At 41.5% G+C, this 56,952-nt stretch overlaps 1 protein-coding gene across 1 annotated transcript; it reads right to left on the bottom strand.

The window, feature by feature from the left end:
• Positions 1–4,542: 4,542 nt before the first annotated feature.
• Positions 4,543–47,253, bottom strand: LOC140737671 (uncharacterized). Its single transcript, XM_073064200.1, has 5 exons — positions 46,749–47,253; positions 40,577–40,990; positions 19,887–20,045; positions 18,362–18,452; positions 4,543–7,973 (listed from the first exon to the last, which is right to left on the bottom strand). The coding sequence occupies exons 1-5, from the start codon at positions 46,807–46,809 to the stop codon at positions 7,808–7,810; spliced, it is 891 nt and encodes a 296-aa protein (XP_072920301.1). The 5' UTR covers positions 46,810–47,253; the 3' UTR covers positions 4,543–7,807.
• Positions 47,254–56,952: the final 9,699 nt, after the last annotated feature.

The following is a 56,952-nucleotide window of genomic DNA, read 5'->3' as shown; positions in this document are numbered from 1 at the left end:
CTGGTCTCATCATTCATCTGCTGACTTATACTCCTTCCCATACCCCCACTATCTAACTCTGGCTTCTGTCCCCTTCCTCGCCAGTCTTGATCAAGTTCAAGTTCAAATTTAATTATCGTTCAACCATACATGAATATAGCCAAACAAAACTGTGTTCCACCAGGGCCAAGGTGTAAAACAGAATACAAGTAGCACACAGCACACTGCACATAGCACATATGGTTATGGTTTCTAAAAAATGTACAGTTACAAAGAAAAAAACATTACAACCCAAGTCCCTGAGTGACATCACTGCAGACATGATGTCCCGCTCTAGCTTGTTTTTCCACTGAGTGAACAGCAGAGGGCAGCACCAAGCAAACACCAAAGAGCAGCATCAAGTGACCACTAGAGGGCAACACTGATGAAAGGGGCCAGCGCCCTCCACAAGTATGGATTCCGTGTGCCCTGCAAGGACACTCCCATGCCACGCTGTCATCTCCTTTCTTTCTCACCTGCAATAGGCGACCCCGCAGCCTCGGCCTACTCCTCATCGCTGTATTCTGCATTACCAGTGTCCAACAGGGTCTTGGGATCACAATAAAGGCAACCAAAACGATCACTCACACTGCGCATCGTCCAAAGGTACGCGTCAAATTCAGGCGACAACACAGCAAGGGTAAACGATAAGTCCAGCTTCTTCATCAAGCAACCCGCTGATGGGATAGTCCTGCAGTACTTGGTGCTCTTAGTGTGCAGCAGTGACTTGTGATTGTAAAAAAGACTTACAAGACAAACAAATACACCTTTGATTGGACCCAGAGTGTCCGCTGCATTCGAGCGGCCCCCATCTTACCATGTCTATGATGAATAGTCTCGGCCCTAATCATTGACTGTTTATTCCCCTCCATAGATACTGCCTGACCTACTGAGTTCCTCCAGCCTTTTGTGTGTGTTGCTGCCTATTTAAACAGTGCGCCTACCTTCATCCCACATCCTGGACATCATAAGGTCTCTTTGCAGATAGATCTTTCAGTACACCTTGCCGCGCTGATGTGCCTGAAGGTCTGGAGGGAGTGAGGTGCTGACATACACCATTTTGTATTTCTTTATGATGTGGGAGGAGGCTATTTGGCCCATCAAACCTCTGCCGGCTCGCATAGCAACCTCGTCGCTCCAATTAATTTTCTGAGTCACAGTTCTCCCCAAGTTCCCGTCAACTCCTCCCAGATTCTCCCCTCCACTAGCACACCAAGGGAAATTTACAATGGCCAAATAATCGAAAACCTGCACCTCTCTGGGACATGAGGGAAACTGGTTCACCCAGGGAACACCTACAGCAACATCTCTACCAGCTGTACCATTGTGCTTCCCTTTGAATCCCACAGAATTTCAATTTTTGTAACTTATGTACAAACTTCAATTTTCATAACTTATGTACGAACTTATCCCAGTCCCAGCTGATTAATTTGCTTTCCTGTTTTCATTATATTTCATTAGGAGTTTGAGGAGATTTTGTGAACCAGTTTCCCTCACGTCCCAAAGAGGTGCAGGTTTTCGATTATTTGGCCAAAAACACTCACAAATTTCTACAGATGTACGGTGGAGAGCATTCTAACTGGCTGCATCACTGTCTGATATGGGGTTGGGGGTGGGGGGCTACTGCTCAGGATCGAAGTAAGCTGTAGAGAGTTGTAAAATTAGTCAGCTCCATCATGGGCTCTAGCCTCCGCAGAATCCAGGATACCTTCAAGTAGCGATGCCTCAAAAAGGTGGAGTCCATCATTAAGGACACCCATCACCCAGGACGTGCCCTCTTCTCATTGCTATCATCAGGAAGGAGGTTCGGAAGCCTGAAGGCACACACCCAATGAAAGAGGAACAGCTTCTTCCCCTCTGCCATCCGATTTCTGAATGGACACTGAACCCATAAACACTACCTCACTATGTTTATATTTCTGCAATGACATGTTTTGTTTTCTATTACCACGTATTGCATTGCACTGCTGCCGCAAAGTTATCAAATTTCATGACATATGCCAGTGATAATAAACCTGATTCCGCTTCCTTTCCACTCAACTTCAGCCTTTGAATGAGTTTACATTTATAGTCTCCTCTCTGCTATGCTGGCCACTAATGGTCTGCACCCTGACAACCTAAAACCTCTTTCTGTCAAATACCCCACAGAAGGACTGCATACCACCTTAGACTATTTTCCTCTACTCTCCCTCAAATGCGCTGCCATTATGCTTATTTTTGTGTGTCACTTATGTACGAACTGCGTCATTTTAAATTTAAAATAACGTTTGTAATGTACTGCGTAGCTCTGCCACAGACGTTTCCAAACCCGGCTGTGAAAGGAGGAGGGATGGGCACAGGGCTAGCAACCCCACCCCGTAAAAACCCAGAGCGACAGAGATGCCAATAGAAGTTCTAAAGACCTCAGCCCTGGGAGAGGAAGCATCTTCGCTGGAAAACATACAAAGTCGTTTGGTGAAAGCAAATGATCTAAAACGGAATTGTAATGCCATGGAAGTTGTCTTACCAGATGAGTGACAGCCGGCAGTTCAGCTGGCTGAGCACCAAAGGTGGTGAATAATGAAAACATCAACAATCTGCCAACACAGATGCCTTGTGCAGGAAGGCACAGAGTCGACTGTACTTCCTTAGAAGGTTGGCGTCATTCAATGTCTGTAGTGAGATGCTGAAGATGTTCTATAGGTCAGTTGTGGAGAGCGCCCTCTTCTTTGTGGTGGCGTGTTGGGGAGGAAGCATTAAGAAGAGGGACGCCTCACGTCTTAATAAGCTGGTAAGGAAGGCGGGCTCTGTCGTGGGCAAAGTACTGGAGAGTTTAACATCGGTAGCTGAGCGAAGGGCGCTGAGTAGGCTACGGTCAATTATGGAAAACTCTGAACATCCTCTACATAGCACCATCCAGAGACAGAGAAGCAGTTTCAGCGACAGGTTACTATCGATGCAATGCTCCTCAGACAGGATGAAGAGGTCAATACTCCCCAATGCCATTAGGCTTTACAATTCAACCGCCAGGACTTAAGAACTTTTTAAAAGCTATTATTAATGCTTTTTGAGATAGTGATTTAGATGCATATCATATTTTTTTACTGAGTTAAGTATTGTATGTAATTAGTTTTGCTACAACAAGTGTATGGGACATTGGAAAAAAAGTTGAATTTCCCCATGGGGATGAATAAAGTATCTATCTATCTATCTATCTATCTATCTATCTATCTATCTATCTATCTATCTATATCCTTTTCTGAAGATCAAGAATCATGGATCTCATTTTCTGTTACTTTTTTTTTACTAAACGAGATCCATCTGTAAGGATGTCTCTCTGCTCATACTTATCATTTGACACACTCATTACTTTCACTGCACAGGTCTGGAGATTTCCCCTTGTTATTGAGTTTAGCTGTCAGCTTTGTGTCACTTAGTGCATTTATCAGAGCGTCAATTTCATCTTAAAGAAATGTTCACTTACTATATAAATTGGCTGGGCTGTCCAAACACCGACAGGCAAAACCCCCTTAACTTTCATATTTAGGTTTTTCACTTAAAACACTCAAAAACTTCTATAGATGTGCCATAAAGAGACATCTGACTGGCTGCATCACTGTCTGGTATGGAGTGGGGGGGGCGGGGGGGCTACTGCAAAGGATCAAAGTAAGTTGCAGAAAGTTGTGAAATTAGTCAGCTCCATCTTGGGTACTGACCTCCGAAGCATCCAAGACATCTTCAAGGAGCGATGTCTCTTGAAGGCAGTGTCCATCATTAAGGACTGCGCCCTCTTCTCATTGTTACTGTCAGCTAGGAGGTACAGAAGCTTGAAGGCACACACTCAGCAATCCAGGAACAGCTTCTTGCCCTCTGCCGTCCGATTCCCAAATGGACATGAACACTACCTCACTACTTTTTAAAATTTATTTCTGTTATTGCACTACTTAGTTTAACTATTTAATATACATACATATTCTTACGTAATTCTGTTTTTTTTCTATATTTTTCATATATTTCATTGTACTGCTGCCGCAAAGTTAGTAAATTCCACGACATATGCCGGTGATATTAAACCTGATTCTGATTATATCTTGAGAGCCTTTAAGGGGCACCACTTTAGTTAGTGGTTAGCATGACCCTATTCCAGCTTAGGACATCGGAGTTCAGAGTTCAATTTCAATAATGTCTGTAAGAAGTTTGAACGTTTTTTGAGTGTGTTTCCTTAGGGTGCTCAGTTTTCCTCCCACAGTCCAAAGGTGTACCGGGTGTTAGCAGGTTAATTGGTCACTGTAAATTGTCCTGTGATTAGGCGGGGGTTAAATCAGTGGGTTGCTGAGCACTGTGACTCATTGGGCCAGAAGGGCCTATTCCACACTGTATCTCTAAATAAATAAATACCATCATTATTGTTCCAGAAATTGTGTTGTAAGGTACATAAAGATAAATTACTACATTCTATAAACTATAAATTTAACTGCCAGTTTTTACAGTAACTATTGTTTTCAGAATTAATGACATATTCAGAAATCCGGACACATCTTATAAAAGTGTAAAACATTTTTAATTTTTCATCTCAGTTATATGTTCAAAAGATCGTCATTTTCTAATTCAGGTTTATTGGTTTACAGCATTTCTTATAACACTTCTGTACAAGTCACCCAAAGTATATCAGAATCCAGCAACACTGTTCTCTTCCTTGTTTAGAAGATAACATTTCTTTATTTCGAAGTATTTTTAAGCATTTCAATTGTCTTTTTCTTTCATATTAAGTATGTAGAACTTTGTCTAGTTTTTTTTTACATAAACTCAGCCTGTGTTATAGAGCCATGTGCTGGAGGGATTCTTGGTTCAGCCATGTTCTGTGCAGGAGCTGTGAGGTGCTCCCAGGGGGTCTGGTTCCGTGTAGTCCAAAACAGTAGGTGTTTCCCATCCCTGGAGGTTACCATGTGACTCCTGTTGGAGAAAAGTGACTAAACACAGAGCAGAACTGAGTTCAGCTGTAATTTCCTTTCTTTCGTACCAGTGTTAAAGATCAAACACAAGAGACTTTGCGGACGCACGCAAAGTACTGGAAGAACTGAGGGAGTACTTCTGGAGGGGAATACACAGTTAATGTTTTGAGCCAAGACCCTTTATCAGGACTGGAAAGGAAGGGAACAGAAGCCAGAATCAGCAGGTGGAAGGAGAGGGAGGAGTACAAGCTGGTGGAATGTAGGTGAGACCAGATGAGGAAGAAGGTAGCTGGGCGGGGGAGGGGGAGATGAAGTAAGAAGCTGGAACGTGATTGGTGGAAGAGGGAAAGGGCTGAAGCAGAAAGAACCTAATAGGACAGTGGGCCATGGAAGAAAGGAAAAGGGTGGGGGGAGGGGAACCGATGGGAGGAGATGGGCAGATGAGGAGAAAAGAAGGGGTAAGAGAGCAACCACAATGGGAAATGGAAAAAGATGGTGGCAGTGTTGGGGGGGGGGGGGACAGAAAAGGAGAAGTTCTTGGAGGTTAGAAAAATCGATGCTATTGTCGTCAAGTTGAAGGCTACCCAGATGGAATATGAGAGGCTGTTTCTGTGCTGTAATGTTCTATGGTTCTGTAGTTCTATGAGGTGTTGCTGCTCCGAACCTGAGTGTGGCCATGCCACACATGTAATTGTTCCTTCAATAAGATACAGTCTGTGAGAGAGGGTACCATACATTCTGCCCTCAATATCAGACAATTATTAATGCAAACGTTTCTGCAGGTCTTAAAAAGGATCAATGTTAGGACCTCTGTTATTCAAGACCTACATAATGATGTGTGGGTACGATTCACAATTCAGCAATCAAAAGCCCTCCAAACCATTGAGCACATCTACATGATGCGGTGCTGTAGAAAAGCAGCATCCATCATCAACCAGGCCATGCTCTTTTAGAAAGTACAAGAGCCTCAGGACTCGCACAAGAACCATTACTACCCCTCAACCATCAGGCTCTTGAACAAAAAGGGGATAACTACACTCATTCTATTACTGGTGTTCCCACAACCAGTGGTCTCACTTTAAAGACTCTTTATCTGGTTATTTCATACTCATTATTTATTGCTACTTATTTATATCTGCATTTGCACAGTTTGTTGTCCATTGAACCTGTTTACAGTTACGTTCAGTGTGTCCGCAGGGAAAAGAACATCAGGGTTGTATCTGGTGACGTGTGTGTACTTCGATAACAAATTTTACTTGGAACTTTGAAAACAGATTCACGCCCTCAATGAGAAAGAAAGATGATGGGTTTACATCTGACAGCTATAATTTAACGTGGAATAATGCGCTGTCGATGTCATAAGAAAAGCTAAAACCAAGCATTGATATTAAAAAAAAGTTACCTTGCAGTTACAGCAGAATTTTCTGCAGAACTATGATTAGTGCTGAGGTTATTCTAAATACAAATAAAGATTCCAAAGTAAAACAAGAACCAATGTTCTTGCACAAATTTCTGACACCTGAAAGCATGTGATGCCAAGAACAATGATGTAAGCTAATTAATTTTGGATTTAAATCAGGAAGGTCTATTAGAGGCAGTCTGGGGGCCAGGACCTACAAATCTGGCTGGTTATGCTGTGATTGTCTCCAGTTACTTCTGGCCTTTATTGTCAAGGACCAGCAGTATGATTATCATCAACAACACACACAAGATGCTGGAGGAACTCAGCAGGTCAGGCAGTATCTATGGAAATGAAAAAGCGGTCTATGTTTTGAGCAGAGACCCTTCATCAGGACTGAAAAGGAAAGGGGAAGACACCGGAATAAAAAAGGTGGGAGGAGGGGAAGGAATACAATACAGATGGAATACAAGGTGTTGCTCCTCCACTCTGAGGGTGGCCTCATTGTGGCATGAGAGGAGGCCATGGCCTGACATGAGAATAGGTATTAATAATAAAATGTTTGTTTATTCTCAGCCTGGATCAATGATTTTCAATTTTTTTTCAAAAAATGATTTTGAAAAATCATTTTGATTCACAAAACGTTGCTTAAAACTTGTGCTTCTCTGTAGTTGTTAACTCCACCCCAGCCATTGACTACCTTCTGCAGTTCCAAGAGCACTGGTAGATTGCTCCTTTTGGCGCATCACTCAAATGCTCCCTGTTCACATGTCAACCTTGGCGATAAGTACTAACAGATTAAGGGAAGCATTAAAATGAAACAAAATCTCAACTGATGGATTGCTAAAAAATAATCAGTCATAGGAACTACGGATAAGTATAATCTCCTTAAAATCAAAACAAATGAAACAACTGTTAGCGCTCAAATGACTTCATCAAACGAATCCTTTCATCTCAGGTACTCAGTCCGAGAGCTTTTGTTGGACATTGTATATTTTTAATTTGCAATTTACCATTGATAATTTCACTAATATGGGAGTCAACAGTTCTCCCACACTTCAGGCTGGGCACAGCAGTAGTAATGGTACAGTCAAAATGACTCATACTTTCTGCTCTGTTCCTTCTACATAGGAGCAGACTCGATGGGCCAAATGGCCTAATTCTGCTGCAATGTACCATATGTCCAATGTGATACGGTAAGGATTATTTTTAAAGAGTTAAAAATCATTGTCAATAGTCGCACAAACTTTAATAACCCATTTCAATTTTTCCCCACAACCTATCCCCCCACCATAGAAGTGAAATAATACTCATTCTTCAATGTCAATCAGACAATATAGGCAGGATACATTTTCACACAGTATGGATTCTGTAGTTTAAGGCTTTAATCCACCATTGGTTGACAAATTCATCCAAATGTATACAACCCTCCCTAATTCTAATTAAGCAAACAATGATCTCAGTTTTCATCAAAAAGGGATGTTATCTTGCCATCCTTCCATTCAATCAGTATTTCTCCATGTCTTAAAGATGGGGAACGAGAAGCATCATGTTGGAATTTGTGTCCTGCTGTCAACGATGTTTTCTCATCTGGGTCAGCAACGATTTGAGCCTTTAAATTTTTACTGTTCAAAGAAGAAATAAGTGTTTAAAATATTAATTAAATACATGAATTGTGTTATTAAGAGTTAGGTTCCACCACAGGTCTTAAAATCTCCATTGAAGCTGACTGAAATTATGAAATTAAAAATAGGTTACCATCTTAATATTTAAATTATCAAATCACATAATAAGTTTTAAAGTAAGTTTAAGGTTGTTTAATGTCATTTCCAGTACACAAGTGTAAAAGGAGAACAAAATAATTGTTAATCCCGACCCAATGCAGCATGAAAAACACAATAAGATAAAAATACACATTAAATAGAAATACATAAGATAGCTCGTATACACAAGATGATTTGTACGCCATAAAGTGACATTAGGCACCGGAGTGTCTGCACATAAGGTGACTCTGACAGGAAATGATGGAGTGGTAGTGGTTAGGGGTGTGGAGGGGTGGGTTAGTGGGTGGAGGTGTTGATCAGCCTTAATGCTTAGAGAAAGTAACTGTTTTTTGGGTCTGGTCGTCCTGCTGTGAACGCTACATAGCCTCCCCCCTGATGGGAGTGGGACAAGCAGTCCATGAGCAGGCAGATGGGACCCTTCATGATGGTGCTGGCCCTTTTCCAGCACCTTTCTGCATACACGTATGTCCTTGGAGGCGGGTAGACTGGTGACGGTGATGCAAGCCATTCGTCTGCAAATAGATGTTACTGTTTTGGGGGGTTTCCATCATTAAAAATGAAACTTGGAAGGAAAGCACCATATTCTTCTTTAGATGGTGCCAAAGGAACAAGAATCTTTGCTCACATCTGCTCTGCAATTCAGTTGATCTATATGTCAACTCCATTACTTACCTCTATATACCATTATCTAACAATATTCTTTTGATACCAGTTTAGAAAGTTGCTTGGGCATCCCTCTTCTTTGGAGGGAGAGTTCCAGAACTTTCCTCGCCCTGGTATGAAAGTATACTTCCTGATTTCCCTCTTGTGTGATCTAGCTCTATTGATTTCACAGTCAGAGGAAGGAATTCTCTCTATCTTCAAACTCAAATCTGATTAACTTTCGGAATAGTCGAGTTTGATCACCCCACAGTTTTTCAAATTAAAGGAGATTCAAATATATGCCAACTTCCTCAGACTCTTAACCTCCAAGCTATTGTATCCTTCTTCTTAGTCTCTACCCAGAAAATGTTGAATTTGTCGGAAAGACATCACCAAGTTGGAGAGAATGTAGAAGAGATTTACGAGGACGCTGCCTGAGTTTTAAGAAGAAACTGGCCATGCTGGATCTCTTCTTTGAGTGGTGACCTCACAGAAGTTTAAAAAATCATGAGAGGTATGTGTGGTGAACTACATATACCTGTCTGGATACTCCCCCTGCTGACTGCTCCTGTGGCTCCTCCCACTGACCGTGGCTCCTCCCACAGACCCCGGTATAAAGGCGATTGAGAGAGTTGTTGATTGTGCATCAGTATGCATAAGGTAGATGGCCATAGTTTTTCCCCCAGGGTTAGAGAGTCCAAAACTAGAGGGCACAGATATAAGATACGAGGAGAGTGATTGGAAAAAGAGCTGAGAGTTAACTTCTTTACAGAGAGGGTAGTGAATCCCTGGAATGAGCTTCCAAAGTGGCCAAGCAGGTAAAACTGCAACATTTAGTAGGCATTTGGAAAGGTACATTGAGTTCAAACTGAAATATCTGAGGCCAATAACACGTGCTAGGATTGAAAGGGAAAACACTTTTGGTTATGAAGGCTAATTGTTGGGGAACTATGGTGGCTTTGGAATTGGAATCAGGTTTAATATCACTGGCATATCAAGAAAGTTGTTGATCCGCGGCAGTGGTGGAGAGCCATACATAATTTTTTAAAACTATAATTACGATAAGAACAGTGCTGTGCAAAAATAGCTAGGGTGTCCAAGAATTTTGCACAGTACTGCAGTAATTTCATGCACTGCACTGTACTGCTGCCAAAAAAGATTCATGATATATGTGAGTGATGATAATCCTGATTCTGATATGGGTCTCTATTGTGGACTGAGTGTGGGAAGGGGGCAGGGAGAGGGGAATCATAGTTGGGAAGAGGGGAAGGGAGAGTGGAGGGAGCAGAAAGCACCAGTGAGACATTCTGTAATGATCAATAAACCGATTGTTTGGAATCAAATGACCTTCTCTGGTGTCTCAGGGCTGGGTGTGTCTGCACCCGTGCCACCCCCTGCCCCTGGCACTGCTTCTCTGCCACCTGTCCCACACCCCTCCCACGGTTCTCCGCTCTTGTGATTCCTGACGCCATTTGCTTCCACCAGATTTACAAACTCACTCTCTGCTCCATGTTGACAAATACAGTGCTGTGCAAAAGTCTTAGCTACCCTAGCTGGATATGACAAGGTCCTGAACGGGAAGTTGGTCAAGAAGTTTCGGTCACTTGCTATTCAAGTTGAGGTAATAAATCGGATTAGGCATTGGCTTTGTGGGAGAAGCCAGGGAGTGGTAGCGGAGGGTTGCACTCTGACTGGAGGTCTGTGACTAGTGGTGTGCCACAGGGATCAGTGCTGGGTCTATTGTTGTTGGTCATCTATATCAACGATCTGGATAATAATGTGGTTAACTGGATCAGCAAATTTGTGGATGACAGCAAGCTTGTGAGTGTAGTGGACAGGGAGGAAGGCTTTCACGACTTGCAGTGGGATCTGGACCAGCTGGAAAATGAGCTGAAAAATGGCGGACAAGTGCAAGGTGTGACACTTTGGAAGGACCAACCAGGGCAGGTCTTACACTGTGAATGAGGAGTGTGGTAGAACAAAGGGATCTGGGAATACAGGTTCATAATTCTTTGAAAGTGACATCACAGGTCGGTAGGGTCGTAAAGAATGCTTTTGGCACATTAGGCTTCATAAATCAATGTACTGAGCCCAGGAGTTGGGATGTTATGTTGCAGTTGCACAAGACGTTGGTGAGGGCTAATTTGGAGCTTTGCGCACGGTTTTGGGCATCCACCTGCTGGAAAGAAGTAAATAAGGATGAAAGGGTACAGAGAAAATTTACAAGGATGTTGCTGGGACTGGAGGGCCTGAGGTATAAGGAAAGATTGAATAGATTAGGACTTTATTCCTTAGAACGTAAAAGATTGAGAGGAGATTAGATAGCAGCATACAAAATTCTGAAGGGTGTAGATAGGGTAAATGCAAGCAGGCTTTTTCCACTGAGGTTGGGTGGGACTACAATCAGAGGTCATGGGTTAGGGATGAAAGGTGAATCGGTTAAGGGGAACATGAGGGGAGACTTCTTCACTCGGAGGCTGGTGAGAGTGTGGAATGAGCTGCCAGTACAAGTGGTGCATGCAAGCTTGATCTCAACATTTAAGCAAAGCTTAGATAGGTCCATAGGTAGGGGTATGGAGGGCTCTGGTCCCGGTGCTGGTCGATGGGAGTAGGTAGTTTAAATGGTTTCAGCATGGACTAGATGGGCTGAATGGCCTGTTTTGTCCCGTATTTTTCTGTGACTCTTTATACAGTATGTGACTCTAACTATTGTACAATACTGTATATATATTAAATAAGCAGTGCAAAAAGAAAGCAAAACAAAATAGCGAGGTAGTGTTCAAGAGTTCATTGTCCATTCATAACTCTGATGGCGGAGGGGAAGAAGAGGTTTTCCTGAAACATTGAGTGTGTGTCTTCAGGCTCCAACCCCCTTGTTCATGTTCAGTGTGCAGCTGGGGTCAGACCACATTCTGCAGTTACGTAAATGCTGTTCTCACAAATTTTCATCATAGAGCCAGCATTAGAATTTAACCCAAAATCTTCTGATTTGTTATGCTCAATGCTGATCACATCCACTTAAGCATAGTGATTTTTTTAAGAAACAAAAAGTTAAAAAGTGAATAGAATATAATTCTATTCATCAAAAGTATGTAGTAAGTTCACTTCATTGATAATCAGATGTTATATGTTAACATAAATATGAAATGACTTTCTAGTAATAGAGGAATAAATGGAGACAGCTTGAAATTCCATTCATTAATTTCTCAGTTAAATAATAATGACAGTTTTCTCAATCACTACAGGAAGTAACTGATCTTTGACTGTGTCTTTTATTTTCACAAGAGGTGAGAACTTATTTTTGTTCAGTTATAAAGTAGGCAAGGACAATATATAACGAGTTACATGTGAAATGCTGCCAGGGTCACATGACTTCCCCACACAGCTTGGCAGACTGCTGACTGAGCCAGTTCTTTGCCCCCTTCATCTGTTTTGTTTGTAGAGAACTGAATTTTATTCTGTATCCATGGCAGATTTTCAATCCTTGTTCGGAGTGATTGGAATAGAAATAATTTGTTTCTTTGTGCAAAATGTATCAAAAGCCAAAATGTACCTTGTGTGCCGTTATAAAAGAAAACTTTTAGGTTAGGAATTCTGTACAATCCTTAGTGATGGAGGACAGCAGGCTTTATAAATCCACATTCATAGTGCTGATTATTGGGGGCAGGGATCTGTCAGGAATTAGGATATGGATCAAAGATTATATTAGATTACAGAGTGTATAGTCTGCCACCCCCATTGGAAAGTCCCACACTTGGACTAAAAATCATAAACTTACATGATGTTTTAGTATGCATGCAAAAAATGCTCAGAAGTTGAAGTGCTTTGTACAGTTAAAAGATATTGCCTGCAGTCTTTAGGAGGGTAAACTTACAGTGCAGGCAGAAGATTAGACCATAAGACCAAAAGATATAGGGGCAGAAGTAGGCCATTCAGCCCATCGAGTCTGCTCCACCATTCAATCATGGGCTGATCCAATTCTTCCAGTCATCCCCACTCTCCTGTTTTCACCCCATACCCTTTGTGCCCTGGCTAATCAAGAACATATCTATCTCTGCCTTAAATACACCCAATGACTTGGCCTCCACAGCCGTTCGTGGCAACAAATTCCACAGATTTACCACCCTCTGACTAAAGTAATTTCTCCGCTTCTCAGTTCTAAAAGGACGTCCTTCAATCCTGAAGTCGTGCCCTTTCCCCTACCATGGGAAATAACTGCCATATCTAATCTGTTCAGGCCCCCATACTGTCAAATTCAGAGGTTTATGCTCTGCAACTGAATTGAAAATGTCTCAGATAATTTCACTGGCTTTAATAATTATTACTAAGCAATTCCTCTTATTTTAAAGTACTGTCAGGACATTAAAAAAAAGAAATACTTCCCTGCTACTGAATTTCTTTTGAAAAGTAATCAACGCTGTAAGAAATGCTCAGATCAATATACACATAGCAAAGCCAGGAGATAGCAATAAAGTGCCAGATTAGTTTTCAGTGAAGTCATCTGAGGGACAACACTGGTTCTTCTACTGGGAGAGTCTTATTTTCTCATGGCAACGTACTCCATCTTGTTAGGGCACCACCCATATTGCCTTCCTCTTCCTGACTGTGAGCCAGTTTCCCGTACACTTTGGGTGTTACTACCTCTCTACATATCCTATCTCTCACAGCCTCAGACTCCCGAATGATCCGTAGTTCATCCAGTTCCACCTCCATTCCTTAACGCAGTTTGTTAGAAGCTGCAGCTGGGTGCACTTCTTGCAGGCGTAGTCGTCAGGGACACTGGAGATTTCCCTGCCGTCAAACATCCCACGAGATGAACATTCCGCTACTGTGCCTGGCATCCAATTTTCTCATATTTGCTTTCTATCCAATGATCCTTTGGTCTCGGTATCTGAAGAAGACGTACAGGCTGCCTTGAAGAGAATGAATCCAAGGAGAGCATGCGGTCTCCTTGCGGTCCGGTCAGAGTACTAAATACCGATGCTGGCCAACTGGCTGGTATATTCACGGATATCGTCAATCTCTCGCTCCGGCAGTGTGTGGTACCCACCTGCTTAAAGCAGGCTTCAATCCAACTGGTGCCCAAGAATAGCTTAATAACCTGTCTAAATGAGTATCGCTCAGTGGCACTTACATCCACTGTGGAGTGTTTTGAGAGAGTGGTGTTGAAACACGTCAGCTGCTGTCTGAGTGGCAATTTGGATCCACTCCAATTTGCCTACTGAAGCAACAGGTCTACAGCAGATGTGATCTAGTTGGCTCTTCACACAACTGTGAAGTGTTTTGAGAGGCTGGATGATCTGGACAGCAAAGATGCATACATCAGGATGCTCTTTATTCATTACAGCTCAGCATTTAACACCATCATCCCCTCAAAACTAATCAGTGAACTCCAAGACCTGGGCTTCAATACCCCCTTGTGCAATTGGATCCTGGATTTCCTCACTTGTAGACCCCAGTCAGTTCAGATTGGCAAAAACATCTCCCCCACGATCTCCATCACCTCAGGGATGTGCACTGAGCCCCCTGCTTTACTTCTTCACACCTCAACACCATATACAAGTTTGCTGATGAAACCACTATTGTGGGCTGTTTCAAAAGCGGTAATGAATCAGCATACAGGAGGGAGATTAGCTGAGTGTTGTAATAACAACAACCTCTCACTCAGTGTCAGTAAGACCAAGGAAATGATTGTAGACTTCAGGAGCAGGAAACCAAATGTCCATGAGCCAGTACTCATCGGAGGATCAGGGGTGGAGGGGGTCAGTAGCTTTAAATTCCTGGGTGTCACTATCTCAGAGGACCTGTCCTGGACCCATCATATAAATACAATTGTGAAGAAAGTACGACAGCGCCTCTACTTCCTCAGGAGTCTGCGGAGGTTGGGCACGTCATCGAAAAGCTTGGCAAACATCTATAGATGTGTGGTGGAACATATGCTGACTGGCTGCATTACCGCCTGGTATGGGAACACCAACGCCTTTGAGTGAAAAATCCTACAAAAGGTGGTGGATTTACCCAGTACATCATGGGTAAAACTCTCCCAACCATTGAGAACATCTACATGAAATGTTGCCACAGAAAAGCAGTATCCATCATCAGAGATCCTCACCACCCAGGCCATGCTCTTTTCGCACTGCTGGAATCAGGTAGAAGGCACAAGAGCCTCAGGACTCGCCCCACCAGGTTCAGGAATACTTACTACCCCTCAACCATCAGGCTGTTGAACAAAAGGGGATAACTACACTCATTTAAGGACTCTTTTATCTTGTTATTTCATGCTCGTTATTTATTACCATTTATTTATATCTGCATTTGCAGTTTGTTGTCCATTGATCTTTTTTGCAGTTACTGTTCTATAGATTCTGTAAGTATTCTTGCAGAAGAAAGAATATCAGGGTTGTATGAGGTGATATGTATGTACTTTGATAATAAATTTTACTTTGAACTTCTCTATCTTCCACCCTTTCACTCTCATAATTTCCTAATAAATAAAATTAATACATCTTAACCTTCTGTGTAAATATAATAATTAGTTTTCTGAGGTTCAGCACAGAAGCACAGAATCTTTCTACCAGATTATACCTCAGAAATATAGATAGAAGATTTGAAAATATAGATGCTAACTTTTCAACCTTGCCCATGAAAGGCTACTTTTCTCTCATTTCAGATGTATACAGAGCATTTTCTATTTATGACTGATGACTGTGCGGCCAGATTCTGCTCTGACTCTATTTCCAAGTTTGCAGATGACAACCATTGTAATCGGACGGATATCAATTATGAAGGAGATGGTAGGAAGGAGATAAAGAGCTTAGTGGCAAAGTGTCAAGACGACAACATCTCCCTTAATGTTGTCAGAACAAAAGAGCTGGTCAATGACCTCATGAAGCACAGCAGAGTACACACCCTGTCAATATCAATAGTGCTAAGATGGAGAGCTTCAAGTACTTGGTGTAAATGTCCCCAACAATTTGTCCTGGTCCAACCATGTGGTTGTGCTGGCCAAGAAAGCACATTAAAAACCTTGACTTCCTCAGAAGACGAAGGAAACTCAGCACGTCCCAGATGACTCTCCCCAATTGTTATGGATGCATCAAAGAAAGCATTCTATCCAGACGTATCACAACTTAACATGTCAACTGCTCCAAGAATTCTGAGCATAATCCAGTCCATCTCTTCCATTGGCTTGGTCTATACTTCCTGCTGCCTTGGAAAAGCAACCGACATAGTCAAGGACTATTGCCACCTTAGTCTTCTCCATCTCCCATTGGATGGAAGATACAAATGTTAAGAACACATACCACAAAGTTCAAGGGCGGCTTCCATCCCAATTACGAGATTTTTGAACAGACTTCTAATACGTTCATGTTGAACTTTTGATCACTCAAGTTCAATTGTCATTTATTCACACACATGAATATAGTCAAATGAAAGAGCATTCCATCAGGGTCAGGGTGCAAAGCACAGTACTAACAGTCACACACAGCACAAGGCACATATCATCTTCATTATGTGGCGTGTCATATGACAGAGGCCATCATGGTCTAATGACCGTGATTGTTCTTGGCAATTTTTCTAGGGAAGTGATTTTTCATTGCCTTCTTCTGGGCAGTGTCTTTACAAGATGGGTGACCCATGCAATTATCAATACTCTTCAGAGATTGTCTGCCTGGCGTCAGTGGTTGCATAACCAGGACTTGCGATATGCATCGGCTGCTCAAACGACCATCTATCACCTTCACCCATGGTTTAATGTGACCCTGATCAGGTGCTACACCTTACCCAAAGGTGTCCTGCAGGCTAGCGGTGGGAAGGAGCACCTTACACCTCCATTGGTAGAGACGCATCTCCAACCTGCCACCAGAAAGGCACATATAATTACAATAGCAGTTTAACATACAGACACAAAGCAAAGATAGAGCTCAAGTCCCTGAGTATCATGGCCTGTAGATTGATGGTGCATGGGATGTTGTCCTGGAACCACGTTTCTGCAAGGACAAGCGCACAGCAATTTCTCATCACGCACTAGTGTAGCTGCAGGCGAAGGCAATCTGGCTTGTACTACACTGAGCAAACACTGGAGGGCAGCACTAATGGGAGGACCCAGTGTTACGTAACCCCGTAACCAGGTAACTTACCAGCAAAGATAGTGGGATCAGCTGAGTCGGATGCTACTATTTTCAAACGTTTTATTCAAAAAGGGGCACAAGCGTATGGTTAATACAAAACATTCAGATCATATACATCGTCAAAACTCAATCCAAAACACCGGTGTAACAATAATCAATCAGAAATAAGCTCTATAGTTGTCTAGGGGTAATACTGAGTCCAATTGAAATATAAAGAGTCACTCAGAAGTTTGCAGGCTTTTCCCTTTTGGGAACCGCTGGGGTTTTCACGTTGTAGAGAGAGAGATGATTTAGAAAGGATAAACACTTGCCTGTTGTCTTTGCAGAGCAAATCCTTGGAATCAGGGGAGCAGGCTTCCCCGTTGTTAGTTAAAAGCAGTCTTTCGTTGGTTCTAGCCACAGATTCAAAACTTGGAATCTAACGCACGTGGCTTCCTTCAAAATGGCTTCCCGCTCCCACGGGAATCGGTATCGTGTCTCTTTGGTGCGTCTGAGGGTTTCCCCCCCTCAGACCCTCCTTTATACTTCTTCACGGGATCGCAGGTGTCAATCAGGTTGCAGGTAATGCGATCTCTCTCTCAACCAGCCCTCTTTGCCCGAGGGCTTTTCATGTGGTCTCCATGAGACAATAGTCAATGTCGCCTTTATTCTGCTTCTTGGGAGAACGTGGTCTTCCGCACGTCTCTCTCTCTCTCTCCCATTTTCCTGTGTCTATTCAGCACATCTCTTTCTCTCTTGGGTCAGTTGACCCCCCCTCGACTAGGGCTCTTGCGATTCTCACAAAGGAGGGGGCTGAGGGCATAACACCAGCCACCAACCCAGCACAGACTCAATCTACCCGGTCATGGACTATTTTGTCTACCTGCACAGGTTTTTTTGTACCACTTCAACATACGTCTGTATGGTATAATCAGTGTGGATGGCACACAAGCACTTTTCACGGTATCTCTGTAAATGCGGCAATAATAAACCAATGATCAATTAATGGTTGGTTTCTACCAATTGGACATGTGGAACTTCAGTAGCAAACTCTTGCTCCTCTGTGATCTAGTTCTTTGGACATTAGTGCGCACTGTTCCATAATGTCATAATCTGAGAATGGTTCCTTTAGTGAATAAGCCTTTAATCTACAATCGAGAGGTGTGTGATCACTTTTGACAATTTCTGCCCAGAAATGCATGAAATAATTATTTCAAAATGTAGTTTTTAAAGCTGTGCAAACAATATAGTTGTTTTGAGAAGTTACTATTTAGGGAGACTGTCTCAAAATTCGGAGTTCATGTTGTTCATGAAACAAAAGCTTGGAGAGACACTGCAACTAACCCTCTTTCAGAGGTTCAAGTGTTGCTGACAGGTTGTCACACTCCTGATACATCTGATTTATTGCGTATTTAAATCAACTGTTCGCACAATGCAGTGAACACTCATCGATAACATTAATATTTTCGTACTTACTTGTCATGTAAGATATTCAGACTCAGCACAAGTATTCCTAGAATCAACGTTATCCCACCCAGGACCAGCATGACAATTTTCCAAGTAGCTCCTTAAAGGACAGAGATATATTAGGTTAACCACACTTACGTCATCTATAAAAAGTAACGTGTGTAGAATGAGAAAATCTCTATCAAGCAGGGTCTTTAAATATAAATAAGGCAGAAAAAGAAGAATTCTTGATAAGCTTGGGAATGAAGAATTTCTGCATATAGAGTGGCAATGCAGTTGAGGTTACAATCGGCCTGCTCCTCTCCTTATTTGTCCTGCATATTATTTAAAATTAAAATAACATGATAAGCAAAAATAAAATGTAATATTAACCTGTAGATTTTAAAAAAATTTCTAGGAAACAAAAAAAAACATTTGATGTTCGGCTTCTGATATGAGGCATTAATAACATTAGAAGTATTGAAATAAATCCTGTTCCTACAATTAAATGGACACAATTTTTTCCAAAAGTCATAAATGCACTCCCATGGCTTCCCATAAAAGATAGAGTGGAACAGACAGTGCTAACCTGTGCTGCTGACATCTATCTTCAAGTGAGTGGTAGTTACCTCATCACTGAAATAGGCGTGGACATGCTACTGGTATGGACTCAGAGCACTTGATAAATGATGGGTGGGAGAAATAGATCTGAACACACTGGCGGCAGTCGTCAGTCTCCACGCCTACAACTGGATCGTTCTGACATATTTTAACGATGGTCAGTCTGACAGGCAAAAATCCAGTTTCCAGACTTTCTCACTCAAGCCCAGAGGACTTGCTTGGTGACATGTTCATCACTAACCTAGTTTGTGCACCAGGTACAGATGACCCAACACTAAAAAGATATGGAGTGAGGAAATCATCATTTTCAAGCCCAATCACATTTACCTCTTGCGTTTGAGGTAAAAAAAATTGTTCAACCCAAATATTAGTCATGAGTGAAATTTGTTTTCTGTATGCATTCAGGTCACAGCTAGTAGTTAAGCAAATTTTCTGGTCTCTTAAGAGTTGGACTTCATGTGTGGTTTAGCTACTAAGCCAGGTGGAACCATTTCTACTGACAGGAGAGTTACTGGCATCTTAAGACCAGTTGCTTTGGACAGATGGGGTTTGTCAGCCACGGCTGGCATCTCATCTCGGAGAAGGATGCCAACCCTCCACTATACCCGCTCATGGGGAAGGCTTCGAGAGTTAATCCTGAGGAAAGTTCCAAAGCTGGAGTCCTACATTGAGTTCAACGCTGACTGGCAACCCCTGCGATGCTGGGTTCATCAGCTGTGTGGAAAGGGAGATCCCGCTGCATGGGAAACTGCTTGTTCTCCACATTGTACCGCCATGACTTGCACATGACAGGTAGGATGCGACATCCATGGTCAACCTCTGCTCTCATAGACAACTGACATAGAATTACTCCATCTAGGGTCACAGGTTTTCACAACCAGTAAGACATTTCCTGAAAGCACACATTTTTTGAAAGCAAAACCACGTGTCTTACCATCAGTGTATCTAAATGTCACTGTTTTATCATTTTCGTTAGAGTACGTGAAGTTCTCAAACATCGCATTGAAGGATTCTGAGGTATAATTAGATGTTGGGATGTTTGTTGATTTTTCAACACTTTCTGTCTGGGCTTCCGAAACTTGAACATGATTACCTGAAAATATAGTAAACATCAGATTCCATTAAGGCTGAGGAAAGACAGAAGGTTTGACTTTTGCTGCCTGACATAAAGATCCGCTTGTCTGAATCATAGGGACTGTAGTGGTTACTTGAAAACAAACCAAAACCACTCTCTTAGGAGTTGGACTTCATGTGTGGCATAGCTACTGAGTACGGGAGTTGACATTGTATGACACACTGCCAGATAATGAGTTCCAAGTCGAAAAAAGTACATTTGATCCTTTATTATGCAACCAGCAAAGACAAAGGATCTTAGATAGCAATAAAACACTAATAAAACTAAATGAGCGATATAGTGAATAAGTCATTAGAGTTTGAATTAGCAGTCAACAAAAAAAATCATCCCCTAACTCATTCCCTCCTAACTAAACTAAACTAACTAACCAGGACAAAGCGTAAATATGTAACTATACTCATTAGCTTCTACCATGTCCCACCCCATGAGACAAATTGTCACAACCTACAATAAACACGCAACACAAAATACAATACGGACAGGAAATAGATACGTTGCTTCTACAGGGACCAACGTTAACCAGAGAGTAAAGTTATTCATGGACAATCAGGCTGGTTATGTTACTGTAATGTGATCCTCCCTGTCCAATTTCACTGACTGTGCTGAGACCAGGAGCTTATTTACATTGATCACAAAAGGTTCGTTATTCCCAAGCAGGGAAATTAAGGATTTTGGGGAAAAGGCAGGTAGGAGGAGCTGTAACTACAGTCAGAGCAACTGTAAGGAAAAAGTTAAATGTGATTCCTCCTCAGTATAGGCTAAAACAAAATTGAAGCCAAAGTGTTGTTAGCTTGGAGAGGGGTTGTTTTGGAAAGTACCAGAAAACAAGTCCACAGCAATGATTTAAGAAAGTTATGGCTGGAGTACATGTCTACAGCTGTAACAGTGGAAAATGGTTAAAAACATGTTTTTTTCATGGGCTGGCAAGGTCATGGTGCCAAATAAGAAGTACCAGTGTAAGGGGTTTTGAAGGATATGAACGGGGCACCTTCTTGGTCCAAGGGGCGGGGGGGGGGGGGGTGGGAAGAGAGTTTCTCCTTGGCTAAGCCACAGCTGGTGGCTAAAGCTGAAATAAGGAGCAGTTAAGGAGCAGTATGTTGAAAGAGTCGGAGTAGGTGGGGGGTGTTGGGGGAGGCCGTGTGAAAGTCTGCCGACATTCCACAGATCAGCTCATTTGGAGGATGATGAGAACTATCTGGAATTTTGTACTGCTACTCCTGTAAACATCTGTTTTACTTTCTGTATTGCATTTGAGTTAGTTTAAATAATGTTTTCATGTGGCCTTGAACATAGGTTTTGTGTCCTTTGTTTGCAAATACATTTGTGACTCTGAGCTGAGCCAGGAAAGAACACATAACAAATTTTAGCAACTTTGATCATTTTGAAAGGCGGAACAGGTTCAATGGGCCGGATGGCCTATTCCTGCTCCTGTTTTTTATGTTCTAATATATGCAGTGGTGTTATCTGGAAATATAGCTGTTTAACCATATACTGTACATGCTACTGGTTCTGTTCAGAACTGCTAGTGGGACCTAGCTCAATGCTTTAAGATCGTCTTTATCTTTTCTCATTAGCACTATAGAAAGAGATTTTTAATTTGCATTCATGGTGCTAGTGGATTGCAGACACCACTGCAAATAAAACAGACTGAGTAATTGGGTCCTCACTCTAATGAAATAATAAGCAGTTGACAGACTTTTCCCCAAACTTCATTTCTAAAATCTGAAACATACTGTACAACCATCCATATCACATCACTTCATTCACATCACAGGGTATATTGTTCCAGTGCTTACATTTATATCAGATTAACAGCAATTTATTTACCACTTGTATTCCATGAGCAACTCAGTCCAAAAATGTTTACGCATGTTCTCTCTGATTGCGGTGACAGAGGGTTCTACATTAAATCATAAAAAGGAGGAGAAGAATTATGCTATTTGGCCAATTGAGTTTGCTCCGCCATTCCATCATGGCTGATATATTATGCCCCTCAACTCTATTCTCCTGGCTTCCCCCCATAATCTTCAACACGCTTACTAATTAAAAACCTATCAACCTCCACTTTAAATATGCCCAATGACATGAACTCCACACTCGTCTGTGGCAATGAATTCCACAGATTCACTACCCTCTGACTTAAGAAACTCCTCCTCATCTCTGTTCTAAAGGGATGCCTTGTCCCCAATGAGTTACGTGTTTATTGTACTGAAATTCATTGTGTCTCACAGAACATAATTCTGCCCTGTGAAATGTAGAAGCCTGCAACATTTAGTTGTGGACATCTTGTAGTACTGGAGCCCAACAAATTCTGGGCAGACCGAAGTCTGCCTGTGATTGATTTGTTAATGTTCCAGGGCCAATGAATGTTTGACTCAATGTTCCTGCAACAGCAGGGTGAGCATGGAGACCTGCGTTTTAAAACCATTTATAGATTGCTAAACGAGCAGGCATTAGCATTGGTGGAGGAACTGAACTCCAAGAGGAAAACAGAAAAATGCTAGAAAAACTGTAGAAACTGTTCTCACAAAGCATTGCAGACCCAAAGTTGTTGATTGCTTCTCTTTTGTCCGACGCTGCCTGACCTGCTGAATGTTCCCAGCATCTCATATTTTTGCTTCAGATTCCCAGCATCCGCAGTTTTTTTTGATCTTCAGGAATGAAATCCAGTGTTTCTTCCCTGAATCCCAGCAGGTTGACACATTGAACGGAAAGTACAACAATTGGCCAAAGGGTAAAATATGGTGAGTGGGTATAGCAAACGTTCACAGTCCTTCCATGCAAAATAATTTAAAAGCTTTATCTTTAATACTCACAAAGCATCTAATGCCCACAGACTGGAGCAGTCAACATTAGCAGCCTCATTATTTTTGTCCTCTCTCTTTTTGCACTAATTGGGCCATCCAGACTAAGACTAATAGGCACTGGAGAAGTTTTTTCCCTACTGCGGTCACTTTGCTGAACAGTTAACTGCCGGTTAACTGTCAGCTAACTATTACTTGGATTGCACTACCTGTATGTATAATCTATATTTTCATTTATATTTATCATTATTATTGTTATGAGCAGAGAGACAACATCTGCCGGAAGTAAATTCCTTGTATGTGCATAGGTACTTGGCGATTAAAGTCTGATTCTGATTCTGATCATTTAATTGGGGCAACTGCTTATTTGGGACAACTCTTAAAGTACAAAAACATCTAGCATCAGTCGCACACACTTGTGTGGCCGTCAGACACTACACCATGCTTAGACCAAACAGCTGCATGTGCTTGTGCTATGTTATTCATTTGGACTGGCAGATGCCAAATTAAAAAGCAGTAACTTTTGACACTACTTTATGCAGGAAGGCAATGAAGGAAGTCTATCATCTACACTAGGTGTCTGCCCTGATTTTGTTCATTTACTGTCAATCAAAAAAACTCAGCAGAGAGCTCTGGAGGAATTCACCATTGATAAATATTAGGAACTAATACACAGTTTTATAACAGTGTAGTAGTATTGGTAGTGTTCTAATTTGTTCTGTATTTCATTTAAATACATAATTTGTTACACAGTTAAATGGTAGTTTGTCTATTTTTATACCTTTTCAACTATTTCCATGAAACATTGGCTCATTGGGGCCAAAATGTACTGGTCCAGGTGTCTCACAATGAACCAGAATTCACTGTGTACAGAATCCATTGTGTACCATGGATTCCAGTTAATTGGGCCATTGGTTAATCAGGGCAGTCACTTATTTGGGGCAACTTTTAAAGAACATATTAAAAATAATCGAGAAAATAGCCAGGATTCCATTAGTTTATTTGGGACACTATGCTGCTTAATTGGGACAGGAGGCTGTTGCTGAACAATTTCTAATTAGCATCATATGCATGCACTTGTGTGGCTGTTAGACACAACACCATCCTGAGAGCAAACAGTTTTTGAATAGCATCTTTTGCATGTATTTGTATTCAAAAAGCTGTGATTTTTGTCACTGATGGTGAAAGATAAGCAGTAAGGCAATTCAGAACTGTTTTGCTCACTAGAGCTTCAAGCATTCAGGCATGGGGATGCCTGAAACCGCTGAGAGTGAAAATGAAACAATTTCACAACTTCAACAAGTTAGGTACTATGAAGAATTTGAAGGATCAGAATCAGAATTAGGTTTTAATATCACGGGAAAATATACAGTATGTATATCAAGTAGTTGAATTAAAAAGAGGAGAGCAAAATCTGAAATAATGCAAAAAGGTGAGGTAGTGTTCATGGGTTCAATGTCCTTTTAGAAATCAGATGGCATAGGGGAAGAAGTTGTTCCTGAACTGCTGAGTGTGTGCCTTCAGGCTTCTGTACCTCCTTCCTTCTTGTATCAACAATTATCTTGAATGTTACAATGAAAATGAAGATTTGGAGGATGAAATCATCAAAAGCATTGCACGAAGGTGTCCATCACCTGCACTAGGTGTCTGCGTTTGTTCATTTATAGTCAATCAAAAGAACATGGCAATGTACCCTGGATTAATTTCTCCATCAATACTATTAGGAACTAATACACAGTTATATAGTACTGTAGTTGTATTGGTAGTGTTCTAATTTGTTTTGTATTTAATTTAAATACATGAATTTTGACTCAATGGTAGTTTGACTTTTTTTATACCTTTTCCATGAAACTTCGGCTAACTGGGGCAGTCGCTTAGTCGGCCTCAAATGTACTGGTCCAGATGTGTTCCAATTAACCAGAATCCACTGTTTATATTTTTTATTGTAATTTACAGTTTTATTATGAATTGCACTGCACTGCTGCCACAAAACAACATTTTTCATGACATATGATACTAAACGTGTTTCTGATTCTGATTCTGTACATAGTTCATTCAGCACATGCAGCCTGGACTTCACCGAGGGAAGATGAAGATTGAAATGGAGTATCAATCATGGCTTGCTATGCTGCTGTAAATCTATTAATGAGACCACCCCTGTATCTGATAGAAGTGCCCCTACATCATCATGATGGAAATATACTGTTATTCCTTAATTACACTATCGTTGGGAATAAATCCTGGAACTCTCTACCCAACAGACTGTAGTCGTGCCTTCAACAGAAAGGACTGTAATTAATCAAGCCAGCAAATCTCCACCATTGATAATTAGGGACAGACACAAATTCTGGCCTTGTCACCAACATCCACATTCCATAAGTAAATAAAGAAATACCTCATGTCTCATGCGTCCAATGGGGTAATAATATCAATTGAACTTCCCAAGCCTAAGTGCTTTCATGAGATGCATGCAAGAATGGTAGCATAGTGGCTAGCACAACACTTTACAGTACCAGTCACCCAGGTTCAATTCCCGTCGCTGCTTGTAAGGAGTTTGTACGTTCTCCCCGTGACCACGTGGGTTTCCTCCAGGTGCTCCGGTTAACTGCCACAGTCCAAAAACTATTGGTTTGTAGGTTAATTGGTCATTGTAAATTGTCCCGTGATTAGGCTAGGGTTAAATTGGGGGGTGGGTTGCTGGGTGGACAAAGGGCTGGAAAGGCGTATTCTGCGCTGTATCTCAATAAATAAACAAACAAAAATCCTACATCACTGACCCTCGTCTACTGTGTTTTCTAAAAATATAAAACGGGCTAATATAAACTTACGAGTGATGAGGTGGAGATACATCTCTACCAAAGGAGGTGTAAGTCGCTCCTTCCCTCTGTAGACTGCAGGTCACCCTTGGGCAAGGTGTAACACCGATCAGGGTCAAGTGACGCCATGGGAACAGGTGGTGAATGGTTGTATGAGCAGCTGGTGCATATCACAAGTCCTGGTTATGTGAGCACTGACACCAGGCAGACAATCTCTGAAGAGTATTGATAATAGTTGGGGGGGGGAGGGGGTCACCCATCTTTGTAAAGATACTGTCCAGAAGAAGGCAATGGCAAACCACTTCTGTAGAAACATTTGCCAAGAACAATCATGGCCACGGATAAGACCGTGATCACTCACATTCAGACGTGGAACATGATGATGATGATTATAAACTTGTGCAGCGCGGTAGCATGGCGGTTAGTGTAAAGACTGCAGAGCTAGTAACTGATGTTCAATTCTGATCGCTGTCTGTGAGGAGTTTGTACGTTCTCCCCATGACCGTGTAAAATTCCTCTGGGTGCTCCGCTTGTCTCCCACAGTCCAAGTACATGGGCTAAGATTAGTAAGTTCTGGGCTTGCTATGTTGGTGCCGGAAGTGTGCAGGTACCTGTGGGCTGTCCTCAGCACATCCTTGGACGGTGTTGTTCGTTGATGCAAACGATGCATTTCACAATATGTTTCGATGCACGTGATAAATAAAGCTAATTTAAATCTAATCTAAAATTTTAGCCAAATGTAACTCACTTTAAGTAAAAAAAGTCACACAACTAGTTTTAAGGCATTGTTATAGCAGAACAGAAGACAGCTTACTCTGCATTTGAACCCTAAGTGCACTAGACTGACCAGAGGCGATTCTCAGTCAAAAACTGATGTCACAATCCTTGAAGAAGTTACATTTCGCATACATAAAAAGCAACAACAAATACAAAGTGGATTGATTAATGTCAGGGAATTTAGGGGCAGTAATTAAAGATCAAGTCACAAATATATAAGGTTAAGACTGTTGATCCATGGCCCCTCTAATGCCACAACGAGGCCACACTCAGGTTAGAAGAACAACACCACATGTTTTGTCTGTTTAGCCTAAAAGCTGACAGTATGAAAGAAGATTTTTCTCACTTGGTAATTTCTACCCTCCCCCTCCTTCCTTCTTTCTTTTTCCATTCCCCATCCTGGTTCACTTCTGACCTTTTCTCTTCCCAACTGCCCATCATCTCCCTCCACTGCTCCTACTCCTTCCCTTAGTCCACTGCCCTCTCCTATCAGATTCCTTCTTCTCCAGCCTTTTACCTCTTCCATCTATCCCATCGCAGTTTTGTACTCCATCCCCCCTCCCCCACCCAGCCACCCTCCCAGTTCAAGTTCAAGTTGAACTATCATTCAACAATACATGAATACAGCCAGATGAAACAGCGTTATTCTGTGGCCAAGCTGCAAAACACAGTACCAACATTCATACACTCAGCACAAGGCAAATACAGCACATATAAGATATCAGTAAAGTACAGTCACACAAAAAATATAGTCCAAGTCCCTGAGTCTATGAATGTTGCAGCAGTCACAGTCGAACACAATACAACTTGTCTTCTGTCGAGCCAACACCAGAGTACAGCAGTGACTTGCACCTGGACGCTGCACCACAATGTCTCCTTACCATGACTGAAGCCACGCACCTCCCCACTGTACGCTAATCACAGTGAATCGGACTTGCAGCTTCCCACGTTATCCATGTCCAACAGAGGCTTGCGACCACAAGAGAAGCAACTCAGCCCATCCTTCTCTGTTAGACCACCCCCAGCCTCTGTGCACCGTCTCCTCTGACGCACAGCAGTACAACCACACCAAGTCCAGCTCCTTCCATTTCTCTACCAACGAGCAACTTGCTGGTGGGGTAGACCTGCAGTAATTTATGTTCTTAAAGTCCAGCAGGGACTTGCGATCATAAAAAAATACACTTACAAAAGATAGTATCGCCTTTTGGTTGCCCCCCACCGAGAGGCTTCTTCGTCAGAGTGCGCTGTCATCTTGCTTCTACTTTCTCCCCCTCATCTGGTCCCACCTATCACCTGCCAGCTTGTACTCCTTTGCTTACACCCAGCTTCTTAGTCTGCCTTCTTCCCCCTTTTCCAGTCCTGATGAAGGGTCTCAGCCCAAAAATATTGAGCTTATCACTCACCATAGATGCTGCCTAACTTGCTGAGCTTCTCCAGCATTTTGCGTGGGTTCCCATAGGTTGAGACCAACATCCAGTGCTACAGGCAGATCACCAGCTCAGTGAAAGATACACTTTAGGTAGCCAAACTGCTGTTGGTATTGGTTTATTATTGCAACGTGTACCAAGATACAGTGAAAAGCTTGTCTGACATACTGATCATACAGATTAATTCATTACGCAGCGCATTGAGGCAGAACAATAACAATACAGAATAAAGTGTAAACACTACAGAGGAAGAACTGTGCAGGTAAATATTAAAATGCTGGATCATTTTGTTGGATCTGGAGATGATATTGTCTAGAAAGTTTTCTTTGGAAGTCAAGAGGCAGGCATAAACCTTATGGTTGTTGAATTGGATATTCATCATAGTACAGGTCAGACAGAGTCAGCTTCTCAGCAAGTAAGAAGGAATTAAAGAGAAGCAAGTCAAGTAACAAAGGACCACAGACATTGTGTCCTCCCTTTACACTGCAAATTGGCTGAAGATAGTTAGATAATGGAGTCTTCTTTGATGAAAAAGGACAGTCTCTGATGAAAAAGTCAGCTCTGTGAAAAAGGACAGTCTTGACTAATGCTGCCATGGCATTTCAAACTCACAAAAAACTAATTTATTTGTGAGTTTCAGATGTCAAACACAGGATCAGAAAAAGCTGCAGCAAGTTGCAAACTCAACCAGCTCCATTGTAGAAAAGAGCTTCCTCAGCATTGAGGACATCTTCAAAAGGCGATACCTCAAAAAGGCAGTATCTGTCATTAAGGACACACCCACCCACCCCATCACCCAAGACATACACTCTTCTCACTGCTACCATCAAGGAGGAGGTTAGGAGCCTGAAGGCACACACTCAACATTTTAGGAATATGAGAAAGTCTACAGATGCTTAAAATACAGAGAAACATACATAAAATGCTGGAGGAACTCAGCAGCATCTAGATAGTCAATGTTTCGGGCCAAGAACCTTGTTCGAGGCTGAGAAGGAAGGGGGAAGATGTCAGAAGAAAAAGATGGGAGGAGGGGAAAGAGGCTAGCCGGAAGGTGATAGGTGAAGCCAGGTGGGTGGGAAAGGTCAAGGGCTGGAGAATACAGATTCTGATTGGAGAGGTGAGTGGTCATAGGAGAAAGCAAATGAGGAGGAGACCTAGGAGGAAGTCATTGGCAGGCGAGAGAAGTAAAACGTCAGAGTGGGGAATAGAGGAAAGGGGAAAAATTGTTTACTGGAAGGAGAAATCAATATTCATTCCATCAGATTGGAGGGTACCAAGATAGAGTACAAGGTGCTGCTCCTCCCAAAGTCCTGTTTGTGGTGGATGGTGCGGAGGTGCTTGCGAAAGTGGTCCCTCGATTTACATTTTAAGGACAGCTTCTTCCCGCTCTGCCATCAGATTTCTGAATGGGTAATTAACCCCATGCACTCTGCTTCACTTTTTTTGCTCTCTTTTGCATTACTTATTTAATTTATTTATATTCTTATGTATATCTTATGGTAATTTATCATTTTTTATTATTATGTATTGCAATGTACTGCTGCTGCAAAACCACAAATTTCTTGACATATGCCAGAGATACTAAACCTGATTCTGATTCTACACAGAACCAACTATACTGCAAGCTACTGAAATTCAACTGAAATTTTATAGACAGACAGATGATAAAACAATCACTTAAGCAAGCATAAAGGAAGTTAAACTACAAGATAAATAACAATTTAGTTCCTAATCCAACACTATACAAAAAGATATCAGCCAGGAAATGCTGCAGACTGGCATGTTGCAGTCAGCAGGAGGACGTGCTAGAGATGCATTGAAGCTTGGTGCAGCCAAATCAACGGTTTTGTGGTCAGGGATCGCAGTCGAAAGCCATTCTGTCACAAAACACCGAGAAACTAAGTCAATGTAGGTTGAAGTTTTGTATCACCAAAAGGGAACTACGTGGGTTGCAACCGTGTCCTGATACACAACATACTCACACTGCAAGTGTAGAGATGCAATAACATTAAAACGCTACTAAGAAAGTGAAGATTTTTTCTATATTTTTGCTTATATTTTTGTGAATAAATTTACATGATTTTAAATACCCTTGAAAGGTGTCCTGATGTGATAAAGAAACAATTGCAGAATATAGTAGGAATAAGGTTTAATATCACTGGCATATGTTGTGAAATTTGTTGTTTAGAGGCAGCAATACATAATAATAATAAAACTACGAATTACAATAAGAAATATAAACAGTATATAAATAAATTAAGTAAGTAGTGGAAAAAGAGAGCCCAAAACATAGTGAGGAAGTGTTCATGGGCTCATTGTGCATTCAGTAATGGATATATCTTTTAATCACTTTCTCTAATTCCAGATCATTTTTGTTCTTGACCTGGGATGAATTTTGCATTGCTAATGTGAAAACAAAAAATTCCTGTGAGTCTTTAATCTTGGTGGAACTATCCCGGGAATACAATTTGAAAAGAAACTTTGATTTTAAGGAAAGAATAACTTTAAATCTTGGAAAATAACTGTTAGATTTAGAAACAAATTACATTTATCAGACACTAAAATTTTTAAAAGTTGATAAAATATTTAAACACATCGACCTACATATAATATTGTGAAAACTGCACACTTTGAAAGCTGTTCAGCAAATTATTGCCACCAATGCAAATCTTACTTTAGAACTGGAGGGAAGTTTACATATCTTCATGTAAACTTCATGTAACATCTGCCGGACGATGCTGAGGATGTTCTATGAGTCTGTGGTGGCCAGTGCTATCATGTTTGCTGTTGTGTGCTGGGGCAGCAGGCTGAGGGTAGCAGACACCAACAGAATCAACAAACTCATTCGTAAAGCCAGTGATGTTGTGAGGGTGGAACTGGACTCTCTGACGGTGGTGTCTGAAAAGAGGATGCTGTCCAAGTTGTATGCCATCTTGGACAATGTCTCCCATCCACTCCATAATGTACTGGTTAGGCACAGGAACACATTCAGCCAGAGACTCATTCCACCGAGATGCAACACTGAGCGTCATAGGAAGTCATTCCTGCCTGTGGCCATCAAACTTTACAACTCCTCCCTCGGAGTGTCAGACACCCTGAGCCAATAGGCTGGTCCTGGACTTATTCCCACTTGGAATAATTTACTTATTATTATTTAATTATTTATGGTTTTTTTAATATTGCTATATTTCTACACTATTCTTGGTTGGTGTGACTGTAACAAAACCCAATTTCCCTCGGGATCAATAACGTATGTCTGTCTGTCTGTGTCTGAGGGGTCAGAGGTGGAGGGGCAGAAAGGGTGAGCACCTTCAAGTTCTTCAGTGTCCACATCTCTGAGGATCTATCTTAGACCCAATTTATCAGAATCAGAATCTGGTTTAACATCATGTCATGAAAGTTGTCTTTGCGGCAGCAGTACAATGTAATACATAATAATAGAAAAAATGTGAATTACAGTAGGTATATATATTAAATAGTTAAATTAAATAAGTAGTGCACAAATAGAAATTAACAAAGTAGTGAGGTAGTATTCATGGGTTCAATGTCCATTCAGAAATCGGATGCAGAGGGGAAGAAGCTGTTCCTGAATCACTGAGGATGTGCCTTCAGGCTTCTGTACTTCCTACCTGGTGGTAACAATGAGAAGAGAGCATGTACTGGATGCTGGAGGTCCTTAATGATGTATGCCGCCTTTTTGAGGCACCGCTCCCTGAAGATGTCCTGGGTACTTTGGAGTCTAATGCCCGTGATGGAACTGACTAAATTTGGAACTCTCTGCAGCTTACTTCAACCCTGTGCAGTAAGCCGACCTCTACCCCCATACCAAACGATGATGCAGCCACACAGCCATTGATACAGTTATGAAGAGGGCAAGCTAGTAGGAGTTGGAGGAGATTTACTATGTCACCTAAAGACTTGGCAAGTTTCTACAAATGTACTGTGCAGAACATTCTGATTGGTTGCATCACCATCAGGAATGGAGGCACCAATGCACAGGATCAGTCAAAGCTGCAGAGGTTGGTTGGTAAACTCAGCCAGCTCCGTCATGGGCACCACCCTCTCCCCCATCCAGGAGATCTTCAAAAGGCAATCGCTCACCACCTGGGACTGCCCTCTTATTATTATTACTGTCAGGGAGGAGGTACAGGAGTTAGAAGGCACACACTCAGCATCCTGCTCTACTCACTTTTTACCTATGACTGTGTGGCTAAATACAGCTCCAACACCATAAACAAATTTGCTGATGAAACCACTATCGTGGGCTGTATCAAAAGGGATGATGAATCAACATACAGGAGGGAAATTAGCTGAGTGGTGTAATAACAACAACCTCTCACTCAATGTCAATAAGACCACAAAAATGATTGTAGACTTCAGGAGCAGTGAACCAGACATCCAGACAACCAGTAATCACTGGAAGATCAGAGGTGGAGAGGGTCAGTAACTTTAAATTCCTGGGTGTCACTATCTCAGAGGACTTGTCCTGTAATTGCAAAGAAAGCACGACAGCGCCTCTACTTCCTCAGGTGTTCGCGGAGGTTTGGCATGTCATCGGAAACCTTGGCAAGCTGCTCTAAATGTGTGGTGGAAAGTGTGCTGACTGGCTGGTATTCCAGCCTGGTATGGGAACACCAATGGCTATGAGTGGAAAGTCCTACAAAAGGTAGTGGATTTGGCCCAGTGCATCATGGGTAAAACCCTCCCATCTGCATGAAACGTTGCTATAGAAAAGCAGCATCCATCATCTGAGATCCTTACCACCCAGACCATGTTCTTTTCTCACTGCTACCATCAGGTAGAAGGTGCAAGAGCCTGAGGACTCTCACCACCAGGTTAAAGAATAGTTACTACCTCTCAACCATCAGGCTGCGGAACAGAAGGGGATAGCTACACTCATTTAAGGACTCATTTAGGGACGCTGTTATATTATTATTTCATGTTCATTATTTATTGCTATTTATTTATATCTGCATTTGCAGTTTGTTTACAGTGAACAGTTACTGGTCTATAGATTTGCTAAGTATGCCTGGGGAGAAAGAATCTCAGGGTCGTATGTAGCGACATGTATGTACTTTGATAATAAATTTTACTTCGAACTTTGAACATGCAATTGGAAAATCAATTTTCTCGGTAAATTGTCCCTAATGTTTCGACGAATGTTAGAAACAGAGGAGGGTTGATAGGATGCAAGGAAAATGGGACTAACGCTGAATTAGTGTAGGTGGAGTTGGCATGGATTCAGTGGGCCAAAAGGCCCTGCTTCTGTGCTATCCAATCCACAATTTAATGAACTAGCAAGTTACATTTAACTCCAGGTCGTATCTTAAACAGTTATTAATCTCACACTACAAATAAAGCATGAAACCTCAATAATTTTCACAGAGATTTATTAGTTATAATGTCAAAAATTTAATTGTGGTTCACTGTTTGCAAAGATTTTAAAAGGGAAGTTATTCAAAATGAGATACGAATTCTGTTCATTTGAAAAACATTAGTGCAACCAACGTCGTGTTAAATAGAACATTGCCGTTATTCACCAGAGGGAGGACATCTGAGAAATGTTTCAGAAGAATGTGCTTTCTCCATAGCAACAAGTAGAACAAAGCGAGTGGGTCTAATAAAGCAGTAGTGGCTTTAATAGGATCAAATGGGAAATACCTACAGAATTTTTCTTCTTCATCTTAATGAGGTTGGTTGTAGAAGTAATAAGCTGGGACCATGAAGAAATCTCAGTTTAGCGTAAGAGCATAAAACCATAAAACACAGGAGCAGAGTTAGGCCATTTGGCCCATTGAATCTGCTCTGCCATTTCATCATGGCTGATCCATTTTCCTTCTCAAACTGTCTCCTGCCTTCTCCCTCTGCCTTAAATATACCTAAAGACTTGGCCTCCACAGCCACCTGTGGCAATTAATTCAACAGATTCACCACTCTCCGGCAAAAGAAATTCCTCCTCATCTCCATTCTAAAACGGCACCCCTCTATTCTGAGGCTGTGTCCTCTGGTCTTAGACTCCTCTACCATAAGAAACATCCTCTCCACATCCACTCCGTCGGGGCCTTTCAACATTCAATAAGCTTCAATGAAGTAACCCCTCATTCTTCTGAATTCCAGTAAGTATAGGCCCAGCCCCATCAAATGCTCTTCATATAACAAGCCTTTCAATCCCAGAATCATTTTTTCGAATCTTCTTTGAACCCTCTCCATTGTTAGCACATCTTTTCTAAGGAGCCCCAAACTGCTGACAACACTCCAAATGAGGCCTCACCAGTGCTTTATAAAGCCTCAATGTACATCCTTGCTTTTATATTCTAGTCCTCTTGAAATGAATGCTATCATTGCATTTGCCTTCCTCACCACAGACTCAACCTGCAAACTAACCTTGATGGAATCCTGCATGAGGACTCCCAAGTCATTTTGCACCTCAGGTTTATGAATTTTCTTTCCAATTTACAGAACTCGAAAATATAATACACATCAACAATAACAAATCGTCCACTTCTCTTGGAACCAACAATCCAAATTTTGCCCTCATGTGAGAATAAACCTGATTCGGATTCTGATGCGAAGGCTAATGACGTTCATTGCAATCTAGGCAGAAATGATCCAGCAACTTCAGGAGAGTAGATGCAGAAACACTCTGTGTGAGAGCATGTCAGTGCCAAAGCATCATCCTGCCATGCACTTCAGAACTGGAAGCCACTGAAGGGCATGACGTTAGTGTATTTGTGACATAGCTACAAACTAGATCACTTCCTCCTTCAGGACTGGACAGATTGAAACCAAGAGGTGCTAACTGTGTATGAATGTCGTTAGAAAGTCAAGTGTTACCCGGCTCTATGCGATAAATGTTACTCCCTCCTAAACTCCAAGGTACTGAAAATCAACAGTAGTGGGGTTTCATTCCTCCAGTTATTAGTTACTGAAAATTTGAAAGTGTAAAATTTAAAGATTTTAGTCTTTTATCTCTCTTCCTGCACCCAACTTTATAATGGATTCATTGACTCTAAATTACAGATCTTCTCGTTTCTTGCATTGTTTATTTCACAATGTGATTGGCAAAAGGATATAACAAACCATAATTAGCAAAAACTACAGTTAGAATTATTGTAAATTATATTGAAATTGCAATTACATTCAATCCACATAAAATATCGTGAAAGCTAGATACTATTACCTTACATATGTATGTCCTAGATGTCACTGTCCTTGCAACAGTATTATCAGTTAAACATTACATCTAAAAGGATAGTGGGTAGTGGCTCATATGTCGCTACTACAGGGCATGCCAACCCTACCTTACACAAGTCCCGGGCTCAGCTGTCTCCGACTGACAGTACCCGGTATGGGCCCGTATCCAGGGTTACGGATCCCACTGCCTTCTGGAAATCTTTGGGCGAAGAGAAGGCTAAGGAGTAAACCCTACACAAATCCGGAGTGGGGCCCCTAAGATGGTTGGATGACGTATCATGTCACCTCCCGGCAGCTCCTGCAGCCAAGCTGATGGCAAATGTACAGCTTCGCATTCTTTTGGACCACATCCGTGAGGCTGAGAGGGGGATCTTGATGTCTGGGCAGCCCAGGATCTCCATATTCATCGCCCAGGTCTGCGCCCCGGAACGGGCACATCCATTGTCTACTTAGACAGACGGAGCCATTATTATTGTTATTACATCTAAAATCTGGGAAGACATTGCACTCAATGGTGGAAATCTGTTCAAGAGGGAGCTGCGCTACATGAGAGTGACCTGCGCTGTGCTGCAGAGAACAAACCGAAGTTGCAAAAGGAGAAAATGAACAACCAAAAGACCCAACTTTTAACCACAGCCACCACTTACTGGTGTGCCTCAGAGATCTGTTCTAGGACCCCCACTCTTTGTGATTTTTATAAATGACCTGGATGAGGAAGTGGAGGGATGGGTTAGTAAATTTGCTGATGACACAAAGGTTGGGGGTGTTGTGAATAGTGTGGAGGGCTGTCAGAGGTTACAGCGGGACATTGATAGGATGCAAAACTGGGCTGAGAAGTGGCAGATGGAGTTCAACCCAGATAAGTGTGAGGTGGTTCATTTTGGAAGGTCAAATATGATGGCAGAATATAGTATTAATGGTAAGACTCTTGGCAGTGTGGAGAATCAGAGGGATCTTGGGGTACGAGTCCATAGGACACTCAAAGCTGCTGTGCAGGTTGACTGTGTGGTTAAGAAGGCATACGGTGCATTGGCCTTCATCAACTATGGGACTGAGTTCAAGAGCCGAGAGGTAATGTTACAGCTATATAGGACCCTGATCAGACCCCGCTTGGAGTACTGTGCTCAGTTCTGGTTGCCTCACTACAGAAAGGGTGTGAAAGCCAAAGAAAGGATGCAGAGGAGATTTACAAGGATGTTGCCTGGATTGGGGAGCATGCCTTATGAGAATAGGTTGAGTGAACTTGGCCTTTTCTCCTTGGAGTGACGAAGGATGAGAGGTGACCTGATAGAGGTGGAAAAGATGATGAGAGGCATTGATCATGTGGATAGTCAGAGGCTTTTTCCTAGGGCTGAAATGGTTAACATGAGAGGGAACAGTTTTAAGGTGCTTGGAAGTAGGTACAGAGGAGATGTCGGGGTTAAGTTTTTACTCAGAGAGTGGTGAGTGGGTGGAATGGGCTGCCAGCGACAGTGGTAGAGGTGGATACAATAAGGTCTTTTAAGAGACTCCTGGATATTTATGTGGAGCTTAAAAAAATAGAAGACTATGGGTAACCCGAGGCACAGCATTGTGGACTGAAGGGCCTGTATTGTGCTGCAGGTTTTCTATGTTTCTACGTTATTTCATGCTTGTTATTTATTACTATTTCTTTATATCTGCATTTGTACAGTTTGTTTACAGTTAATAGTTCCTTTTGTTTACTGTTCTATAGATTTGCTAAGTATGCCCGCAGAAAAAGAATCTCAGGGTTGTATGTGGTAACGTTTATGTACTCCAATTATTTTTTTACACTAACATTGTTTGACTTCCTGTGCACCTTGAACGTTTTTTTAATTTCTAATTTCCAACATCTTGATACTTTTGCTCTTCTGATAAATACTTTGGGACTTTAAGGGAAGGAGATAACAATATAAAAATGTTAGTCATTTGAAAATCACTGGTCAACTATCACAGAATTAAAGAGAACTTTGTTGATAATCATCAGAGTATGACCAATGATAAGGAAGAGTACAGCAGAAAAACACAATAGAACTTCCTTTAGTTGTTCTCCTCCTGTCTCTGCATCTTTGGACTTGTTAGACATCATCTTTATATTTATTTATTTTATTGATTTAGAGATACAGTGCAGTACAGGCCCTTCCAGCCCTCTGAGCCACACTGCCCAGCAACACATCTATTTAACACTCCTAATCACAGGACAAATTACAATGACCAATTTTCCTGCTAACCAGTCCTTCTCTGGAGTCTGAGTGGAAACCGGAGCACCTAGAGGAAGCAGTATTCAACATCCGGGACCTCCACCACCCAGGTCATACTCTCTTCTCACTGCTGTCTCAGGACTCACACCACCAGGTTCAGGAACAGTTACTACCCCTCAACCATCAGGCTCTTGAACCAAAAGGGATAACTTCACTTGCCCCATCACCGAACTGCCCCACAAATTCTGGACTCGCTTTCAAAGACTCCTCATCTCGTGTTCTTGATATCTTTATTTATGTGTTCATTCATTTATCTATCTATCTATTTATTTATTTATTCTTTTTTGCTTTCTTTTGTATTTGCACAGATGTCTTTTGCACATTGGTTGTCCACCCTGATGGTGTGGCCTTCCATTGAATCTATTATGGTTATTGGATTTATGTGTATTCCTGTAAGGAAATGAATCTCAGGGTTGTGTATGGTGACAGATGTAAGTACTTTGATAATATATTTACTTTGAACTTTGAATTGTTTGAACTTTTGATCATCAAGAGCCCTTCCGACTGTCATCTCCCCCATCTACTTTTATTTCTAAAGAGCACAACTACCTTTTCTTCCCAAACCGATGTTCAGTTCAACTCCACATGCCTTCCAGAAATTATTTACAAATTAACTGAATTTTCACATAGCCCACACTCTCATGTTCCTTTCCCTCTCCTCATAGTCTACTTAGGCTCTCTCTCCCTTTGTTCACTTTTCCTCATTTCCACCTTCCCCCTTCACTCACATACCTATCCATCTAGGTTTCTTCTCCCCTGGTCTACTCTCCCTATCCTTTCTTCCTTATCTGGTTCCAGTTACCAACCTGCAAACTCTGTCTCCATCTGTACATTTTTTACTTTATCTGTTTTCACATATCACCCACCAGCTTCCATCTGTGAACCCGTCTCTCCTCCTCTCTTGTTTGACCAGGTTTCAGCTAACACTAACCAGCACCTGCCCCACGCTTCCTTCTCACCTCTTTATGCTAGCTATCTTCTGTCTCCACTCTGAGTCCTAATGCAGGGCCATGACCCTAAACATCAACTATCCATTTTCCTCCACAAATGCTGTTTGATCTGCGAAGTTCCTCCAACAGTTTGCGATTTATAAGGAGGCTGTTTTTAACTAAAACAACCTCTTCTTTTGAGGTCCAATCTGCAGCCTACCTATAACATGGAAATTATCAAGAATAGTTTGTATACATAGAAATGATCTGCATATCATCTCTGCTTACTTACTTACTTATTGCCCATTATGCCACTGGCAATTAGGGCAGCAATGAAGGTCCTCCATCGCTATCTACCATCAAACAGATATAGAAAGATTCTTCATTGCTGTTTCCATAACAATCTTTTTAACTAGTCGGGGTTGTTAGCCCTGAGCTGAACCCCCAAACCTGGAGGACTGGTGGACCACTCTTAGTTTGGCCTCTACTCTTTGACCTGTTTGGCACGACCCTACCACAAGTCCTGATTCCAGCCAGTATAGCTCTCCGGATCATTGAGACACGCAAGCCTCCAAACCCGATGACAAGATTGTGGAGGATCATCTTTACAAACTCACATAAAATTAATCAATAATATCATATCAATAAGTTATCAATAAATACAATGAGTACAGAAAAATGTTTAAGAGAAGTTTGGATGGGTACATGGATGAGAGAGGTATGGAGGGCTATGGTCCAGATGCAGGTCGATGGGACTAGGGTATTTAAATGATTCAGCATGGACTAGATGGGCCAAAGGGCCTTTTTCTGTTCTGTACTTTTCTATGTCTCTAAAATTTACAAGGATGTTGCCAGGACTTGAGGACCTGAGTTACAGGTTGACTAGGTTAGGACTTTATTCCCTGGAGTGTAGGAGAATGAAGGGAGGTATATAAAAATTATAGACAGTGTAAATGCAAGCAGACCTTTTCCACTGAGGTTGGGTGAGGTCATGGGCTAAGGGTGGACACTTCAAGGGGAACACGAGGGGGAATTCTTCACTCAGAGTCTGGAATGAGCTACCAGCAAAAGCGATGGATAAGGGTTTGGGTTCAACATCTAAGAAAAGTTTAGTTAGGAAGGGTATGGAAGGCTCTGGTTCAGGTGCTGGTCAATGGGACGAGGCAGAATGAGAAGTCTATATGTGCCAAAGGGCCTGTTTCTGTGCTGTAATGCTCTACGACTCTACGTGTTTGTGCATATATGAATACAGACGTATAATACACAAGGTATCATTTTGACTTTAATAGCTCACATTTGGCTTACTACTCCGCAACCTTTCACCTCATTTGTTCTATCTTTTGTGAGACAAATAACTGGAATTAGTATTGGCGTATTATTATCAGATGTACTGAGATGCACTGAAAAACTCTGGCAATACTGTTCGAAGGGATTAAATCATTACAGCTATAATAGAGCTGTTAACTCACTTCCATATCCCCAAAACACAGTTGGAATAGCATGTCTCTAGCACCAGGTCCCACTGAGCGCCTGGAGAGTATAAAATCCCAGCAGGAAATAGACTTGCCAGGTGGGTTGTAGTACAAACCCAAAAGAGACAATCTGGATATTAAACATATTGATAATAAACATCCAATCTGAATACTGTAGAAAGTTTGTGATATACTTATGTTCCTTTTCCTCCCCTCCATTTTGTTGGGTTTTAATATTAAAATAAATTATGGCTAAAAATGAGACCAGGAAGTGGGAAACTTTTATTTGACTGGCATGAATACAATGGGCCAAATGGCTTTATGCATTGTAAATTTTCTGTAATGCGAGGCGATTTTATTTACCTGAAATAAATAACCTATACTAAGACAAATTTCAGAAACTCATCTACATTTGTAAATCCTGTACCAGGAATATACAAAAATTACCAATAGCTTTCTTATCCACTAATTTAAATCATATTTTAATCCCAGTTAAAGTATTTCCAAAATGTAGCAAAATAAGAAATTATAACATTTTTTAAAGAAATCAAGATTTTAAATAAGAAATAAGAAATAAAAAATTTTAAAATTTAAATATTTTCTAATTTTTTAATTTGAATGCTGTGAGATCTCATAGTTCTAGTCATTCTTAAGTTTGATAAAAATCTGAACTTGAATTTGAACACATGGCAGAGATCTATAGGAGGACGGATGAGATGTGGTTTTCTATAATCCTCTTATGATCAAGCCTCTCTATCTTGTCAGTGCTGTCACTATAATTGATCGTAAGACAAGAATATTTGGTGTACCTTCACGTTGCGAAACTTGATTGGTCTCTGTACAAATGATTTCATCTTTCAGTGTATGCCACTTGTTTAATTTGCCTTTCTCATGGGAAACATGCACCTTGTTCGTCTTGTGCTTTATATTAAGATGTAAGCTGTAGCCCTCCAGAGTTAAATGGCCGCGTTTGCTGCATTTCCATGCCTGAGCTTGTTGACCACCACAGGGCTCCAGTTTCACAGCTCCAAATTCATTAGGTTTAGGAACCGTCAGACATTGGTTGGTTTTCATGCTGACAATGTAGTTTAGCTGGGAATCCCATCTCCAGTGCTGCTGTGTAGAATCTTGATTACACTCAGTGAGAGATACTCGACTGTTCTCACTGTTTGCCTGGATACATTTGCCCAGACGGACATTCTTGATGTTGAAGCCTGGAATCTCTAAGAAAAAGAATATAAAAAGGCATAAGGTATTACTGTGGCATGATCCACATGCAAATATATTTGTGCAACTTGGACAAGAGTCATTAAATATTTATTGTTAATTGCCTATTTGTTCCTTACCTGAAGTATTTTTGTGCAATTTGCAGCTAACATGATAACAATTCACATCTGGCTTAATATATCACCTTCAGCTTTCGTCCACCCCCTCACCCCACCTTTTTATTCTGGCATCTGCCTCTTTCCTTTTCAGTCATGACAAAGGGTCTTGGCCCGAACAGTCAAATGTTTATTCATTTCCGTAGATGCTGCCTGACCTGCTGAGTTCCTCCAGCGTTTTGTGTGTGTTGCACATACATCTGCGTTCATACTTAATTATTAATTCCCTTTTGGTGATACAACAATGTACCTCCATTTTGAAAGGCATGATAAACCAAATGGCTTCTTCAAATTTTGTATGTTATAATCATAGCAAATTTAAAGATTATTTTTGTAAAACTTTCTTCTGTCATTATTAAGTAGCCATTTGAATGGATTTATAATTCTATATATTTTTACAGTAAAAACATATGAACAAGGCATCATTTTGATTTTAATAGCTCACATCTGGCTTACCACTCCGCAACCTTTCACTTCATTTGTTCTATCTTTTGGAGGACAAATAATTGGAATTAGTATTGGCTTATTATTGTCAAATGCACTGAGATACAATGAAAATCTTTCATACAGATCAAATTATTGCACAGTGTATTAAGGCAGAGCAAGATAAAACGGCAGCAATGCAGAATAAAGTGTGAAAGTTACAGAGAAGGTGTAGGGCAGGTGAACAATAAGGTGCAAGATTGCAACAAGACAGACTGAGGTCACGAGTCCAACTTATCCTACTAGGGAAATTCTTATCGTCTTATAATTGGGGTAGAAGCTGCCCTTGAGCCTTGTGGTACATGCTTTTAGACTTTTGTTTTTATTTTGCCCAACAGAAGAGGGGAGAAGAGAGTGTCTGGGTTAGGGTCTTTGATTATGCTGGCTGCATTACTGAGGCAATGATAAATGTAGATAGAGTTCATGGAGGGGAGGCTGGTTTCCGTGATGTGACGGCCCTTGCATTTTGCTCATAAAGGCAGGTTGCCAGCACTACCAAGATTTCTGGACAGCAGCCAGGAAGATAGGATTCTCACATCTCAACTTCATAGTCAGCCATCACCATACTGTACATTTCCTACAGAGGGAAGGCCATCAAACTAATGGGCACTTGCCAAATAGAGTCAAAGGAGATAACAAAGAAGTAGAGTGTGGGACACCAATGTAAAAATATAAGGAAAAAACAGTTTATCCAGTGCTCATACTTTCTCTGTTATTCCACAAAGTCACCACTGATCTTGAACCTCAATACCACTTTATTGTACTAACTCCCTACGCAAATCAGAGTCTTAGGCACCCTAGATATTTTATGGTTTCGGATGGGAAGGTCTCTACAGAGACCTGATCTCAACATCGTCGAGGCTGTCTGGGATTACCTGGAAGGACAAAAGCAAGCGAGACAGCCAAAGTCTGCAGAAGAACTGAGGCAAGTTCTCCAAGATGCTTGGAATAACCTAACAGCCAATTTTCTTTTAAAACTGCACAACGGTGTGCCTAAGAGAACTGATGCAGTTTTAAAGGCAAAGGGTGGTCTTGCCAGATATTGATTTGATTTAGTTTTTTACTGCCTATTGCTCTTTATGGTATTTTTTTGATATTTAGAAACTTTTCATTTCATTATTTTTGAAAACATCTTTGCTTTACAGAATGTTTTACATGTGCCTAAGACTGTTGCATAGTTCTGTATATCATGAAATTTGTTCTTTTGCAGCAGTAGCACTGCGCAAGAATAATAATAATAAACTATTAATTACAATAAGAAATACATATATATAAATTAAAATAAACAAGCTGTTTAAAAAGAGAGCAAAGAAAGAATAACAATAGTGAGACAGTGTACATGGGCTCATTGTCCATTCAGAACTCTGCTGGCAGGGGGGAAAGGAGCAGCTCCTGAAACCTTGATAGTGTGTCTTCATACTCCTGTCCCTCCTCCTTAATGGTAGCAATTAGAAGAAGCCTGGGTGATGGGAGTCCTTAATGGCAGATATCACCTTTTAGAGGCATTGCCTTTTGAAGGTGTCCTCAATGCTGGGGAGGCTCGTGCCCATGATGGAACTGGCTGACTTTACAAATTTCTGCAGCTTTTTCTATCTTGTGCAGTGGCCCCTTCATACCTGATGGTGATGTGACCAGTTAGAATGCTCTCAACAGTACATCTGCAGAAATTTGCAAGAGTCTTTGACGACATTCCAAATCTCCTCAAACTCCTAATGAGATAAAGCTGCTATGGTGCCTTCTTTGTAACTGCATCAATATGTTGGGCCCAGGCTCGAACTTCAGAGATGTTGACACCCAGGAGTTTGAAACCGCTCATCCTCTCCACTTCTGATTGCTTGATGGGAATTGGTGTATGTCCCCTCAACTTCACCTTCCAGAAGTCTATAACCAATCCCTTGGTTTTACGGACATTGGTTGTTGCTGTGACATCTCCTCGTCATCATCTGAAATTCTGCCAACGATAGTCGTGTCATCAGCAGAGTTATAGATGGCGTTTGAACTGTGCTTAGCCACACAGTCATGGGTGTAGGCCGAGTTGAGCAGTGGACTAAGCACGCATCCTTGAGGTGTGCCAGTGAGGAAGAGATGTTATTTCGGATCAGCACTGACCGTGGTCTCCCAATGAGGAAGCTGAGGATCCAGTTGCAGAGGAAGATACAGAGGCCCAGGTTTTGGAGCTTGTTGATTAGAACTGAGGATATAATTGTGTTGAACACTGAACTGCAATCAATAAATAGCATCCTGACTTAGCAAATGCTATTGTCTGGGTGATCCAAGGCCAAGTGGAGAGCCAGTGGCATTGACTGCTATGGACTTGTTGTGGCTCTAGGCCAATTGCAGTTGGTCCAGCTTCTTGCTTCGGCAGGAGTTGATTCTGGGTGTGACCAACATCTCAAGGCACAGTGGATGTGAGTGCAACTGGGCAATAGTCATTGAGGCAGCTCCCTCTGCTTTTCTTTCGAAGCTGGTGGGGACCTTTGACTGTAGCTGTGGGAGATTGAAGATCTCCTTGAACACTCCTGTCAATTGGCTGGCACAGGTTTTCAGTGCTCAACCAAGTACCCTATCAGGGCCTGACATCTTGAAAGATGTTCTGATGTCAGCCTCTGAGACACAGAGATCACAGATGCTGCTCGGATTCTCACAGCTGTAGTTTTATTCTCCCTTTCAAAGCGTGCATAAAAGTCGTTAAGCCCATCACAGCCATTCGTGATGCTAGGTTTCGCCTTGCAAACCCTGCCAGAGCTGATGTCCATCTGATTCCATCTCTAACTTCAATCAGAATTGTTTCCCGCTCTCAAAACAGGTTATACCTGTGCTTCTTGCATAGATCTCGATCACCAGTCTTGAATGCCACAGATCTAGCAAACAAGAAAACTCCTGGTTCATCCATGGTTTTTGTTTTGGGAATGTTGAGCATGTTCTTGAATTCCCGCACAGGTCTTGATGAAGTCAGTGACATCTGTGACATATTCACTCAGACTCAAAGATAAATCTCTGAATATTGTCTAGTCCAGCAACTCGAAGCAGACCTGTAAGTGCTCTTCTGCCTCCCCTGACAATATCTTCACACCTCACCACTGCTGCTGCTGTCTTTAATCTCTGCCTATACACTGAGCGTAGAAGTGATCGGACTCCCCATAGTGTGGGGGCTGGGATGGCGCGGTAAGCGTTCTTGATGGTGGTATAACGGAGGTCAAGCGTGTTGGCTCCTCTGCTCCACGGGTGATATACTGATGGTAGTTGTTCTGAGATTTCTCAGGCTGCCCTGGTTGGAATCCCCAGGAATGACAGGGAAGGCATCTCCATTACAAAAGAATTAAAATCTATCAGTTCTGTCTTGGACATTCAGCACTGAGTGACCTTACACGGCCTTGCTGAGTAGTTCTGAGTGTAAGAGTTATCACAGAGACGTGGAAATCGGAGTTTAATTCTGGTGCTGTCTGTAAGGAGTTTGTATGTCCGCCCTGTGAACATGTGGGTTTCCTCCGGGTCCTTCCACATTCCAATGACCTACCAGTTTGTAGGTTCATTCACAACAAGGTTCCTCCAAATATAGAACCAACAGCCTTTCAAACTCCCATCCTCTAAAAAGTACCCAGACCTTCAATTTATTTCTACTTCGGCGGATGTTCTATTCTGTGTGCCATAAACTTTTCACAAAGACTACCTTATCTGCTGAATGTTTCCAACATTTTGTGTTTTTTTTAAAAAATTTCATACCCCACTAATTGCAGTTTTATGATTTTTGGCTTGTAACTATCATTTGATTAAGTATCACATAATGGACATTTATCAAGTTGAATACCACAGTAGGAGCCATAAGACATAAGACCATAAAATAAAAAAATAGGCATCCGTTAGTCTCGAGAGACCATGGATTTACGCCTTGCAAAGTTTCCAGGGCGCAGGCCTGGGCAGGGTTGTATGGGAGACCAGCAGTTGCCAGTATTTTATGGGAGGCCATAAAATATACGAGCTGAATTAGGCCATTTGGCCCAACAAAGGTGTTCCACTATTTCATCATGGCGGACCCATTTCCCTCTCAGCCCCAATCTCTACCTTCTCCTCGCATATCTTCCTGCCCTGACTAATCAATCAACTTCTGCCTTAAATATACCAAATGACACGGCCTCCACAGTCGCCTATGGCAACAAATTCCACCGATCCACTCACAATCTCGGGCTGAAGTATGTCGAAGTGAATACAGAAAACAGTTAACTTTATTTGAGAGAAATGAACACAGGTATTCCCAAAATGTTAGTACTTGGACCACGCCTTCTTTGATTTGATTTATTATACTGAGATTATACTTTCAAAGTATGAAAATGAAACACAACTTCGTAAACTGTGGGGAAGTTAAAAGCAGAATTTCGGTCGCTGATGGATGACAACAATGGCTGACGAAATTCAACAGGCAAAGCGCGATTTAGTTCAGGAAACAAAAAAAAAGATGCACGAAATATCAGTTCAGAACTTCAAGGTAGATTTATTATGAAAGTACATATATGTCACCATATACAACCCGAGATTGGTTTTCTTGCGGGCATACACAGTAAGTCCAAGAACCACAATGGAAGACCGCACCCGAAAGGGCAAAGTCAAGCAAACTGCGCAAATAGCAAAGAAAAAATAAGGGATAAATATCGAGAATATGAGATGAAGAGCCTTTGAAAGTGAGCCCATAGGTTGTGGAAACTGTTCCGTGATGGGGCGAGTCAACTTAAGCCCGTTTGGTGTAAGAGGCAGTTTGGCTGAGGGGTAGTAACTGTTCCCGAACCTGGAGCACTGAGAGCGGGTCTGTGGCGCGAATCCAGTGCTGCTGTTTGGAATCTTAATGACACTTCGTGACATTGTTCCACTTGCATGGATATGTATTGGTTTAACAATTATTTTTAAATGATTTTGATAGCTTGCATCTCAGACACAAAACTTTTCTTGCAACTAGTTACCTTTGAAGTTTCCGCCTTCCCAGTAACCAGTCCCCATTACATTCAACTATGGTTTATTTTTGACGCAATGCCAGATTTCAGATATGAACCACACTGCTTGAGAAAACGTTTTAAATCTCGCATCCTGCATTAAGGTGAAATATTAAAGGGGAAGTTCGCCTTACCTTTAAATAAAGTTACTTGAGGAAAACAGGCGGCAAGCAGCACCAACGGGACTAGCCTCATCTCAGCTTCTGTCAGACTCTCTGATGAGTAACGTCTGCGGGTCAGCAAACACTATTCTGCTGTCGCGATTATATCGCAGAAAGAACACTCAAAGGCTCTTTGCACTGATCCGAATCTTCTCTTCGCTTCGCTAAAATAAGTAATATCGGTCATTCAAAGCAGACTTCTTTCTCCCTTTAAGTTTATCTAAGCAAGACATCACATATCAAGTTGTGCCAGTAACTCCCGTCTCAAGGTTGGGGAAAGATTGTTAAATTCTGCTTACTGGAAGATAAATCGGACCGACTGCTGGAACTAGCATCGCTAAAGTTACGTGGACAGAATTGTTGAATAGGCTGGTTGAGTCAATTCTTGGAAAAGGGGTGGACAAACTCGAATAGACCCTTTTATTGTGATCGGATTACTTTAGATCATGTCGGTCTAACGGTCCCCGGGATGATATTCTTACTATGCAAAATTAATAGCAACAAACGTTTAACGCGGATTCACTAACCTAACACATAAAGAAAGTTTTGGAAATAAACCTAATATATGGAGAAGAAGACTGCGAGTTAACTTTCCAGTTCTGTGATCTTTCATCTACGCGGTCCCTTCAGAACAGAGATGAGGAGGAAGTTCTTTAGCCAGAGGGTGGAGAATCTGTGGAATTCATTGCCACAGACGGCTATGGAGGCCAAGTCATTGGGAATTTTTAAAGTGAAGGTTGACAAGTTACAGGGAGAAGGCAAGAGAATGGGATTGGAAGGGATAATAAATCAGCCATACTGGAATGGAGGAACAGAGTCGATTGGCCGAATGTTCTAATACCACTCCCATGTTTTATGGTCTTAAATTCATAGAACACGGAAACAGGCCCTTCAGCCCATCTAGTCTGTGCCAAACTGTTAATCTGTTTAGTCCTACCAACCTGCTCCCAGACCATAGCCCTGCATATCCTACCCATCCACGTTCCTATCCAAATTTATCTTAAGTGTTGAAATCAAACTCAAATCTGCCACTTCCGTTGGCAGTTCACTGCACTCACCTACCACCCTCTGAGTGAAGAAGTTCTTCCTCATGTTCTTATGGTCAAAAAGTCAGGAGGCACACATCCCTGATTGCCCCAGGAAGGTGAACTGCCTTCTTCACCTGCTGTATCCATCTGGTGTTTAACAACTGCCCTCAGTTGGAACCGGAAATGTGTATAATGTTAATGAAACAATAAATGTTACTATGAATATAATAGGGACAGACGGGCTTGTGATGGCTTTGGGCCTGTACTCATTGGAATTCAGAAGAATGGTGGGGGGGGGGTGGAATCTCACTATGGAAAGGATTTAAACTTTTGAATATACCTGCATACTGTATATTTCTTATTGTAATTTGCAGTAATTTTTATGTATTGCACTCTACTGCGGCCACAAAACAACACGGTTCATGACAACTGGCAGCTCGGTAGCGTAGTGGTTAGCATGTTTTATAGTACAGGTGACCTGGGTTCAATTCCCGCCACTGCCTGTAAAGAGTTTGTACTTTCTGGCGTGAGTTTCCTCCAGGTGCTCTGGTTTCCTCCCACAGTCCAAAGATGTACCTTCTGGTAGGCTATTGGTCATTTTAAATTGTCCTGTGATTGGGCTAGGATTAAGTCACAGGATTGAAGGGCCTATTCCACGCTGTATCCTGCTAGATAGATAGATAGATAGATAGATAGATAGATAGATAGATAGATAAATAAATAGATAGATAGATAGATAGATAGATAGATAGATAGATAGATAGATAGATAGGCAAGTAAGTAAGTAAGTCGGTGACACTAATCCTGATTCTGATTCTAATTCTGCTCATTTAAAAAGTTAGGCTTAAAAAGCCTAAATTGCTTGCAAGCAGAGGCTGGGAAGGTAGAGGTCATGGTGACTGGTAAAAGGTATTCCACATTGGCATTTCGACCAATTGCTTTATAACAGAATGGGGCAGGTAATGTTTCATATGTACAGATAAAACATGAATTACTTGGTCGTGATTATGGGTTAAGTTTTAAGTTAACATGAAATTACTAAAATTTACATCCAAACTCCCTTTCATAAACTGAGATTAATAGTTTGAGTAACAACCTCAAGATGTGAAACTGTTGCAATTTGTGGATTTTGTGTCCAATGTGACAACAATTATGGTAAAGTCTGTGGTCTGAGGAAGTTCGGTGTTCAAAGTTCAAAGTAAAATTTTATTATCAGAGTCACCACATACAACCCTGAGATTCATTTCCTGAGGCATTCTCAGCAAAATATAGAATGATAACTGTAATACGATCAATGAAAGATCAACCAGAGCATAAAAGACAACAAACAGTGGAAATGCAAATATAAATAAATAGCATAAATAACAAGAATATGAAATAACAAGATAAAGAGTCCTTAAAGTGAGATCATTGGTTGTCATCTCAATAGATGAGTGTAATTATCCACTTTCGTTCAAGAGCCTGATTATTGAGGAGAAGTAACTGTTCTTGAAACTGCTGGCGTGAGTTCTGAGGCACTTTTATCTTCTACCTGATGGCAGCACGGCCTGGGTGGTGTGGATCTTTGATGATGGATGCTGCTTTCCTATGACAGTGTCTCATGTAGATGTGCTGTATGGTTGGGCAGGCTTTACCTGTGTTGTGCTGGGCTGAATCCATTACCTTTTGTAGGATTTTCCATTCAAAGGCATTGGTGTTCCCAAACCAGGCCATGATGCAGCAAGTCAATACACTCTCCGCTACACATCTATAGAAGTTTGTCAATGTTTTTGATGTCATGCTGAATCTCCTCTGACTCCTAGAGACACTGTCGTGCTCTCTTTGCAATTACATTTACATGTTGGGTCCAGGACAGGTCCTCTAAGATAGTAACACTTAGGAATTTAGAGTTACTGACCCTCTCCATCACTGAACCTTCAATGAGTATAGGCTCAAGGACCTCTAGTTTCCTTCTTCACTGGCAGCAGCAGAAATTGAACCCAGGTCACCTGTACTGTAAAACATGATCTTGAACTGATTGGTTCAAGACAAAGGAACCAATCAGTTCCTTGGTCTCGCTGACATTGAGTGAACTGAGGAGATGGAGTCTGATCTGTAAATGTTACAAGATCATCTGATCAAAGGAAAGGTTACCAAGACATTTTGCTCCAGAAGACAGATAAGCCCCTTGGAATACCTACATTAGAATTGTGGTCACCTGCAGGAGGGTGTAACTGTGTGAGGTGGGCACAGAGATCCAAGAGTTGTAATAATGCAGGGATCAACATCAAACAGGAGATTAGAGATAACAAGAGATAATACAGTAATAACATGTGATTTTAATCTACATAAATTGACAAAAGACAATCAATATGCAGGGTCTGGGCCCGAAACATCGACTGTTTACTCATTTCCATAGATGTTGCCTGGCCTGCTGAGTTCCTTCAGCATTTTGTGCGTATTACTTTGATTTCCAGCATCCACAGATTTTCTCTTGTTTGTGAATATATTGAAATGATTTGGTTGCAGGAACAGATAAGGGCCTTTTCCTCTTTGGAGTGAAGGAGAATGCGAGGTGACTTGATAGAGGTGTACATGATAAGAGGCATAGATCAAGTGGACAGCCAGAGACTTTTTCCCAGGGTGGAAATAGCTAACACTAGGGGCATAATTTTAGGTTGACTGGAGGAAAAGGGATGTCACAGGTAATTTTTCTTTAAACAGTATGTGGTGAGTGCATGGAACACCCAGCTAAGGGGTGGTAGTAGAGGTAGATATATTAGGGGTATTTAAGAAACTAAGATAGGCACATGGATGATAGAAAAATGGAGGGCACTGTAGGAAGGAAGAGTTAGATTGATCTTATAGTAGGTTAAAAGGTTGGCATAACATTGTGGGTTGAAGGAACTGTACTGTGCTGTGATGTAACATTCTATGTTCTTCGGGCATTATTTTCTAAATTTGCTAATGACACAGAACTGGGTGGAAATGAGTTTTTGGGATGCAAGGTGATTTGGACAAATTGAGTTATTAGATAAATATATGCCAGATGCAGTTTGGTAGGAAAACAGAAAGACACTGTGCTATTTAAATAGAGGCAGACTGGGAAATGTTCATGTACAAAGGGACTCCAGTGTCCTAGTAGATCAGCCACTGAAAGCAAACATGCAAATGAGTGCAACAAGTAATAAAGAAGACAAATAGTGTGTTGGCTTTCATTCAAATTCAAGTTTATTATCATCTGACTGTCCATAAAAATGGTATAACCAAATGAAACAACATTCTTCTGGACCACAGTGCATCCACAAAACATATATCACACACGGCATGTAAAACAAAATATTACCACAAATAAGTTAATAAAATATAATTCAAACTGCATGTAGTGTGCATGCAGTTTGCAAACAGCAAATAGCTCGCTCTCCTAGTGAAAAGACCTAGCAGTTGGCAGGGCATTAATTAATCTCACAGTCTGAGGAAGAAGCTGCTACCCAGTCTGGCAGTCTTGGTCCTAATGCTGTTGTACCTCATTAATGATGGTAGTGGGTCAAAAAGATTATGGGATGGGTGATAAAGATCCCCAGCGAGGCTTTGCACCCATCGTATACAACACTCCTGGTAAATGTCACAAGTAATGGAGATCATGGCAAGGCAATTAGTGCGAAAATGTCCTACTACAATTATACAAGGTCTAGGTGTGACCACACTCAGACTATTGTGGGCTGTTTTGGTCTCCTTAGCAAACAAAACATACAGAGATATGCAACAAATGTGCACTGGACTGCTTCTTGTGTTGGTAAGTGTATTGTGGAAGAAGGGATTAAGTTGGCTAGATTCATATTCCCTAGAATTCAAATAAATGACTGGGGAAAGTACACATTAAAAGACACCAAAAATCTGATTATGCTAGACCAAACTAGATGCACAATTTTTCCTTTAGTTGTGGAAAGGTGCAGTATTGAACAAGGAGCCTCTCTCAGGATATAGGGTACCAAGTGAGGTGAGGAGAAATTTGTTCACCTGATGTGCGACACACCTGTGTAATGCCTGATCCATGTAAAGTTTTCTATCCACATACCTGTCCAAAAGTCTTTTAAACATTCTGATTGCATTCACATCTCCATCTTCCTCCAGCAGGTTATCCCCTCGCTGCCCCTGACATCTCTTAAGTTTTTTTTTCCCTCTCACCTTAAATGTAGTTTTAGACTCCCCTACCCTGGGAAACCTGGCAATTTAGCTTTGATTCTATCTACTACTAATGACAAACACAAAGAAGTCGGCAGCTACTGGAAGTCCAAAGCAACACACACACACAAAATGCTGGAGGAACTCAGCAGGTCAGGTAGCATCCATAGAAATGAATAAAGAGTCAATGTTTCGGGCTGAGACCCTGCTTTAGGACTATTAATAGTGTTGGAAGCCAGTTCACTGAATATATTTAACAAGGAGGTGGACAGATTTCTAGACACAAAAGGCATCAAGGGAAGCAAGAGAAAATCTGCAGATGCTGGAAATCCAAGCAACACACACAAAATGCTGGAGGAACTCAGCAGGCTGGGCAGCATCTATGAAAAAGAGTACAATCAACATTTTGGGCTGAGAACCTTCGTCAGGACTGGAGATAAAAAGATGAGAAAGAGTAAGAAGGTGGGGGAAGTAGCAGGAATGTTGAGATGCAGGATTGTATTGAATGATGCAGAAATGTCAAAGGACCAAATGTCCTTCTCCTAGATCCTTACTCATCCTAAAGTACTAGATTCTTACTCATCCTGAAGTACTAGAACCCTTCTCATCCTTCTCTTAATTTTCATGTTTCTGTGAGGACAAAGGCTGGGGTTAAAGGGCCTTTGAAATTCTATGAAAGGCCATTTAGAAACAAAGATCTGCTACATACTAGTTCCAACTTTTTTTGGGTAGCCATTCTGGGGCAACACAGTAGCATAGTGGTTGGTGTAAATTTATTACAGAGCAAGTGACCCGGGTTTAATTCTACCACTATCTGTAAGGAGTTTATACGTTTTCCAGATGACTGTATGGGGTTTCTCTGGGTGCTCCAGTTTCTGCTCACATTCCAAAAATGTTCGGGTTAGTAGGTTAATTGGTCAAATGGGCGTAATTCGGCTGCGCTGGCTTATTGGGTCTGAAAGCCCTGTTCCATGCAGTATCTCTAAACAAAATAAAGAAACATGGAGGATACTTGTTCCACTTGCAAAATAGGTGGCATGCCCATTATGCAGAAGAGAAGAACTTGGCTGTTTAGTTGTGGCACGGCTTTAAGGAAATGGCTAATAAATCAGAAATTTATTTTTGAAACCTCAGAGACCCCTTTCCGAGTGGCTGGTATTCCTGTGACAATAAATTATTCTAATTAGAGGTTATGAAACCCTAATTAAGATATGGAATATCTAAAAATAAAAAAAAAGCAAGTATCACATTGAAAGACTTGCTTTTGGTAGGACAGTAGGAACAGTGGAATACTTCCAAAGAGATTTTTCACAGTGCTCAACAAAAGTATACTCCAGTCAAAAGTAAGGACTGTAAGTGTGGGGAGAGCCAGCCTTGGATAACTAAGGAAATAAACATAGTATCAAATTAAAAGCTTGTGTACAAAGTTGCAAAGAGTATTGGGAGACTGGAGGATTGGGAAAACTTTAAAAAGCAACAAAGAACAACTAAACAAGAAATAAGGAAAGAGAAGATAGAGTATGAAAGTAAATTAGCACAAAATATAAAAACACATAGCAGAAGTTTTTATAAATATATAAAGTGGAAGAGGGTGGCTAAAGTCAACATAGGTTCCTTGGAAGAAGAGAAGGGGAAATTGATGTTGGGTGATAAGGAAATGGCTGAGGCATTGAATGACTATTTTGTGTCGGTGTCCATGGCGGAGGGCGTGTCTAATATGCCAAAGAACATATAATATATAACAATTACAGCACAGAAACAGGCCATCTCGGCCCTTCTAGTCTGTGCCGACACTTACACTCACCTTGTCCCACTGGCCCGCACTCAGCCCATAACCCTCCATTCCTTTCCTGTCCATATACCTATCCAATTTTATTTTAAATGACAATACCGAACCTGCCTGTACCACTTCTACTGGAAGCTCATTCCACACAGCTACCACTCTCTGAGTAAAGTAATTCCCCCTCGTGTTACCTTCATGAAGGATGTTATGGACGAAATGGGAGGTGAGGACCTTGATAAAATCACTGTCACTGAAGAGATAGTGATGAGCAAACTAGAGGGCCTCAAGGCAGATAAGTCCCCTGGTCCTGATGGAATGCATCCCGGTGTGCTGAGGGAATGGGTGGAGGTTATGGTAGACGCATTAGTAATCACTTATCAAAACTCTCTAGACTCTGGGCAGGTCCCGGTGGATTGGAAGACAGCAAATGTCACGCCACTTTTTAAAAGACGGGCAACTATAGGCCAGTTAGCTTAACATCTGTAGTCGGAAAAATGCTTGAAGCAGTCATTAAGGAAGAAATAGTGAAACATTTGGAAAGGAGTGGTTCCATTAGACAGACACAGCATGGATTCAGAAAGGGCAGGTCCTGTTTGACAACCCTGCTGGAGTTCTTTGAGAATATAATCAATGCAGTGGATAGAGAGGAACAGGTGGATGTTGTATACTTGGATTTACAGAAGGCATTTACATTTATATTTACAGAAGGTGCCACACCGGAGAGTTATAAATAAGATATGGATGCATGGAGTGGGAGGAAGTGTATTGGCATGGATAGTGGATTGGTTAACCAATAGATGGCAGAGAGTTGGTATAAATGGGTGTTTCTCCAGTTGGCAGTCAGTGGTGAGTGGGGTACCGCAGGAGTCGCTGCTGGGCCCGCAGCTGTTTTCCATTTACATTGATGATTTGGAAGAGGGGACTGAGTGTAGTGTAGCAGAATTTGCTGATGACACTAAACTGAGTGGAAAAACAAATTGTACAGAGGATGTGGAGAGTTTGCAGAGGGATATACATAGGTTAAGTGAGTGGGCCAAGGTCTGGCAGATGGAATACAACGTTGGTAAATGCGAGATCATCCACTTTGGAAGGAATAATAGAAGAGCAGATTATTATTTAAATGGTGAAAGATTGCAGCATGCTGTTGTGCAGAGGGACTTGGGAGTGCTTGTGCATGAATCACAAAAGGTTGACTTGCAGGTACAACAGGTTATTAAGAAGGTGAACGGAATGTTGGCCTTCATTGCTATAAGAATTGAATTCAAGAGCAGGGAGGTCATGCTGCAACTATACAGGGTACTAGTGAGGCCGCACCTGGAGTATTGTGTGCAGTTCTGGTCTCCATACTTGAGGAAGGATATATTGGCTTTGGAGGCAGTGCAGAGGAGGTTCACCAGGTTGATTCCAGAGATGAAGTGGTTAACCTATATGGAGAGATTGAGTTGCCTGGGACTATACTCACTGGAATTCAGAAGACTGAGAGGGGATCTTATAGAAACATAGAAAACTTTGAAAGGGATAGATAAAATAGAAGTAGGAAAGTTGTTTCCATTGGTAGGTGAGACTAGAACTAGGAGATATTGCCTCAAGATTCAGGAAAGTAGATTTAGGATAGAAATTAGGAGAAACTGTTTTTTCCCAGGGAGTGGTAAATCTGTGGAATTCTCTGCCCAGGGAAGCAGTTGAGGCTTCTTCACTAAATATATTTAAGATACAGTTGGATAGATTTTTACATAGTAGGGGAGTTAAGTGTTATGGGGAAAAGGCAGGTAGATGGAGCTGAGTTTATGGACAGATCAGCCATGATCTTATTGAATGGTGAGGCAGGCTCGATGGGCCGGATGGCCTACTCATGCCCCTATTTCTTATGTTCTTACCTTTTAGTCTGCTTTTGTGCAGTAAAAGAGCTTGATAAAGGTAGTCTAATTCAGTACTGGTACTGAAGAAAAGCAATCAATTGAAATATTTTACAATGGATGAATAATTTGTTGATCAGTAGAATCTACAAGATGGTACAGCAATTGTCAACCTGTTAGTGGCAGTAGGATACCAGCAAGGTCTTAGCTCACTATCTTAATGCATGGAAATAGAAGTCATAAACACTAGGTTTACAGATGATGTAATTTCATAAACACAGTGATTACCAAAACAGAAAAGGATGAGCAAAATAGGCAATTCTGCAGACAAGTAGCAGAGTAAGTTTGTTTATTCACTTTAAAGATTTCTGCTGGCAAAGCCTTTGGTTAATGCTCATTTCAGATTGCCACAGCCACAACAGTGCTCTTCAGAAGGTGATGGCGTGCTTCCTTCTGGAGGCTACTGCTGCTTCAAAGCTCCAGCAATGCAGGCCTTAAAAGACACAAGAGATTCTGGAAATCTTGGGAGTCACCCCAACGCAAAATGCTGAAGGAATTCAGCAAGTCATGATCATTTATGGAGAATCTCAGCTGCAGCTATGGAGAGGAATAATCGGTCATTGTTTCGGGACATTGAGCACATCTACAAGGAGCACTATCACAGGAAAGCAGTATTCATCATCAAGGACCACCACCGTCCAGGACATGTTCTCTTCTCCCTGCTGCCATCAGTTAGGAGGTAGCGGAGCCTCAGGACCCACATCACCAGGTTCAGGAACAGTTATTACCCCACAACCATCAGGCTTTTGAACCAAAGGAGGTCACACACTCCAACTCTGTGCTGATTTCACAACCTATGGACTCACTTTCAAGGACTCTAAAATGTTTTTGTGTTATTTATTTAATTGGGTTCTCTTTATCCAGTTTTGGGACATGTGAAAATCTGATCATATTTATGCAGAAATAGATAAAATTCTACAGAGTTCACAAACTTTCTAGCACCACTATATGTATTCTGTAACTTGGTCTGGAGGAATATTGTCTTATATGGTGGTATGCAGGTTGAATGACAATAAACTTGAACTTGAACTGTAGACTTGCTTCAGAACTAGGTAAAACGCAGCGGGCTAAGGCTACCTGGGAGCCTGAGTTAATGCATGCCATAAGCATCCTGTCAAGATGGTGGAAGCTAGAGCCACAGGCTGGTAGCTATTAAGGCACATTAACTTGGGTAACAGGATGATTGCAGTCTTCTTAAAGCATGTCAGCTCGATGTTGAGAGAAGTTAAAATTGTCTGCAAATACCCCAGCAGCTGATCTGCACAGGATGTAAGCATACAAGCCAG

This window comes from Hemitrygon akajei, chromosome 13 (genome assembly GCF_048418815.1).
Source record: "Hemitrygon akajei chromosome 13, sHemAka1.3, whole genome shotgun sequence".
In the NCBI taxonomy this organism is placed as follows: Eukaryota; Metazoa; Chordata; class Chondrichthyes; order Myliobatiformes; family Dasyatidae; genus Hemitrygon; species Hemitrygon akajei.
This window is presented reverse-complemented; position numbering and strand designations above follow the sequence as displayed.

Bases quoted from the DNA above. Each gene is read 5' to 3' on its own strand.
- LOC140737671 (XM_073064200.1), bottom strand. From the start codon at position 46,809: ATGAGGCTAGTCCCGTTGGTGCTGCTTGCCGCCTGTTTTCCTCAAGTA. The intron at 40,991-46,748 runs GTAAGGCGAACT...TCTTTTTCTTAG, and splicing joins TCAAGTAACTTTATTTAAAG to AGATTCCAGGCTTCAACATC. The intron at 20,046-40,576 runs GTACACCAAATA...CTATATTTTCAG, and splicing joins TCAAGTTTCGCAACGTGAAG to GTAATCATGTTCAAGTTTCG.